A 72,089-nucleotide genomic window follows, 5' to 3' on the forward strand; every position below is an offset into this window, starting at 1 on the left:
GAATTAGTGTGGTTCGCTCTTGTGAAAAGTCTTGGATCGCTCAAAAATCATTAATTCTGGATCGCTCATAAATACATGTGTGAATCGCTTTTGTGAACTACTGTGGATCGCTCAAAAGTCAATATTAGGATCGCTTTTTGTGACAAGTGTGGCTCGCTTTTGAGACAGAGTGTGGACCACTCATAGATGTTACATGATAGTTCGCTTTTATGTCATCTTCTTCATATGACTGTCTGAGCATAACAGTTTGTCGGCTACACACATATGACTGTCTGAGCATAATTTGATTTGAATTATCGAAGATTAAATCTGGTACCGATTGGAAAATCATTTGAGATATATCTGAAATCACGTTATTGTGTCAGTTAGTTTGCATGTGAAGGCCCATGTGCATCAGTTTTTAGATTGTCGGTTCATTAAAATCACCTTTGCATGTGAAGCTTTAAAGATTTACATTTTTTTGTCGGCCACTTCCTAAGTAGTCCTATCACATTTCTGTTGAGTTCCAAAGTAAAGGTCCTATCACAGTTTTGTCGACACCTCCCCATCGCCCCACTTACCCAATCACTGAAGCCCACTACCCACCGCCCATTATTTTTCAAAGATCCAATCTCAGTTTTTTTTAAGTCATCATCCATTAAGAGCATAAGGCCCAATCCAGTTTTTAGAAGTTTGATATTTTGTTTACTAATGGTTTGTTTGTGTGTTTGAAGGTGATCCGAGGTGATTTGTCAAGTATTGGATATACGTCCGAGCGAATTCTCACTCGATTCGTTGTCGCCTAATCTTTGATAGTTATTTGATTGTGTGAAATTTTTGTATTAACTGAAAATCTGTCGCTGTGTATTTCTCATTACCGAATCCTGGATATGGATTTCTTTAATATGACTCAAGAAACACTTGATAAAAGAAATTTATTAAAGAAAGAATTTGATTCGTTTTCAGGTGATCCAGGAGAAAACACTAAGGATATCATTGGGAGATTTAGACTTCTTATTCGTTCAATGTCTGAAATTGGTATAACTAAAGAACCAGCAGAATGGGTTGAAAAATTTGTCAGTGCTTTACCGAAAGAAGAATGGGAAGATTACATCTTGAACCTGAAGAGTTCTGGAGAATTTTCTCAACTGACATTTGGTCCACTCGTTGAAAGAATTGAAGAACAGATAAGGATTAATGATGAAAAGAAGAAAAACCAAAATGGTGATCAAAGGGCAAAGGAAGAAAAGGCTTCAAAAGTTGGAGAATCTGTGAATAATGCATCAGTGTGTTTCAAATGTGACAACTTTAAGACTTATAATGACAAACTCGAAAAAGGTGCAAAAATGTTGGCATTGGAGATCAAGAAGTTGACAGATGAGAAGCAAGCTGATGATAAACAGATTCTTATGATTCAGGAAATTTGTGAGAAACTGAAAGTTGAAAATGACAAACTGTTGGGTAATTTGAACAGTTTGACATCAGAAAACAAGGTTTTGAAAGAAAATGTAAAGGTTTTTGAAAGCAAACAGAAATCATCAGAAAATGAAGATTTCTGGATAAAATTGGAGAACAAAAATCTGAAAGCAAATGAATCAAAATTTCAAGAACAGATAAACATTTTGACAAAAGAAAAGTCTGTTCTTGAAAATTTGAAAAATGAGAATGAAAAATCAATCAAGTCTCATCTTGAAAAAATCTCTCGGCTTGAAAGTGAAGCTGAGAATTCAAGAGTCAAGATCGAAGAACTTGAAAAGAAGTTGATCGGTTTTGTGACTTCACCTGACAAGTTGAATATTCCTTGTCCAAAACCAATCAACTCTGTTCCAATAAGTGACGTTGTCACAAACTTTGACTCTGTCAAAGTTGAAGATTGTGATGAGACACCTGATGATGAAAATGTTAAAAAAGAAAAACACAAATTGTTTTTAAATTTAAAAGAAAAATTTCAGAAAACTGTTCTACAATCGACTGAAAAAGGTGAATGTTCTGAACAGAAACCTTTGAAGAAGAAAGTGGAACAGAAACAAAAAGATAATAAAAGTTCATCGGGTCGATCATCCAATCAAAAGAAAAAATTACAAAAGATAAAAAATGAAAATTCTAAAATTGTTGGTAATAAGTGGTGCAGGTCAGACCACAGTGCTAAAACGTCAAATCCAGCAAAGTTGAGGAAGGAATATCATCAGGCCAAACAATGTTACGACTTGAGTGTTTGGTACAACGGTGATAACTGGTACGATAACAGAATGTGTTACAGCTGCGGCTATCATGGACACATTGCTGTTAATTGCCAGTACTGGAGATATGAGACCAGGAGGTGCAATAGTTGCAATATCAAAGGTCATATTGCCCGAGATTGCCCGAGGAGATCAATGGGAAGATCAAGGCTTATGTCTCAGAAAGTGGCAAGAATTCCAGTCAAGGTCAAGTCCGAAGAACTAAAAGTTCGAGAACCAAAAGTTCAACAACCGAAAGTTCTAGAGACGAAAGTTAAACTTTCTCAGGGGCAGAAAGACCGACTGAGGAAGAAGAGAAAGAAAGCGAGAGAATATCTCGAGAAGATTTTGTCCTCGGGTTCACCCGACAGATCGAATAAGAGTGTTGATGAATCGATTCACTCGACAACAAAGTCAAGCAAACCGAATTCGTCAGATGCAAATCTGAGGACGAAAGAGGAAAAGAAGAAGGAAAAGGTCGGCGATGAATCTGACGTGCCGAAGTCAGACAAGCCACCTTCAGGCGATGATTCTGATTCGTCAAAATCAGAAGAGCCACAAGTTGAGCTCAAAAGTGAAAATTCAGTTCCGCCAATGGATGACACAAACTTTCCACCATTGCGAACTGAAAATTTTAAACAAAAAGATGGTAAAGTGAAAATTTTGAATAAATTCTATTCTGAAAAGAAAGAATTTGATGTCGAAAAGGCTTTTAATGGAAAAGTGAAAAATATTTTTGGAAAGATGGTTGAGGGAAAGGTTAAAGGGGTTAAAGAATTTTATGAAACAAAAAGGAATGTTCAAACCCCGAGTGAAAATAACTCAAATACACCCAAGGCTGGTCAGGCTTGGGTGCCTACATTCGTTGCTTAAAATCCTGACTTGCCGGAGTTCCCAGGTTGGTAAGCGTGGAACATGAATCGGCACATTTCTTGAGAAATTTCACTCTGGTGATTTTTCGTCTTCAAAAGATAAATCAGGGACATTAAGTTGTACTTGATTCATCTTTCCTACAAATAGTAATTTGAAGAACAATGTGATGAAACCCCATGTTTATGAAATGTCACACAAAACTAATTTTCCGGAAAAACCATTTTGATTAAAACAAACTTAAGTGTTTTGAAATCATAATGGGAAAATAGTTTGTTGTGAGGGGGAGTTCTGATTGTTTACGCCAAGTGGATGGAGAATTGAAGTGATTCTCATCAAGTTGTCAACTTTGTACAGTTTGTTTCAAATTTTCTCAGAAAATCAAAATTGAAACATATTTTGATTTTAGGGGGAGAAAAATTAAAAAAAAAAATTAGAAAATTTGAAAATGTCAAAAACATTGAAAAATTAAAAACGAGTTTGGTTGTGAAAAAGAGGAAATGATAGTAAATCAGTGGACTATCACAGCATGCTAAAGAAATGAAATGTCAAATGTGATAAACGATCTCACTAAAGATGTGACGATAGGCTCAGCTAGACTAGTAGATTTGCGATAACGATACAAATATAAATGAAAAAGTCTAGTTCTAGTGGGAAACATGGTTGAAAGCATAGTACTTAGTTTTGTCCTTCTTGACTGTGTGCCTGCTCAGTAATCGCTGATTGTCGAAAGACATAAAACTGGTTAAGTTTGTGAACTTTCACTACTTTGCTGAAAAGTCGCTGTGATTGTGCATTTCATTTTGCAAAGATTTAAACTTGTTTGATTTTTTTTTATTTTGTTTAAGCATCGGACATCCTCTGCGTATACGGGAGTATCGACCTGGATGTTGTTGCCTAAACGTTCTGCTTTATTTTCTTTGGTGTTTCGTTTAAGCTTTGGACCTCCTCTGCGTATACGGAAGTATCGACCTGGTGGTTAAAGCCTAAACAACTTCAACTTGTTTTATTTTCTTATTTTGTTTAAACATTGGACTTTCTCTGCGTATACGGAAGTATCGACCTGATTGTTAATGTTTAAACATTCTGCTTTGTTTTCGCACATATCACAGTTGATGAAAGTTTAAAGGCATTACTTGAGTTAGTGTATTGCATGATGAGGGGATATGCTGAGATCGTGGGGTCCTTAAGAACTTAGTGCATAATTAATATACCTTAAACGTATCGGTAAGCATTTCGAAAGTTTTTAGATTGAGCTTAAGTGGACAACAATATCGTCAATCAACGTGAATCGTTTAGAACTTAAAATGAAATAAGCTTAACGGTGCGTGTGATGTGTCTCAAATACTGATATGATCCTCTTACACAAACTCACAAAAATATGTTTGTACATATTTCATTTCTGCATTTAATTTCTGTCTTTGCATTTATGTTTCTTTTTTGAAAAAATCCAAAAAGATTTTCGACAACTGATGTTGAAGAGCTGACATTCAAAATCTCAAAGGCTAAACATGATGAACAGACAGGTTGGTTAATTGATTTGAAATGTTTAAGATGATACATTAATTTGAATCAGAAATTGAAATGTTTCGAATTAGTTTGATAAAGTGTTAAATGTGATAATTCTCAAACGTTTAGTTGATTCATTAAGTTGAATCACAATATTGTTTGTTATAATAGAAAGGTTGAGATGTGCAGGTTTCAAATTTGTTGCTACGTAAAGCCAGACTACGATCCCAACAGCCGAGTCTAAGGGGGAGTCTGAAGACGAGCTCAAACGCTAAAGGAGCTTGTATCTGGAAAGCCAGGTGTCGATCCCAAAAAGCACGGAAGCTTGACGAAAGGGGGAGCCTGAAGATTCTGAAGAAAATACAGATCCTCTGGGATTCTGTTCGAGCAAGAGTATTTGAAGACTCTCACTAAAGATTCCGTCAACATCCAAGGGGGAGTTTGTTAGTGCAGTTGTCTGTCGACTACATCTTCGTTCGAGTTTAGAGAGAAAGTCAAGTCGCTATGAGTTTCGCTACGAGATTGACTATGGCAATATCCAAGGGGGAGATTGTTGATGCACGTAATGTCTATCGCCTTCGTCAATCCGAGTCGTAGTGAAAAGTCGAAAGGAATCTAGTGCATAACGTCATATTTAGTTAGAAATGGCAAGGTGGCAAACTTGTAATTAATGAGAACTATCATTAAAGTTGCCTTGACCATATAAATAGGGGATTATGTCATGAGTTAGTTAGATTTTAGGGTTTGAGTTTTTAGAGTTTTTGGAAGACTTCTCTCACATTTGTGTTGGTGGAGATCCAAGTTTAGAGAGAGACTTCTAGAGAGAGAAAGTAGAGAGAGAAAGTGATTGTAAACGAGATTCTTGTACCGTACACGTCAATTCTTGTAATGGATTCTCGTTAGTAGTACGTTATCGTGTGTTCGGTCACGTACGTTCACGGATTCCGCACGTGAAACGTTCGTTACGCAATCGAACGGTGCCAAAACCGGTCCTACAGAATGCCATGAGCTACATCCCAGTGGAAGCATAAGTCCTCTAGGTCAATGCGCGTGCACGAACTTGTTGGGTATAGTTGGGTTACCTTGGGTAGTCGACTCCTAAGCACCCGACGCACTCCGATTACTTTACTAAGCCTACGACTCGCCGGTTTTACGCTTTAATAAACTTGAATACGCTCTATGTGTTTAGTTTACGCCTTATCGATTTCTCGATTTGCCAATTTTCGCTCCTTGTTTTACCAAACGCGCAACTCGCACAACCATCGCAATCTAAAACGAAGACCGAATGCTCGCAACAAAACTAATGTCTAATTACTCGCTTACGCTCTCGCTCTCTCTCACCTCAACGCGTCCTCGCGTATTATAAATCAACCTGCATGTGTATAAGTACGAGTTACATATATATATATATATACATAATAATAAATGAATCATTGTGTGAGAACCTAGGGAGTTCGTGTCTCCTAAGTGGCTCCTATGTGGAATCTAATATATTAAATACGTTACAAGTTTTGATCACGCTCAATTGCATCGCAAACTCAAAAATCATTATGATCGAATCTCACTCCAAATATCTCTCTGTCTAGATGCCTTCCAACAACTCTACCTCGAGACGAATGGCTAGGAGAAGAGCCAAACGAAGCGCCGATAAGAGGATTGCCTCGCTTGTGACCAAGGAAGTGGTCAAACTCATTCCTCAAATTGTCGCTCAATTGCACTCTCTCAGCAACTCTCGAACCTCGGGAGACTCTAAGACGGAAGCGCCGCAATCTGCTTTTCTCTACAAACACTTCAAAGCCTGTGATCCGATGGAGTTCACGGGTGAAGGAGGTGTTTCCCAACTACTCTAGTGGTTAGATTCTATCGAAGTTACCCTTCGTCAAAGTGGGTGTCCCGATAGCTTCCGTACCACTTGCGCTACCGGAGTATTTCAATCGCGAGCACTCGAATGGTGGACTGTCGAACGCAACAAACGTGGGATCTCCGCAGCTTACGCTCTCTCCTGGGATGAGCTGAAGGAGCTCATGAAGGAAGAGTATTGCCCTCCCTATGAAGTCCAGAAGTTAGAAAATGAATTTTGGGAAATCAAGCAAGTCGAAGGTGACAATGCTGGCTACACCGCAAGGTTCAAACAACTCAGCATAATCTGCCTAAGCCAAGTCAACACTTCGGAAAAAGCCGTTCCAAAGTACATCCGCGGCTTGCCTGAGTGTGTGGGTGATTTTGTCGAAGCTGCAGGACCTGCTACCATCGAAGAAACCTACCGTTTGGCCGCATAGATCAATGACAAACGAGTTTTGGATGGATTCTTCTCCAAGAAGCCTGTCAAACAAGCTCATCAAGCAATCGTCATCAGTTCATCCGATGATTCTTCTGATGATTCTACAGCCAAATCTTCTGAAAATTCCTCCGAAGATGCCTCCAGCGAATCATCAGACGAATCCGCCGACAACACCGCATCATCTCAAGAAGATCAACCCGACCGCAAACGAAAGATCATGAGCCCAGACTCTTCAACAACTGGGTTGGCGCAACCAGAACCTCTCCGAGCAGCTCCAGTTCAAATGAAATGCGCCTACAACGGAGCTCATCCCCTGTGTTTCACATGCACATATCATCACCCGCCAGAAGCAAATTGTCGCTATTGCACAAATTGCAACTGGTATGGTCATCATACACAGTACTGCCGCGCAGGACCGCAACTTTGAGGAGTTTCAGCAACAACCGCAGCCTCCACAAAAGTCCTCCCCAGCAACGTTATTTTTCTTCTAATGTTGTTGTGATAATACGACTTATCGCCGTTAATCCCTTTTATGTATGGAACTTGTTTCATCGATCGTCGCATGTGGATTCTATTTCTCTTATACTTGCGCACCATCTAAATGTTAGCACTATGTACTATATAATATACTTTACCCCTATCATGCGTTCTTGAGATGAAGTACGATAAACGTGCAAGAATCAAGTTAATCACGGGTGCACACGGGATTATTTTGGTTAGTGCACGAAGATCGTAGTGAATTTCAATGATGCCTTTATGTTCAGGGCATGGTTAAGCGTGGTGGATACGCCGCTGGTACTTCCTATATATAAGCGTCTTGACCATGTCCGACGAAGTGTGACACCTATTCACGGAACAGAGGCGTATGGTTTAAACATGACGGTGTTTTCGCCATGCTAACCAAAGTTTTGTGAAGAAAGTGCCATGTGGAGTTGGAACGTAGACCTATTATATTATTATAGTTATTTTCGACACACTACACTCAATCGCAAGGCGTAACAAACTAAATCGCATTACTGCGAGAGACTTTCGTAAGTTTGCAAACGCAACGCAATCGCCTCATCGATGGACTTTGGTAAGTCTACCCCGCAGGGGTATTGCAGCGATACAAGACTGGTCGTAAGTCCACAACGCAACTCAGACGCAGTTTTGCTGAAATCTACCTCGCAATTAAAATCGCTCATTATGTGGCTCGTAATCGCAATCACATCTTGAGCGTATCTCGCAATCTCAACCACTGGTTGTTGATTTTGTGTGAATCTAAATCGCTTATTATATGGATCGCTTATCATGGATCGCTAGACGAGTATCGCTAATCACGCGCTGCTTTTCGCTTAAACGCATTTCGCGCCTATCTCATCGCTCCAATACTCTTATCGATGTTCGTGTTGTCTGTGTTATGTTAGCACACACGACCTCGCTTCACGAGACAAAGCTAATAGGGCTAAAACACGGTGATGTTTCAACCGTATTAGCAGACTTTCGTGAAAAAAGGCCATGTGGGTTAATGTTAGTTAAAATTGTGGAGTATTCAACTCAATCGAATCGCATATCTTCATCACTTGCAGCGCATCAATCGTCACTTATCGCACATTATGTGCAATTGTTTATCGCTATTCGAATCATCGCTCATCGCTTGGGAGTCTTCGCAGGTTTGTAGTATTAGGATACATGACATCGCTTCACGAGACGGAACTAATGTGGACAAACGTGGTTTTTGCCATATTAGCAAACTCTCGTGGAAACATGCCATGTGGGTTTTATGTGGGAACGAATCAAAATCGCATTATTCACCATCGAAGTCGTAATAATTCGTCATCGCTTATCGCTCGTCGTCTATCCAAACGCGCCATATCAATGTTTCGTGTGACCAGACTACTCGCACTCGCTATCGACGCTTTGTTCGCAATCCGACTCGCTTCTATCTTCAACTCGGTCTAGCATCCTAACGCTTGGACCGAGGGAAACGAAATTCTATCCGTGTCTTATCGACACACATGACACCGCCTCATGAAACAGAAGTGATATGAGCAAAACATGGTGGATACGCCGCTGGTACTTCCTATATATAAGTGTTTTAATCATATTAACAAACTTCCGTGGTAAAGTGCCAAGTGGGGCTCGATGTAAATTATTTTTCCGTACTGTTAAAGAAAACCAATTTTTATAAAATTTTATTAAAACCATTGGACAAATGAAGTTTCCTTACAACGTGGAGAAAACATCGAATCAGTGTAGCTCCTTGCCCAATGGAAGTTTCATGAGTCCAGTTTTCCTTTAAACTTTTGCAATATCAGAATGCAATATCAGGAAAGTTTTTCTTAAATTAGCTTTACCATCGATTTCTTTTAAAATATGTAAACTTAGAATCTTTTATTAAACTAACAAAAAAACCCCTTCCCATAGCGCTAGTGTGGACATCGATACAGTTGACGCCACGCCATGAGAAGATTTTCTTAAACAAGTTTCTCCGAATATTAATTGACTATTCGTAAATTTGAAAACGCTTTGGAATCGCTTTTGTGAGTGTTATCGCATTTGGTTGTTCGATTAGTATTTATCCGTCGCTCTCGCTGGTCTCCGCAAAGCTCTCGCATGGTAACTCTCTATCGACCGCACGCTTATTTTGACGCTTGTAATCGCTACTCTCATTCGCATTGACTCCCACGACCCTTCTTGTGGATTAATTTCGGGACAAAATTTCCTAAAGCAGAGGAGACTGTAACAACCCGCACATTCGTGCGTTGTTACTATTCGTTATACTCGTTACGCCTAGCACCAGAGATTCGGATCATAATGTACCTTTATCGCATACATCGCTATATCGCAGTATATTCGCTATTTCACGTATTTAATCGCTATTACAACGCTATTTTTGCAAATACTAACACTCACGATAACGTTGAGTGAGGACCTATTCTACCCTCCTCGATAGTCGTGAGGTGTCGCAACACAAACAATTGACGCTGACAAAGACTTTCGGGGGTGTACCATCCCTCCAGTCGTCGTGACGATGATGGCAATGCGAGCAAGTAGTACCCCGTCAGTCATTGTGGCACAGCACATCACATCGAAAGCGCACCCGTGACCACGCGCAACTCGATCATCGCACCGAGTATTGATGGTATGAATACGTATATACGACCCTTTGTGATTAGTTATAATAAATAAATAAATAATAAACAAATATATGAAAATGTGTGACTGATGTGCGTAAGTGTGTATATGTTTTAGATGTATATTTTAAGCCCTTTTTACACTTTTAGCCAAGTTTTAAATTTATAAAACATGATATTTACTAACACTAAACACATATATGGGCAAGTGCACCCATCGTGGACGTAGTATAGTGTTGGTAAGATACCGAGGTCGTCCAAGGACACAAGAGCTTTTAGTACCGGTTTATCCTTAACGTCTAACCAAATCAAAATGTTAGAAAAAGGTTTTTTTTTAAACTAAGAAAATAAAACTAACTAAATGCTGAAAAATAAAATAAAAATAAAAACAGATAGACAAGATGAATCACTTGGATCCGACTCGTGTATTAGTATAACCTTTGATTATTTTCGCACTTTTGCACTTGTTTAAGAGATTATCTTAGTTATTGTAGTAGGCCCCTCTTTTGAAGGCGACGTTACCCTCAACCCAGTAGTTTGAGTCAGCAAGGATACAATCCTAAAGGGTCGGATTATTGAAAGATAATGAATTAAGTTATTAATGCAAATTGTGGTAGGCCCCTCTTTTGGAGGTGACGTTACCCTCGACTAAGTAGTCTGAGTCAGGAAGGATACAGTCCTAAATAGCCGGTTATAGTATTAATAGTAGTTAACTTATGAGGGGGTCAAAGAGTTTGGATCCCTGCCATCCAATACCTTTGGGTATTGAAGGAGATCCTACTAAATTTGACCCAGGTCCCTTGCAGGACCTCTAAACGCTGAACAAGGGCAAGACCCTTACCAAACCGTTCCCTTAACCCCCGACCAGGTAGCCAACATACCTCCATATAGACCGTGGAGATATGAATGGTGAAAATCTTTTATTTTATATAGACAGTAAAATAATGCCAAGACACCACGGACAAATGATAAGGAAAAGTCACTTTCAACATAAGCAACTAGTTATTAAAGTCATTAATACAAAACCAAATAAAAAGTGCAAAAGATTAAAAATAAAAAGTATTATACTAAACACTTGTCTTCACCAAGTGATGTAAGAGACTTAGGCAAACATGGCCTTGATTGTCAAGAACTCTTACGATCAATCTTGGATCCCGAGACGACTCACACACTCTATGATGGACAATGGATGATGGTGGTGGATGATGGTGTTGTGATGGTGGTGGGTGGTGGATGAAGTGTGAGAGAGGTGGTGTGCCAAGGGATGAGTTGCAATGAAACCAAGCACTCCTATTTATAGGCTAAATAGAAGCCTGGGCACGGCCCCGTGTTTGCTGGGCATGGCCCCGTGCCTGTCGGACAATCTCTCTCCTCATTAATTGTAATTCGCAATTACAATTAATGCGCCTGCAGTACTTTCGCCACGCCCCCGTGTTCACTGGGCATTGCCCCGTGGTGGGCAATAGAAGCTTCTATAGGTTTGTCTTATCTGCTGTTTCTTGGGCACGGCCCCGTGCTGGCTGAGCACGGGGCGTGTTCAGTCTTCTACCTTCTCTGTTTTGCTTGGGAGGATGCCGTCGAGGGGTCGGGCAATCCACTTATGTTCCTTTTCTTGTATTTATGTTAGATTTAGCTGTCTTTTTGCTTCTTTTGTTAATTTGAGCTCATTTAATCCTGAAAATACAAAAGGAAGACAAAAACACTCTTTTTCCAACATTAGTACTTAAAAAGGGTTAGTTTTATGCCTCATTTGATGTAATTTATATGTTGCATTTTACACACATCAAATATCCCCACACTTGAATTTTTTCTTGTCCTCAAGCAAAACTCTTTAATACGTGGCTTACACTCCCAAAAGGAACGGGTAGAAGAGAAGGTTTTGGCTTGTCATAGAGTGTCAGGAATCCAAGATCTTTTATTGGGTTTTATTTTTATTTATTTACAATCCTATTCGTTATGATTTATTTAGAACGTTTCATAAGAGAAATTACTTATTTGGGCATAACATGCCTTTTTAAAATTCCTTATATACAAGTTCACATACCTCACGGGAGAAATCACTCACACTCGGCCGAAGGTGTATTTTTTTAGTGAATCACTCGAGAGCGGCATGGAACTTATTCCTACCATAGGCTTGCCAAGCAATCAATCCTCCTCCTTTTTAACTTTATACCTTTGTAAATATCAAGAGGACTTTTTGGGTGAAGGCTTGGGCTAAAGGTGGGTGGTTGGGTTAGTGGTTAGTAGAAAAGGGCGAAAAGCGTAAAAAGCGTCGGTTTTCGTAAAACATTTTGTTTTAGTGACTTTTTATCCTTAATGAAATATTTCTTCAAAGAAGCTTTTGTTTTAGGAGCTTTGTTTGTTTATTTCTAACTTCATTGTAAAATTCTTTCTCTTTTTTTTTAATCACACGAAAACCGAGCTAGTTACTAAAATAAAGGGTAAAAATAAAAAGGGTTTTTGGTGGGTAAAAAGGGTTTTGGGTTAAGAAATGAAAAGGTTTAGGCTCAAAGGGGTTAACTAGGGGGATTTTTGGGTAGGTGAAAAGAAAAATAAAAATAATGGTTTTGAAAGAAAAATGGTTAGTCCTAATGCCTCCATCATTTACTTACTTGGGTTTAAGTTGGTAAGGACCGGGAATGAATTGTCGTGGCAAGTTCTAGAGTCGTAAGAACCAAGTGGCTATTCACACAAGAAACGAAAAATGAGCATTTAGCGTAAAGATGTATATTTGTATGCTCAATAAAGGCTCAAAACTCACTTTTTGTGAGAATAGGTTTTTTTTGTGATCAAGTATATATAATCGAATTTTAACTAAGCTTGTTATGCTGTTCATAATTTTCTTATGTTGGTTCTTTTTATCACAACGCTATCGGTTGTAAATTTGTAAAAATATAACCTTGTTAGTCTTAGAATTCCCAACTTAAACTTTAGACAAGTAAAAAAAAATGAAAATTTTTGAAAAAAATATTTGGGGTGATTAGCGGTTCCAATAGAGTTTTGTGTAAGGCTTGTTATTAGGACTTGCAAAATTCAAGGTTTTAGTATCCCTCCCACACTTAAATTACACATTGTCCTCAATGTGTCCCAAAAATAAATTTTTAGGTTGATTGAATGTGTAACATGGTGTTAAAAGCAAAAATTTATGTTACTGGCGGTCTGGACACGGCCCCGTGGTGACCAGGCATGGCCCCGTGTTCAGGTGCCAGTAACGATAATTAAAGAAAAGAAACAGAAGCCTGGACACGGGGGCGTGTCCGGTGAACACGGCCCGTGTCCAGTTATCTGAACTGGGCATTTTTCTGCAGGGTGTTCAGCACGGGGCCGTGTTGGCTGGGCACGGCCCGTGCTGAACTTACTGTAATAGAGAAATTGTTGTCGGGTGGCCTTGTTCTTGTGCATGGGGCCACGTTTCTCGTTTCCCTTATCATCCTTTACCACCATGAGAGTGTTTTATTTATTATGATCCATTCAACCCTTAAAACCATTATTCCATTAAAACCATAGAGAGATCTTACATAGTCCTAAATTTATATTAAGCTAGATAAGAAAACACAAGAAGCATTAAACCATGGAGTTCTAGCCTACACGTTATTTTAAGTAGCAAAATTTCCAAGAAGCTAGTAGTCTTGGTTAGATGTGGCCTCATAGAACTCCTTCTTCCGGGTGTGGCTTTCCTCACATGTCGGCGAGCCACTCCTCCACCTCCCTTGGGAGGAGAAAAGAGGGCTCGTTGGCGTTGGTTTGAGGAGTTGCGACCTCCACCGGGATTTCTTGTTGATGCTCTATGGGAGGTTCCACCGGAATTTCATTCCACCCGGTATGGTTATTAACTTCAAGCGCTAGGTTCCAATCCTCTTGAGGAAGGACCGGTTCCATCGGGGGTGTTACAAGAATATTTAACCTCTGGTGCAAGAGGTTAATCTCTTGGAAGCTACTCTCAAGTCCCACCGTAAGATCGTTAATACGGTCGATTAGGACCTCCTCTACTGACGTCATTTCGTCGAGAGCCTCCCTTAATGCTATGACATAGTGCACAAGTGTAGCTTCAATGGAGGGCCTCCTTCGTCTTCGACTATTTGATGAATGCACGGAAGATGTTTCGCTGTTTTCACTCGACATTCTACGAAAAATAAACTGAAAATAGTTTATTTGCTAAAACAGTAGACCGGACACGGCCCCATGCTCATTGAACACGGCCCCGTGTTCATCTTTCTGCAGAGTTTTTGGAGCAAGGAAACTTGAAGTTTTAAGTTATTTTCTGAACTTGTGGGGTCTTTTTAAACATTAGTAACTTAAAACAATGTTATACAACATATTTTTGCTAAGATTCCTTGAACAAAACTCAACAATCCCTACCACAAAGCTTGAAAATTCAAACTTTAATGGAGGTTCTTGGAGAAAGATGAGGAAGAAGGAAATGGTTAAAAGAGGAAAGGACAAGATGGGTTGTTGGAACCTTCTTTTAGAACATACCTAGGATAGTTGAGAGAAGATTCCTTCAAATCTCTATCCCAAGTTGTTCCAAATGTGCAGAATTCTTGGCTGTATTTATAGAAAACGACAGCATCCTGGACACGGACCCGTGTTCAATGGGCACGGCCCCGTGTGCAGATAGAATTCTAACACAGTTTGTCCGTATTCTGACGTAAGGGTCAGAAGGGAATCTTTCGGTGAGCACGGGGGCGTGTTGGCTGGACACGACCCCGTGTCGAGAGGCTGGTTATGAAGCTTGTCTAGTTTTTTTTTAAGGAACTTAATCGTATCGGGTGGTTCTTGACTGTTTGGAACAACCCCAAAGTGCCTAAGATACCTTAATTGTCCTAGACTAAGGCGAGAACGCAAGAGCTTGTCGGTGAGGGTAATTCGTATTTTTATTCTAGGTGGACAAGTCCAACCCTTTCCCGGGCTCTCGTTAAAGAAGGTATATGCCGAATCGCTCAGGTCTATGTATGCACCGAACGAAGTCGATGGAGAGTCCTTCACGGCACAATCGGCACAGGGACGACTATCGTCCAAGTCTTTGCTAGGTATGAAGGTATTTTTGGGAGCAGCGAGGTTGTTGGAATGCGATCCCAACATTTCTTCATGGTCATCGTCTTGGGGTGGATTAAGGAAATCTTTCCTAAGCTCTTTTTACCAATTTAAAATTAGATCTTCTAGTTGAAATAACTCGTCAAGGAGCATTTCTCCTAAAATATCTAGCTGGGCGCATTCGAGGGAGAGATAGTGATTATTTTTACTTTTGCCCCTCTTAAGGTTATAGGGAGACGGTGGGTCTATGTAGTGGGGCTTATAATTTAGAAAATAACATTCTAATTCTTTATGTTGGCCTCCACATAATTGACACCACGTACCATAAGAGTGCTGAAAGTAAAAAGAATTACCATCACTCATGTTTGTGTCAGAAGTTACCAACCGCCGGGATCTAACGGTTCTGTTTTCTGTAAGTGAATCTTGGGCACGGGGGCGTGTTGAGTGAGCACGGCCCCGTGTTCAGCTTACTATCTGATTTAAAACAAGATTGCCAGTTCCAATGATTGAGCACGGGGGCGTGTTCAGCAGGCACGGCCCGTGCTGAGCTCTGCAAAAGCTGAAAACTATGAAAATCCTAAAAATTAAAAAGAAAAATAAAAAAAATGATTAGGCCGTTGATTCCTAACTTTCTTAAAATCCTTGTGTCCCCGGCAGCGGCGCCAAAAACTTGATGCGCGTAAGTGTGTATATGTTTTAGATGTATATTTTAAGCCCTTTTTACACTTTTAGCCAAGTTTTAAATTTATAAAACACGATATTTACTAACACTAAACACACATATGGGCAAGTGCACCCATCGTGGACGTAGTATAGTGTTGGTAAGATACCGAGGTCGTCCAAGGACACAAGAGCTTTTAGTACCGGTTTATCGTCAACGTTTAACCAAATCAAAATATTAGAAAAAGGTTTTTTTTTTTTAACTAAGAAAATAAAACTAACTAAATGCTGAAAAATAAAATAAAAATAAAAACAGATAGACAAGATGAATCACTTGGATCCGACTCGTGTATTAGTATAACCTTTGATTATTTTCGCACTTTTGCACTTGTTTAAGAGATTATCTTAGTTATTGTAGTAGGCCCCTCTTTTGAAGGCGACGTTACCCTCAACCCAGTAGTTTGAGTCAGCAAGGATACAATCCTAAAGGGTCGGATTATTGAAAGATAACGAATTAAGTTATTAATGCAAATTATGGTAGGCCCCTCTTTTGGAGGTGACGTTACCCTCGACTAAGTAGTCTGAGTCAGCAAGGATACAGTCCTAAATAGTCGGGTTATAGTATTAATAGTAGTTAACTTATGAGGGGGTCAAAGAGTTTGGATCCCCGCCATCCAATACCTTTGGGTATTGAAGGAGATCCTACTAAATTTGACCCAGGTCCCTTGCAGGACCTCTAAGCGCTGAACAAGGGCAAGACCCTTACCAAACCGTTCCCTTAACCCCCGACCAGGTAGCCAACATACCTCCATATAGACCGTGGAGATATGAATGGTGAAAATCTTTTATTTTATATAGACAGTAAAATTATGCCAAGACACCACGGACAAACGATAAGGAAAAGTCACCTTCAACATAAGCAACTAGTTATTAAAGTCATTAATACAAAACCAAATAAAAAGTGCAAAAGATTAAAAATAAAAAGTATTATACTAAACACTTCTCTTCACCAAGTGATGTAAGAGACTTAGGCAAACATGGCCTTGATTGTCAAGAACTCTTACGATCAATCTTGGATCCCGAGACGACTTACACACTCTATGATGGACAATGGATGATGGTGTTGTGATGGTGGTGGGTGGTGGATGAAGTGTGAGAGAGGTGGTGTGCCAAGGGATGAGTTGCAATGAAACCAAGCACTCCTATTTATAGGTTGAAAAGAAGCCTGGACACGGCCCCGTGTCCGCTGGGCACGGCCCCGTGCCTGTCTGACAATCTCTCTCCTCATTAATTGTAATTCGCAATTACAATTAATGCGCCTGCAGTACTTTCGCCACGCCCCCGTGTTCACTGGGCACGGCCCCGTGGTGGGCAATAGAAGCTTCTATAGGTTTGTCTTATCTGCTGCTTCTTGGGCACTACCCCGTGCTGGCTGAGCACGGGGCATGTTCAGTCTTCTGCCTTCTCTGTTTTGCTTGGGAGGATGCTGTCGAGGGGTCGGGCAATCCACTTATGTTCCTTTTCTTGTATTTATGTTAGATTTATCTGTCTTTTTTGCTTCTTTTGTTAATTTGAGCTCATTTAATCCTGAAAATACAAAAGGAAGACAAAAACACTCTTTTTCCAACATTAGTACTTAAAAAGGGTTAGTTTTATGCCTCATTTGATGTAATTTATATGTTGCATTTTACACACATCAGTGACCAAAACTATCGTAACGCGCAACCCACGGATCGAAACGCCAAAACGTAGCTCGCTGAAGGACATCCGAACGGATAGGCCGTCCGGATGGATGGGCCAGCCGAATGGCTAGGCCAGCCAAATGGCTGGGCCAGCCGATCGGATGGGCCAGCCGAATAACTGGGCCGGCCGAACGGACAGCCCACACTCCCCTTTCTTCCCTCTCTTGCCTATAAATACCTCACTCACTCACCATTTGCTCTGATGAGAAGCTCCCATTCGACCAGCATACTCTTGGACTATTTTTTCTCGATTCCTCGTGATTCTTGTAAGTTTCTAGCCTAAGTCTTGTACTTCTAAGATCTACATTCAATTCTACACCTTTCTACCTTCTAAATCTCAACTTTTAACCGTGAATCTCTGGATTTTGGGCATTCTAGGGTGATGTCACCATGGAGTTCTTATGAACTACAAGGGTGATGTCATCCCTTGAGGAATGACTCGGACCTGAGTGATTTCCAAACGTTTTTACATAAGTCTCGTCTAAATCTAAGTTTTCTAATCAAGGAGTTATGAGATTTCTATGGACTTCAGGTGTTTCAAAGATGATGTCATCATAAGTTCATATGAACTTCAAAGGTGTAACCTCGTTTTTAACATAAACTGCTCGAAACTAAGTGATTTCATCTGTTTTTATAACAAATCTCACCTAAATCTACGTTACCTAGCCAAGGTGTGTGTGAATTCGGGATAAACATGGGGAAAAACCATCAAGAACGGCCAGATCTGATGGAACAGGGTAGTTCCCGGCATTAGAACGGGTCGGATTGATGGGACTTCAGTTGTTTAACACAAAGGCACACCATCTCAGTCAAATCACCTGTAATCTTTCCAAACCCATCAAAGTGTGACTTGATCAGGACGTTGGAACGAATTGCCATCCGATCGGACTGCTGTCCGATCGAACAGCAAACAAGTTCCAACCGTCCGATCGGACAACTCATCTAACCATTAAATACTGTCCGAACGGACAGGTCTTCGAATCAAAATGCCAAGCCGATCGATCAGGTCCAAACCAGCCGATCGGATAGCATGTTAATCGACGGACAACATGTAACCGATCGGATATCATGATAACCGATCGAACAACATGTTAACCGATCGGACAACATGTTAACCGATCGGATAGCATGATAACCGACCGGACAACATGTCAGCCGACTGGACGAACCCCAAGGTATCGATGTCCGATCGGATCAACCTCCAAACCTCGGTCTTTTCGCCACCATTTAACGAGCTATTCATCACTTAACAATCTGTAACCAGGGCAAATCAGACGCACTCTTAACCGATCCAAATCAAGTTGTGTTTACTTGCCAAATACGCACTGTGAGTATACTTGAACCCTTTTTGCTTATCGCACTTTTGGGTGTAATATACGTTCTATCGAAAATCACATCAAATGCTAAAACTATTTATCACTTGCGAATGACATACGTGCATAGTTATACGTGATGCTAGTTGCATATGTGCTAGGACTTATACTCGCGATGTCCCACCACTACTAGTATAGTACTATTGCACCAGACTGGGTCTAGTATGCCATCGAGAATCGAGCATCGAGGACTTAGCTGGTAGTATCAGTTTTATGAGTATGTATGTCGTGTATCCCGTTTATGTATGTAGGAAATTCGCAACACTTTTAATCCATTATGCTATTATATATCAAACCTGTATACTCGCCAATACTTTTGTATTGACATTATTTTAACGTATGTTGCAGGTTAGATCGCAGGCTATCTCAAATCAAGCTAGGAAGTCTAGAAACTCACCTAAAATCTAGGTTGTCGGATTGGTATTGTTCAAGAGGACAAGAAATCTGTGATAACATATAAGATTGTATTATTTGTTAGTATGGGATAACGAATGTAATAAATATTATCGCAATATAGTTGTTATGGATTCACTTGAGCAATTTGATTCGCCTAGTGCCGCGCCCCGATGATTCCGCCATCGGTTGGGGTGTGACATAAATAATAAAGGATTTTTTACGACTAATTGCCCCATTTTAAGTACTTTTTTTTTGTCAATTTTAATAACTATACACATATGTATATTGTCAGTTTTAAAATTATACATATGTGTACATAATAAAACATATATGTATGCAACTTATTTTACAATTTTAAACATGTATTTACACATATATACACTAGAAAAAACCTGTTTAGACCATAATCTTCCTCTATACACATATATCTATAATCATTTATACACATTTGTACATATATGTACATCTATACTTTATAATCATGCATGAGTGATGGGAATTTTAGGATAACCAAAAAATAAAAACTTTTTTCCTCTTAATTTATAAATACACCCCTAAAATGGGGGTAAATTGGTCTTTCAAACAATAATTATATTTTAGCCCCAATCTTGTTACATTTAAATCCTTAAGTTTTAACATAATTATGGGTTATTAGTTACACTTTTCTCCCTCCACAACAAACTTATAATTCTTTTACGTATTCTTGTCATATCTTATAAACTATAATGTTTTAAAAAAAATCCAAAAGTACCGTGACGACTTACTCATTTTTGTCGACGTTTCAATAGTTGTCTTGGTCAGTATTGACGTGTAGATAGACAATGCCTTAGTGTACAAGTGATTAAAGCCCAACGTACTTACTCATTATCCCAGAATATTTAATAGCTAGAGAACGTCAAGTGATTAAACCATTATCTTTAACAAAATTATAGATAATTAATTAGTAGTTACGCTTTATCCCCTTATGAAAAATTACCCCCCTCCCCGGATTTTTAAATGATCATAACTTTTTGGTACGTTAATATTTTTTTTTAAATTACACCATATACATGAGTATTTTTTTTTCTCTTTAATTTGAGTATAGTATTTCTATTGTTTTTTTAACTAAAAAATTTGATATGATACTTGATTAACAATGTATAATGGAGAGTAATAACTGAATCGTTAATCGAAATCAACAAAAAATTGAGTTAACTTAAAATTGATTAACCGAAACTCGAATTAACCAAAAACAATTATCGGTTTTGTAACCTCATTTAACCAAAATTAATTGAATCAAACCATTCATATTTTCATATATTTCTAGCTTTTATACCTTTAGTCTATGTATTTCATATTTGTACCCCCCATTTTATGTATTTATACCTCTATTTCATGCATTTATACCTAAATTTCATATATTTCTAATAAAAAATTTTAGCCTATGTTTGGTTTTGGCTAGTAACCAAAATTTAAAAAAAAAAAAAAAACCAAAAACCGTCAATCTAACTGAATAAAACAAACCTATTAACTGAAAACGGTTTGATTAATAAAGTAGACTAATCGATGACAGATTTCGGTTGAGGATAATAATCTAACCAACTGAACAATGCACACCGTGGCAATGTCTGTGTTTCCCGCCGCATCGTGCGCGTACCTATCCGTTATTAACCAAAATTGGTTATCAGTGCACAATAACTATATCGTAAACCTAAACAAAACGAAAACCAAATGAAATCAACCAAAAACTGAAAATCGAATTAACCAAAAACCGGTTATCAGTTTTTTTTACGCTCGTTTAACCAAAATTTAGCTGAACCGAACCGAATCGAATCATTCGTATTTTGATATATTTCTAGCTTTTATACCTCTAGTTTATATATTTCATATTTTATATCTCCATTTCATATATTTATACTTTCATTTCATGTATTTACACCTCTATTTCATATATTTCTAAGCAAACGTTTTAGCCCAAGTTTGGTTTTTACTATTAACTGAAATTAAATGAAGCAAACCGAAAGCCATCAATCTAACGGAATAAACCGAAGTGATTATCCAAAAACTGATTGGTTAATAAAATAGACTAAACGATGAATTTGGTTTCGGCTTCGTTTGAGGATAATAACTGAATCGAACGATCCATGCACAACGCTCTCGCTACATCATGCGGACATCCTGCTAGTTAACAAACATATATATGTACACATGTGTATAATTATAACAAAAAAAAAACTAATAGGAAATGGGGCGATTTAACAAAAAAAAAAATTAACTTTTTGGAATTTTTTTCTTAGGAAAATGTGTGGTATGGATGACTTCTCACGTTTCTTAATTATCCTAGTTTGCTTATTTGTATAATATATTTAAAATAATTTATTATTTTAAATAATTGGTTACTGGGTCACTGGTTTAAAAATCTAGAAACAAGAAACAAGCTAGAGTGCAACAACAGTTGGTCACTGGGTCACTGGTTTAAAAATCAAGAGTATTTTTTTGGACATTCTTCAATTATCCGATATCTGGGATTGCAAACTGTAAGGACCTGTAAAAATGTCCCAAAATACTTTGTAAGTGGAAACCCGGACCCCTAAAACCCTAATCCTTGTGAAAAATCAAGAAATTCAAAATTTATTGATTTGTCGCGGGCCGCGTAAGACTCAAGGAAAGCTTACGCGGGGCCCGACAGCTTGATAGTTCGCCGGATAAGCTTTAGGCCACGTGTCAGACACGTGGCAAGCCTACACGTGACACGGTAGCCCTAGCAGTTGCTAGGGTGGCCCTCGCGGGCCGCGTAGGATTCCTTCTGAGTTTACGCGAGTCGCGACAAACTCAATTTTCAGCTTTAAAATGTACGTAGCATGGCCATTCCCTTCTGCTCGAAAACTTTCACAAAAACAGCTTATATTCTGTTCGAATTTTCACTTAAAGTATCGAAACGCCGCTATGATAACAGGGTAATAACTCGATCACTGCTACGATACAATGTTCGATCGATTGAAACCGATCCGATGGATGTTTAAGTGCTGCCTGAATTCGGGCTATACTTTGTTATTCGTCGTGTGGGTTTTAATTTCATGAGTTTATCGTAAATGTTGTATTAAGTTACTGACCTAGTTTCGTGTGCATTGTTATTTAACTAGGTTACCAAGCTTAATCAGTAGGCAAAACTCTTTCCAACTAAACTTGCAATGTGAGTCATTCTCTTTTAATCAAATTGTTTCCAAAACCCTATTTACTTTCAAAGTTATAATTACAGGGATTAAGACTTTGTAGTCTTCAGTTATAGGCGGTATGTGCGGTTTTGTATACATTACTTGATAATCATCACCATTGGACAACGGGTTAGCCAATGGGTGATATGACCATAGTCACAGAATCGGGTAGAGTGACAAATACCGTCGGGTAATTGGTTGATATAAACATTGTAATCACCTTTAATGCTGTAATTTTTAACAATGTGTCGTTTTGTGCAAATTGAATGACTCGCCAGTATTTCCCCGCTGATAAAATCTTTTTAAAGATGTTTCAGGTGTGATTTACTGTGAACCAGGAAACGTGCCGCGTAGCACTACCAGCTTGGATAAAGTGGCTCAATAAAATAAATAAACATGTTTTTGTAAATAGGGAATTTCCCCGTGAAATTCCTTGATTGTAAATTACGGGGTTTGTCCCGAAACATGAAATAAAATAAAGGAGTGTTTTCAGTTTCAACGATCCTGTTATCATTTCCGCTGCCAAATTAAGTACAAATACCACGGGTTTCTGTCCCGCGACATTCGAACCAGGAAACTGGGTCGGGGGCCGTGACACAAACCAGTGTTGTCCCCTATGTTCCCTCCCAAGTGCTTATCATTGATCACAACCCACCACTTTCGGACCCTGTGCAATATAGCCAAGTTGTTGGGGATTTATAGTCTGCCACTCTCTCTCGCCCAAATATTGCTTTCGTTGTGAACCGTGTATGTCAATTCATGAATGCCCCCACAGAGAATCATTGGTAGGCTGTTAAACGCATCCTATGCTACTTAAAAGGGACTAGCAATTTGAGTCTTGTTATCCGTTACACATTGGGCTCCTCCTTACAGGTCTTTACAAATGTCCATTGGCAAAACCAACTGTCCATGGTCTAGGCTTTCTTTGACTCTGATAGGCGGGTTGCCCTATTGATCATCGATCCGCTAGAGGGTTTGCCATTTATCTTAGATCAAATCTTATCTCTTGGTCTGCCCGTAAACAACGAACAATTGAGTACAAGGAACTTGTTGATACTGTCGCTGAATTGATTTGGTTAAAGTCGCTTCTACATGAACTCGGTCTTTTCAGTTAAAAAGCTGCCCATCCTTTGGTGTGACAGTTTGGGAGCCACCTACCTTTCTGTCAATCCTGTTTTCCATGCTTGAACAAAACACATTGAGGTTGACTTTTACTTTGTTCATGAACAAGTGGAACAAATAAAACTAAATGTTCCATGTGATAAAGTTGCAGACGTCTTCACCAAGCCACTTCCTTCTTAGCGCTATTAGAACTGATAATTAAACTTAATTATGTTTGTTATGTATATGTTAGTTTATAACTTATAATTACGATAGTTATGATAACCTATGGTGATGATGACAAGCGGGTGCATTCAAACTGCCATAGGCAGTTATTCCCGCCAAGATGGAACCGCCAAAACATCACCTATATATATGTAATGTCCGGCAATGTATTCCAACACCAAGACAATTTGCCATTTATCTGAATTGTCCATTCCTATTCCTTTCAGTTTCCGTGTTCAACAATATTTCTGTATATTCGTTTTCTGATCATCATGACTATCGAATCATCGATACCAAATTACTCCGCTGCAAGTGTGAACGATGACCAACAAGCGCTTCTTGTGTTTAAGGTCCAAGTTGCAAATCGTTTCCCGGTCTCAACTTGCGTGGAAAATGTTAGACTAAGAGTCTTATAGTTATTATTAACGTTAGTCCAAGAGACTTATATTTATTATTCTAGAGGATTCTAAAATGTAACTTCTAGCCTCCTATAATGGGCTGCTTTGTATCCTCTTTTTATCAATAACAGAATACACGACAATTACAGAACCATACGGTTCATTGATCTCTGACTATGTGTGTGACCCATAAAATGACAACAGGTATAGAGATAAAATGAGGTTTTTAGTTACTGAGTTGATATATTGAATACACAGCATATGCCCAATTTATAGAAAACGAAAACAAGAATAAAAGGCAAGACAATAAATGGCTGAGCTGTAGTCTTGGCTGTAAAACAGCTGCGATTGGGCTGGAAATCCTCATAACAAATCTTCAATCATTCTCTTCTTTCCGACACTCCCCCTCAAGTTGAGTAGTGGGGTCTCCAATACTTAACTTGCTCAAGAAGCTACTAAAAGCGTTTCCGTTGACGGCCTTTGTAAGAATATCTGCGAGTTGATCTTTTGTCGATACATGTGGGAGCTCTATGATTCTTTTTTCCAGTTTCTCTTTGATGAAATGTCGGTCTACCTCCACGTGTTTTGTTCGATCATGTTGTACTGGGTTTTCTGAGATTTGTATTGCAGCCGTATTGTCACACATAACTTTATTGGGTTCCTTTTGAGAAAAACCAATGTCTTCTAGTAGCTTCCTGATCCAAAGAACTTCGCTTAACCCTCGAGCTATACCTCTAAATTCCGCTTCTGCACTCGACAGAGCAACCACCTTTTGTTTCTTACTTCTCCAAGTAACAAGATTTCCACCGACCAAGGAGAAGTACCCTGACGTTGACCTTCGATTTCCCTTATCTCCTGCCCAGTCTGCATCAGTGTAGAGCTCAACATTCAGATGTCCATTTGTTTTGAACAACACTCCATGGCCTGCGGTTCCCTTGAGATATCTTAAAATTCTCTGAGCAGCTTCCATGTGGGCAACTTGTGGTTGGTGCATGAACTAACTTACTATTCCAAATGCATACGCTATATCAGGACGGGTGTGAGAGAGATAAATCAGCTTGCCCACGAGCCGTTGATACCTTTCTTTGTCCGCAAGCTCCCCATTAAGTTCCATGTGAAGGTTGTGGTTTACCGCCATTGGAGTATCTGCGGGTTTACAATCAATCATCCCGGTTTCCGCCAGAAGATCAAGGACATACTTTCTTTGGCAAATGAAGATCCCTCGTTTAGACCTGAGAACTTCAATCCTGAGAAAATACTTGAGATTCCCTAGATCTTTCATTTCAAATTTTGAAAACAGATTCTCTTTTAGTTGTGCTATTTCTTCTACATCATTCCCGGTAATAATCATGTCGTCTACATATATGATCAAGCAGGTTACAAGACCGTTTCTTCTCTTGAGGAACAGAGTATGATCAGCATTACTTTGGTGATACCCGTATTCTTTCATGGCCAAAGTGAACTTTCCAAACCATGCCCGAGGAGATTGTTTTAGCCCGTATAATGACTTTTTCAACCGACATACTTCCCTTTCTTTAAAACCCCCTGAGAAACCTGGAGGTGCTTCCATGTAGACCTCTTCTGTTAGGTCTCCATGGAGAAATGCATTTGTAACATCAAACTGGTGGAGAGGCCACTCCTTATTGGCTGCCACGGAGAAGAGGACTCTGATGGTGTCCATTTTTGCAACCGGAGAGAATGTCTCAGAGTAATCGATCCCATACGTCTGAGTGTAACCCTTGGCTACGAGCCGAGCTTTGTATCTTCCAATGGAACCATCTGGTTTATATTTGATTGAATACACCCACCGACATCCAACAGTTTTCTTTCCTTTAGGAAGAACGCACTTCTCCCACGTGTTGTTTTTCATAAGAGCACGCATCTCCGTTTCCATTGCTTCCTTCCAGTTCTTCTTATCCTGGGCTACCTTTACGGAACTCGGTATTTGTTCGGAGTATAGTGAGGTAACAAATGCTTTCGCACTGTTAGATAAGTTCCCGTTAACCATATTTGTCACACCCCCAAAATCCCACCTGCGGAGTACTACCGCTTGGAGGCGTGACTGACCAGGATCCAGCCACCAATCATGTTGAACAAGCATATAAATAGTTATAAAAGTCTAACCAATATGATTGGTGTTCAAACAAAACAAATTTTAAGTTGTAAGCGGAAGCATAAGTCTTAAAGTTAAAACATAAGTTCAATTGTTTTCAAGTTTAACATGGCACGCAGCAATCCATGTCCCACAACGACTCTCCTCCATGCAAGCTCCAGCTGAGTACCTATGGTCCTGCAAAGCATGTAGTAACGAGTCAACAACTAGTTGAGTGAGTTCACGGTTGGGTGTTCGTTTTAAGTTGTTTCGAAAACAGTTTCCTTTATCTGGCATCCTGCCGTGGGGGTTACCCCATAGTTGAAAACGTGACTTGTTTATTCCCAGTTACTCTGGCATTCCAGCCGTGGGGGCTACCCCGTGTTAGTTATCTGGCATTTCGGCCGTGGGGGCTACCCCATGTATACACTAGACTCGTTACCATATCGACTGCTAACCGTAGTCATGTTTATGTGCCCTGAAACTGTCAATGTCTATCATCATTGACGTGCCCCAGATCCATTAGTTCACGCCCGTCCTCTACGGCACGGTGTGAGGTTTGTCAGACATAAATAGCGCTATCTAACTAATGACCCGCTCGCCATTGGCCCGGCGATTAAGTCGATATAAAAGGAGGGACTTCGTGATAGAGTTTTGGTCTAGTATGAGTTGTCTGTCCGTCTGGACGAGGAATCACATTCCTGAACCATTGCTGTCCTACCCAAGGAGGACGAGGAATCCACGTTCCTTAACCCCATTCCCAACCCAGGGAATCCCATGCTTTGTAGAGGGTGTGAACTCACCTTGGTTTGCTCGTCAGATACACAAAAAAGTCAATCAAGCAATATTGTGGTCACTCACGTCCTATCATAGTTGTATCATACAAATCAGGTTCATAATCCAGTGGTACACGTATGTTTCTAGCACATTGCATTCAAGTATCATTCATGACAGTCCATCAACATTCACGTTCAATCAGTAATGTATCGGGTCTATGCATTAGGCCCAAAAGTCCGGCCCAATCACCTAAGCCCGTAATCATGCAAGTCCAACAGCGTGGTCTCGAGTGTAGCTTACAAGTTTCGAGTCGCAACTGATGAGGTCTCGGGTTATGCATGTGTTGGTCTCGAGTCGCAACCGGACTCGCAAGTAGGGTCTCGAGTCATGCTGTTTTGTATCCTGATCAAGTGTGGTCTCGAGTCGAGACTAGGAGTTCTCGACTCGCAACGGGGGTCGCAATCATGCGGTCTCGGCTTGTCATGCTATGGTCTCGAGTCGAAACCAGGGGTCTCGACTCCCCAGCAGTTGCTGATTCTGCACAGTTGTACTATCCAATAGAATTTCAATTCCATGCACCCTAATGTGTACTATCCACTTAAACATGTTTTGTTGTCTAACATTCAACTAAAATGGATCAAACATAGCAGAATTCAAATATTCAAGGCACCTTCATAGCACATTCAACTAGTTCTTCACATATTCAAGTCATGTTCATCAATATTCATAACATAAACAACCCTTATTCAACCACAATCATGAACAATAATTCAACACACTTGAACATACCCATCTAATGGTTTCAAGTCATCACATAACATCTCAAAATCAACTCTACACTAATCCGATTAACATGGTACTACACATATGCAAGCCGGTTTTCATAAACATCAATAATCAAGGGTTTGTATCATATTTAGCCACAAGATATCATGAGCTCATTAGCAACATATCCGAAATTAAAGCATGTTAACCGATTTCTCAACATTATACACATTAAGAACATCATACACATTAAGATCAACAATAACATAATAAACATCATAACATACTAACATCAACAATAAACATCATAAACACTAACCGGTTGATGGGTTTCAAAGGTGTGTATGAAGCTTCCAACCGGGTGTGTGTGTGAGCCGATCCAAGAGTCCAAATCCGAGAATGAGGGAGTGTGTTTGTGAGAGAAAGTAGGAGAGTGTGTGTGTAGAGGAGTATGTGTGTTGTTTGTCCAAGAAAATAGCAAGGTTGTCTAATCCCCAAGATTATATACTAGTTCTAAGGTGGTGTACCCTAATGGGCTTTCGAGTGGGGTGAAACCGTGAAGAGGAGCATGGCCCAGCCGGCCAATGGCCCAACCGGCCCAATGGTTACTGTTCACTCGAGACCTCATGGTCTCGAGTCGGGTTCTTGTTGTCTCGGTTCATACACATACACGCATACATACAATTACAACACATAAACGTAACACGTAATCACATAGGGTGTTCACATATATCACTAGAATAACGAGTTAATTAGTCACAAGGTGTTTCAAGCAAGTTACATCAAGATACAACAAAAGGTTCTAAGTTTCGAGTTGTCACATCATCCCCAAGTTGAAAGAAATTTCGTCCCGAAATTTGGTAGCACTTTTTGAGGAAGCTAGTTAAGTTGTATGGTTTTCCCGGTTTTCCTGGGGTGTCACATCCTCCCCCCGTTGATCTGGAATTTCGTCCCGAAATTCCGTAGCTTCAGCCTCAGTAGTGGTCGTACTGTTTGCGAACAGTTGGGGATACTTTTGTTTCATCTGATCTTCGCGCTCCCAGGTGAACTCTGGGCCGCGACGTGAGTTCCAACGAACTCGAACGAGAAGTATTCTAGTGCTCTTGAGGACCTTAACATCCTGGTCCGTGATTTCAACTGGTTCTTCGACGAATCGTAACTGCTCGTCGACAGTGAGTTCCTTCAGAGGAACTACGTGGGTCTCATCTGACAGACACTTCTTCAGATTCGACACGTGAAAAACGTTGTGAACTGCACCGAGTTTTGCTGGTAAGTTTAGTCTGTAGGCCACCTTGCCTATTTTCTCAATGATTTCGAAAGGTCCAACGTATCATGGGTTAAGTTTGCCTCGTTTACCAAAACGAACCACACCCTTCCAGGGTGAAACTTTGAGTAATACCCGCTCCCCAACCTGGAGCTCAAGTGGTTTCCTGCCCTTATCAGCGTAGGCTTTCTGACGGTCTCGAGCGGCCGCCATGCGTTGTCGTATTTGAGCAATCCGCTCAGTAGTGTCCACCACATGTTCTGGACCAGTGATTTGACTATCCCCCACCTCTGCCCAACAAAGAGGTGACCGACATTTACGTCCGTACAATGCCTCAAACGGAGCAGCTTTAATGCTGGTGTGGTAGCTGTTATTGTATGAGAATTCCACAAGTGGCAGATGCTTTTCCCAGCTATTACCAAAGTCGATTACACATGCACGAAGCATGTCTTCTAGGGTCTGAATAGTGCGCTCGGACTGCCCGTCCGTCTGTGGGTGATACGCTGTGCTCATATCTAATCGTGAGCCAAAAGACTTGTGCATTGCTTGCCACAGTTCCGAAGTAAAACGTGCATCTCGATCAGAGATGATAGAGGTGGGCACCCCGTGCCTCGAAACAACTTCCTTGAGATATATCTCCGCTAGAGTGGAGAACTTATCCGTTTCCTTAATCGCCAAAAAGTGTGCGGATTTCGTGAGTCGATCCACGATCACCCAAATAGTATCGTTTCCACGCTGGGATCTAGGCAAGCCAGTAACAAAATCCATGGAAATTTGCTCCCATTTCCATTGTGGTATCTCTGGTTGTTGAAGTAGGCCTGAGGGTTTCTGATATTCTGTCTTGACTCGCGCACAAGTCAAACACTTGCTGACGTAAGTTGCTATGTGGGCCTTCATGCTAGGCCACCAATACGTAGTTTTAATATCGTGGTACATCTTATCCGAACCAGGGTGTACCGAGTAGCGAGATTTGTGTGCTTCATCCATCACAAGCTCTCGTAGGTTGCCATAGAGTGGGACCCAAATGCGTCCTGTTACGTAGTAAGCACCGTCTTCCTTCTGTTCTAAGCGTTGTCTTGACCCGCGTAGGGCTTCAGCCCTAACGTTTTCTGGTTTTAGTGCTTCTATCTGAGCAGCTCGTATTTGAGAAGGGAGACTAGAATGTATAGTGAGTTGTAAAGCTCTCACGCGCTTAGGCGCAGTGTCCTTTCGACTGAGGGCGTCAGCCACAACATTGGCCTTGCCCGGGTGATACCTGATGGAGCACTCGTAGTCATTCAGTAGTTCGACCCATCGTCGTTGCCGCATATTCAGTTCCTTCTGTTTGAATATGTGCTCTAGGCTCCTGTGGTCAGTGTAGATGGCGCACTTGGTTCCGTACAGGTAATGTCGCCATAACTTAAGTGCGAAAATAACAGCTCCCAGCTCTAAATCGTGTGTAGTGTAGTTCTTCTCGTGAACTTTGAGTTGGCGTGAGGCGTAGGCTATGACCTTATCTCGTTGCATCAACACACAACCAAGCCCTTGAATTGATGCATCACAGTAAACCACAAAATCGTCTGTGCCCTCTGGCAGTGAAAGGATAGGTGCACTACAAAGTCTATCCTTTAGATGTTGAAAGGCTAACTCCTGTGCATTTCCCCAACGATAAACAACGCCTTTCTGCGTTAGCGAGGTGAGAGGCTGTGCGATCTTAGAAAAATCTTTAATGAACCTCCTGTAGTAACCTGCCAATCCCAAGAATTGGCGAATTTCCTTTGGTGTACGAGGTGCAGGCCAGTTCTTAATAGAGTCTACCTTGGATGGATCAACGTGAATCCCATCCTTGTTTACCACGTGGCCTAGGAAATGGACCTCACGAAGCCAGAAGTCGCATTTCGAGAACTTTGCGTAAAGCTGTTCTGTTCGAAGGAGTTCCAGAATAAGTCGTAGATGCTGTTCGTGTTCCTCCTGACTATTAGAATAGATCAGGATGTCGTCGATGAAGACTATAACGAACTTGTCCAGATAAGGCTTGCACACTCGGTTCATCAAGTCCATGAAAATTGCGGGTGCGTTTGTCAGCCCAAACGGCATGACCAAAAACTCATAGTGCCCATAACGAGTTCTAAAGGCTGTCTTAGAGACATCCTCTTCTCAAACTCTCAGCTGGTGATATCCCGATCTCAGATCGATCTTTGAATAGTAGCTCGACCCCTGCAACTGGTCGAACAAGTCGTCAATGCGTGGTAGAGGATAACGGTTCTTCACAGTCACCTTGTTGAGTTCGCGATAGTCGATACACATTCTGAAGGTACCGTCCTTCTTCTTCACAAATAGTACTGGAGCTCCCCAGGGTGATGAGCTAGGACGAATAAAACCCTTATCCAAGAGTTCTTGTAGTTGCATAGAGAGTTCTTCCAACTCTGATGGAGCTAAACGATAAGGTGCACGAGCTATAGGCGCAGCTCTAGGAGCTAGCTCAATCTGAAACTCGACTTGGCGATGGGGTGGAAGACCAGGTAATTCCTCAGGGAATACCACAGGATAGTCACGTACAACTGGAAAATCTTCTAGCTTCTTCTCTTTCTCCGTGGTGTCAGTAACTAGAGCCAAAACGGAAGTGTGGCCCTTGCGCAAGCACTTCTGGGCCTTAAGGAGAGAGATGATGTTCTCAACAGCACTCCTCTTGTCGCCACGAATCATGAGTGGTTCACTACCGGAACCCAGAATACGAACGATCTTCTCGTTGCAAAGAATCTCTGTTCGGTGTTGGGATAACCAATCCATCCCAACGACAACGTCGAAACTACCCAAGACGATAGGAATAAGGTCAATAGAGAAGGTCTGGTTAGCGAGGACAAGTTTGCAACCTTCGACTACATGCGAGGCCTCCAAACTCTTACCATTAGCTAGCTCTACAGTGTGCTTGTTGCTCAGGGGTGTTGGGACACGCTTAAGCATTTGACTAACTTCTAGTGACACATAGCTAGTATCGACACCCGAATCAAATAAAACTGTAACATAAAAGTCGTCGAGAAGGAACTTACCCGTCACCACGTTGGGGTCATTCCTTGCTTCACCTTGGCCAATCACGAACACTCACCCCCTGGCACCATTGTTGTTATTGTGGTTCCCATTGTTACCATTCCCCTGATTGTTGTTGTTGTTGTTCTGGTTCAGTTGGGGACAATCTTTCTTGAAATGGCCTTCAGCTCCACACTGAAAGCACCCTTTGTTGTTACCCTGTTGTTGCCGCTGATTCTGTTGAGGTTGCTGACGATTCTGATTGGCGGGGTATAAGCTCCTGCAATCCTTTGCAGCGTGACCAGGCTTGTTGCACCGATGACAGTTGCCCCTGGTGCATGGCCCACTGTGGTGTAGGTTGCAACGATTGCATTTGGGGTGATTCCCCTTGTACCCACCATGACTTTGACCACCAGACGATTGCTGACTGGGGCTCTTGTGGTCGTCCGTCTTTCTCTGCTGAGACTGAGATTGTACAGAAGTTGAACCCTTGCTTGAAGTTCCATCCCATTTCCGTTTGCTGTCACTAGAGGAACCAGAAGTAACTGTAGCACCTATACGCTTTGGTAACTTGTTCTGCTCCACCGCCTGATCAGTAAGACGGTGAGCCAACTGAACAACCTGCTGGATAGTGGCCAAGTTTGCTGAAGTCACATGACTTTGGATCTCTGGCACCAAGCCCTTGAGATAGAGTTCAATTCGCTTATACGGAGGGTCCACCATAGTAGGACACAACAAGGCAAGCTCATGCGATCTCTTAGTATACGCCTCAATCTCTGACCCCGTCATCTTGAGGTTGTAGAACTCGTCTTCCAACTTATGGATGTCATCGCGACTGCAGTATTCCTCCTTGATCATTTCCTTGAAAGTTTCCCATGGGGTGGCGTTGGCAACAACCAACACCAGCATTTGGACTTGAGCGTTCCACCACGTGAGGGCTAAACCCTCGAGAGTACCGGTAGCATACTTCACCCTGCGCGCTTCAGGGCATTCACACATTTCGAACACAGATTCTAGTTTCTCAAACCAGTGGAGGAGACCTACTGCTCCTTCAGTTCCGCTAAAAGTAGTGGGTCGGCAGTCCATAAAGGTCTTAAAAGTGCACATGGGAGGTTGAGCATGCTGACCTAAGGTAGGTGAAATAAAGACAGAGTTTAACACAAAGGTTGGTTCACGAGAGTAGGATTCTAAAATCCTAGGATAAGTTCGGACTGCAGGATATACCTCCTGCGTATGCAGCTGCAAGTGCTGTGGCAACTCGTTCGTTGATCAGAGCCGTCAACTGGGCTTGTGTCATGTTAACGCGTCCAGACATGATTCTTCATATCAAGAGTAACACGAGTGAGAGAGGTTCGCGAAAGTATGATGGTAGGATAGAATAAGCACGCACGTGTTCAAGCAACAGTAGTTATACTAACCAAGCATATCATGAGCAGTATACTATGTAATTAACAAGTAGGCAATATACACAGATCATATCACCTAGTATGTCGAGCCTTGCATGTGGAGTGAAGCGTCGTTGTGGACCGTTGAGCACTACACCGGTTATAGTCTGGTTTTAACAAAAACGTTTCTCCTTTATTAAAACCTAGTTCACTATAACCAATGGCTCTCATACCAATATGTCACACCCCCAAAATCCCACCTGCGGAGTACTACCGCTTGGAGGCGTGACTGACCAGGATCCAGCCACCAATCATGTTGAACAAGCATATAAATAGTTATAAAAGTCTAACCAATACGATTGGTGTTCAAACAAAACAAATTTTAAGTTGTAAGCGGAAGCATAAGTCTTAAAGTTAAAACATAAGTTCAATTGTTTTCAAGTTTAACATGGCACGCAGCAATCCATGTCCCACAACGACTCTCCTCCATGCAAGCTCCAGCTTAGTACCTATGGTCCTGCAAAGCATGTAGTAACGAGTCAACAACTAGTTGAGTGAGTTCACGGTTGGGTGTTCGTTTTAAGTTGTTTCGAAAACAGTTTCCTTTATCTGGCATCCTGCCGTGGGGGTTACCCCATAGTTGAAAACGTGACTTGTTTATTCCCAGTTACTCTGGCATTCCAGCCGTGGGGGCTACCCCGTGTTAGTTATCTGGCATTTCGGCCGTGGGGGCTACCCCATGTATACACTAGACTCGTTACCATATCGACTGCTGACCGTAGTCATGTTTATGTGCCCTGAAACTGTCAATGTCTATCATCATTGACGTGCCCCAGATCCATTAGTTCACGCCCGTCCTCTGCGGCACGGTGTGAGGTTTGTCAGACCTAAATAGCGCTATCTAACTAATGATCCGCTCGCCATTGGCCCGGCGATTAAGTCGATATAAAAGGAGGGACTTCGTGATAGAGTTTTGGTCTAGTATGAGTTGTCTGTGCGTCTGGACGAGGAATCACATTCCTGAACCATTGCTGTCCTACCCAAGGAGGACGAGGAATCCACGTTCCTTAACCCCATTCCCAACCCAGGGAATCCCATGCTTTGTAGAGGGTGTGAACTCACCTTGGTTTGCTCGTCAGATACACAGAAAAGTCAATCAAGCAATATTGTGGTCACTCACATCCTATCATAGTTGTATCATACAAATCAGGTTCATAATCCAGTGGTACACGTATGTTTCTAGCACATTGCATTCAAGTATCATTCATGACAGTCCATCAACATTCACGTTCAATCAGTAATGTATCGGGTCTATGCATTAGGCCCAAAAGTCCGGCCCAATCACCTAAGCCCGTAATCATGCAAGTCCAACAGCGTGGTCTCGAGTGTAGCTTACAAGTTTCGAGTCGCAACTGATGAGGTCTCGGGTTATGCATGTGTTGGTCTCGAGTCGCAACCGGACTCGCAAGTAGGGTCTCGAGTCATGCTGTTTTGTATGCTGATCAAGTGTGGTCTCGAGTCGAGACTAGGAGTTCTCGACTCGCAACGGGGGTCGCAATCATGCGGTCTCGGCTTGTCATGCTATGGTCTCGAGTCGAAACCAGGGGTCTCGACTCCCCAGCAGTTGCTGATTCTGCACAGTTGTACTATCCAATAGAATTTCAATTCCATGCACCCTAATGTGTACTATCCACTTAAACATGTTTTGTTGTCTAACATTCAACTAAAATGGATCAAACATAGCAGAATTCAAATATTCAAGGCACCTTCATAGCACATTCAACTAGTTCTTCACATATTCAAGTCATGTTCATCAATATTCATAACATAAACAACCCTTATTCAACCACAATCATGAACAATAATTCAACACACTTGAACATACCCATCTAATGGTTTCAAGTCATCACATAACATCTCAAAATCAACTCTACACTAATCCGATTAACATGGTACTACACATATGCAAGCCGGTTTTCATAAACATCAATAATCAAGGGTTTGTATCATATTTAGCCACAAGATATCATGAGCTCATTAGCAACATATCCGAAATTAAAGCATGTTAACCGATTTCTCAACATTATACACATTAAGAACATCATACACATTAAGATCAACAATAACATAATAAACATCATAACATACTAACATCAACAATAAACATCATAAACACTAACCGGTTGATGGGTTTCAAAGGTGTGTATGAAGCTTCCAACCGGGTGTGTGTGTGAGCCGATCCAAGAGTCCAAATCCGAGAATGAGGGAGTGTGTTTGTGAGAGAAAGTAGGAGAGTGTGTGTGTAGAGGAGTATGTGTGTTGTTTGTCCAAGAAAATAGCAAGGTTGTCTAATCCCCAAGATTATATACTAGTTCTAAGGTGGTGTACCCTAATGGGCTTTCGGGTGGAGTGAAACCGTGAAGAGGAGCATGGCCCAGCCGGCCAATGGCCCAACCGGCCCAATGGTTACTGTTCACTCGAGACCTCATGGTCTCGAGTCGGGTTCTTGTTGTCTCGGTTCATACACATACACGCATACATACAATTACAACACATAAACGTAACACGTAATCACATAGGGTGTTCACATATATCACTAGAATAACGAGTTAATTAGTCACAAGGTGTTTCAAGCAAGTTACATCAAGATACAACGAAAGGTTCTAAGTTTCGAGTTGTCACAATATTGGCTGTAGGATACCTTGAATTTCTGGTTTCCCTTTCTAGGGAGTACCGTTTTAGAGGAACCCCTCTATTGGTTCTAGGAGGTAAAACGTATGTTCCCGGTGTTGTTCCAGAACTCCCATCATGTTGTTCATTAGATTCGACTTCTCCTTGGACTGCGTTGTTTTGCTCAGCAATCTCCACCTGTTCCATTGTCTCGGGACTTTCCTGATTGTTAGTGGTATCTAGATCATATTCAGACATATTTTCAAGGTTCGGAGAGTCACTTACCTCGAACACCAGTCTGGATGATTCTTGGGTGAGACTTTCGACAGGCTTAGTATGTGTGGATGTATGAGATGACTCATTTTCGCTTGCAGATGGAATCCACTTCAACCAGCTTAGTGAGTCTTCATGTTCTATCTCCCCCTGACCACTGAGATGGGACTGATAGTAATATTCTGTTTCAAGAAAATCACAGTGGACAGTCGTAATCACACGACGTCGTGATGGGTTATAACATTGGTATCCTTTCTGATTCACCCCATAACCAACAAAGACAAATTTTTCGGCACATGGGTCAAGTTTGGATCGTTCGGTTTTGGGTATATGGGGAAAAACGGTACACCCAAAGACACGAGGTGGTAATCTAAGAGGTGGGGGTAGTTTGGTGAATGTGGATAAGGTATCTAGGGGAGTTTTTAGGTCAAGGGCTTTGGTTGGTAAACGATTAAGAAGATACACAGCTTTGTTTATAGCTTCGGGCCAAAAAGATTTAGGGACTTTGGATTCAAGCATAAGGGCTCGGGCCATTTCTACCAAAATGCCATTTTTTTTGCTCAACTACACCATTCTGTTCTGGGTGTTTTGGGCAGGTGGTTTGGTGAATCATTCCCTTCGCTTGAATAAATTGTTTCATGGAGGTATTAACGTATTCCCCTCCATTATCAGATCGTAAGATGTGAATGTTGGTTTTGAATTGAGTTTGGACCATGGTTTAAAACAGTCTAAATTTGTCAAAGACTTCAGATTTGTGTTTTAAAAACTATACCCATGTCATCCGGGTACAATCATCAACAAATAACAGGAAGAAACGAAGATTTTGACCTCCATTCGTTTCAGCTGGACCCCAAACATCGGAATGTATTAGTGAAAAGGGTTCACTGACCCTAGTGTTACTTGGTTTGAAGGGTTTTTTATGGCTTTTGGCTAAGGCACATGTTTCACAGTCTAAAGTACTGTTTTTCGGAAAGAGTTTAGGGAGTAAAAGATGTAGATACGCGGCGGAAGGATGCCCTAATCTCCTGTGCCAAAGCCATGCTTCTCTACTCTTTGTTTCGTGAGCAAGCATCGCAGTCCCTGACTGAGTCACCTCATCCACATAGTATAAGCCCTGTCGTTCAGTGCCACACCCAATTATCTTTCCAGTTCTGATGTCATGTAAGATACAAAAATGAGGATGCATTAGAACTGTGCAATTGAGTTCCTTTGTAACATGACTTATTGATAACAATTTGTGTGTTAACGAAGGAACATATAAACAATTTGACAATCTCAGATTGGGAGATATTTCGACAGTTCCTCCTCCCTTTACTAAAGCACTTTTGCCATTTGCAGTCTTGATATGAGTTCTGTTTGGTTTCTTTGTAGACACGAAGTCTGATGACTCGTACGTCATCGTATCAGTGGCACCACAATCAAAAATCCAAGAACTGACTTGATCACCGCTTTTCTGTGTTGTTAAATAGGCTTCTCCACTTGTTGACGGATATTCCTTCAACAACTCATACTTCCTGTTGCTAATCATTTGCAAAATCCTTTTTTTTTTAAAAAAAATATTGTCTTAAACAAAAAAAAAGATTCCAAAGAAAAAAGACAATCCCAATCCCCCTTTTCTTGACTTCACGTGTTCTCACCCACCACACCTTTTAATTTCCTTCTTCTTCACATAAAAAGAAACACAGAACCAAGAAAAAAAAGCCCCCAGACTTTCTCCTCTACATAAAATCAGAGAGAGACTAGAGAAGAGAGAGAGAAGCCGTCGGGATCTAACATGTGCGATTCTGGCTACAATAACAATGACAACCACAACTGTTCAGATTCCGATCGTCGGAACGGATCGTGCAACACCGGCGGTTGATGGTGGTTTGTGGTGTTTGGTGACCGGTGGTGATGGCAGGAAGACGCTGAAGACTGAGTTTTCTGAAGCTTTTGAACAGGTAGGTTTTTGATTTTTTGGGGTTTGATTTTGATTTGAGTTTTGGGAGGGAGGATATCTGAATTGGTTCTGTTTTGTGGTTTGAAGGAGAAGGGTTTTCATTGAATGGCTTTGTTTTGTGGTTTGGGCGGATTGATCTCAAGATCGTATGCACTGCTCTGATACCATGAAAACAGGTATAGAGATAAAATGAGGTTTTTAGTTACCGAGTTGATATATTGAATACACAGCATATGCCCAATTTATAGAAAACGAAAACAAGAATAAAAGGCAAAACAATAAATGGCTGAGCTGTAGTCTTGGCTGTAAAACAGCTGTGATTGGGCTGGAAATCCTCATAACAAATCTTCAATCATTCTCTTCTTTCCGACATAAAAAGCCTTCTTAAATCTTTACCCTAAAAAGTGGAAGCCCAATGCTAAAAAGTGGAAAACTAGGTTAGTTGATTAATGAATATAACACTTAGGTTATCACTGTAGATCGTATGTGTGATATTTGACTTTATAAGCCACTGAACATCAGTGGTGGCTGAAGCAATGACTCTAAATTATGCTTCAGTTGATGATCGAGCAGATGTTGGAGATAAACGATCTATTCTTGAATGAGAAAAGGTGCGGGAGAAACAAGAAACAGATTTAACAATTTGCTGTATTAGATATCAGCACACTTGTTTAGATTACATTACATACATATATAGACCCTTTGATGAGGGGTTTGGTGATACCAACTGATTTGACTCATTTAGCAAGAGTTTGCATATTCATACACCCAAGTGTCTATTCACACACCCTCATATACGTCTCGTATAGGTCTATAAGTCGCGTATAACCTTTTTCAATTTCCAAGAGAATCTCTGATTATGTCATATTTTGTCGTATATGACCCGTATATGCCTCGTATAGGCCTATACGGGTAGGGCTGTAAACGAGCCGAGTCGAGCCGAGCTCGACCCAGCTCGAGCTCGGCTCGAACTGAATTTGAGCTAGCTTGGCTTGAGCTTGAATTTCAAATCGAGCTGAGATTTGAGGCTCGAGCTCGACTAGATTAAAATTCGAGCTAGCTCGGCTCGGCTCGATCTAGCTCGAACTAACAAAGAACCGTAAAATTTACTACTTAAAAAGCACCAAAATGAATTTCATAGACTAAGGGACATAATTGCAATTTAATTTAACCAAATGGCTAAATATGCAAGTATAAATAGTTAACTCACTTTGTACATTTTCTTTACCTTCTTTTACTGGGGAGATATTGCCTTAGTTTTTGTCTTCTAATCAATGTGAACAAAAGAATGAAGGATGTAAACCTTATCGAGCCGGCTCACAAGCCGAGCCAGGCCAAGCTCGAGCTCGGCTTGTTTACAAACCGAGTCGAACCGAGCTGGCTCGTTTACAACCGAGCCAATTTCGAGCCAAGCTTTTTTCGAACTTTTTTCGAGCGAGCTGCAAACCACGAGTTTTTTGAACATCCCTATATACGGGGCGTATAGACAAAAAAAGACCATTTTACCCCTGAGTTACTGCTAGACTAAGGGCAAAACAGTGCTATAATGCTCTTTTGGACCACACTAAACGCCCAGTCTAGGCCTATACGGGGAGTATAGAAAAAAAGACCATTTTACCCCTGAGTTAGGGCTAGACTGGTGGGCAAAACAGGGCTATAATGGTCTTTTGGCCACACTAGACGCCTAGTCTAGCCCTGTATGCGGCATATATATATATATATATATATATAGAGTGGGGATCCTACGGAAAGTGTGTTTTTCCTAAAAAATGTAAAAAGTCATAAAACACAATAATTTCAAGCATAAAACACACCTAAAACTCACAAATAATAGAATGAATATTACTAAAACACCATATTCAAACTCTAATAGTCCATAAAAACTTCAAACACACCATCGTAAAACTATGCATATAAAACACACAATGCTAAACAACATAAAACACAATAATATTTGTCATTCCACAATCAGAGCCTTAACATCTAAAACACAACACAAAACCCACATACATGATGTTTTAGTAATCTTCATCATATTATTTGTGGGTTTTTGGTGTGTTTTATGGCTGACATTATGGTGTTTTATGACTTTTTACACTTTTTAGGAAATTTGGACTTTCTGGCCAACTCCGATCCTATATATATATATATATATATATATATATATATATAGGAAAAGGATCATGTGAGAAGTGATAGGCTAGGTGAGAAACTTGAGAAGCATTCTGGACCACACATTTTTCTAAGCCTTTCATAATATACACATATGTATAGTTTAAAATTGACTATATACATATGTGTATAACTCAATATACATATATGTATATAGTCAATTTTAAACTATACATATGTGTATATTACGAAAGGCTTAGAAAAATGTGTGGTCCAGAATGCTTCTCAAGTTTCTCATATAGGGTGGACTTCTCTTAGGATCCCTACCCTATATATATATATATATATATATATATATATATATATATATATATATATTTGTTTTCTCTTTTTAATATCGATAACACTAATATTAATTATAAAAAACTCATATTAATATCAATAACACTAATATTAATTATACGATGCCTACACCAGACTTATACTACACTATACACGATACAATACGTTTAATATTGTATAAAATGTTTGTAAAAAAACTAATAATGTATAAAATGTTTGTAAAAAAACTAATATTTTATAAAAGTTTGCTATAACGATTAATATTGTATAAAATGTTTGTAAAAAAAAAACCTTATATACGCTCTATATTGGTCTATACGTGGCATATATGGGGCATGAGCCATATATGAGACCTATACGAGGGGTCCTATATGCCATGTATAGGCCTGTACGCGGCGTATAGGAGCAACCAAACCAGAACTGACATGAGTCACGCACTGAGTTTGATGTAACCCTATACGCCCCGTATAGGCCTATTCGAGGCATATATGAGGTAGAGGGTATGCAAATAGGCAGATAAGGTGTGTGGATAGTTTAAGCCTTAAACTACCGTGACATAATAATAGTAATAATAATAATAAGGGTAAATTACTTTTTGAGTCCCTGTGTTTTATAGGTTTTAACCAGTTGAGTTCAAAAGCAAAAAGTTTAACGACCTGAGTCCCTATAAGCATTTTCTTTAACCATTTGAGTCCAAATTTCTAACTCCATCCATCAAGTCTATTAACTAAGTCTGTTAACTATGAGGGTGATTTGGTCATTTACACACAAAGTACAAGTCTTATATGCACATAAGTACAAGAAACAAGTATTCAATGCATATACCTTTAATATATATAAAAATGATTCATTCTCTCTGTTTCTCTGTAACTATCCTCTTGTCAAACCTCTAACCCTAACCTGCAACTCCGATCTACGGCACCGACGAAGATGCGTGAGATTCTCCATATTCAAGGCGGCCAATGCAGACACCAGATCGGAGCAAAGTTCTGGGAGGTAGTTTGTGCAGAACATGGTATTGATGTGACTGGAAAGTACACCGGAGAGGAGATTCTGAGCTTTAGCTCGAGAGGATTAATGTGTATTACAATGAGGCTAGCGACGGAAGGTTTGTTCCACGCGTCGTGCTTATGGATCTGGAGCCAGGAACGTTGAACAGTCTCAGATCTGGAGCGTACGACCAGATCTTCCGACCGAATACGTTATGTTTGGGCAGTCCGGTGCCGGTAATAATTGGGCGAAAGGTCATGAAGCAAAGTTGACTCTACATGGTCTCGTACAGGTAAGGGCTTGTTCTTCCGGTCGTTATCAATATCATATTTTTGAAATTATTTTCACTTACATATCTATTCATGGCAGCACTACATCATTGAGCGAGATCAAGTCGTGATATTTGTCAAAAGTGTAAGCAGAGAAGTTGAGCTCAACAAATTGCTTGTGGAGTGTAATTTCCCATCAATCTGCATCCATTCTGGCATGTCTCAAGGGTTCAAGGAAGGGCACAAAAGAATCTTGGTGGCAACAGATCTAGTCGGTAGGGGTATTGATATCGAACTGTTGGTATCATCGTCATCGGAAACCCAGGACCAATCGGAACGGATGGACTTGTGACCACAAACACAATCACTAACGAACAATCCACAACATTCACACGAGTTCATGATGATTATGAATTGAAACGAAACGATTTTCAGAATATAAACTAACCGAATGAAACTTGAACAAACACTAAACTTTGAATATGATAACTGCTTGTAAAACACGTTCTGATTACAAACTTGACTAACTGAACAACCGTATAACTTGGAAGTTTGGCAACCGGTTATATAGGGATGAAAAGGTACGTCAATTCCAGTCACACCGTTTCACAAACAGTTGTGACGTTCCATGATAACCGCCCAGCGGTTATTGCTGATAAGGGACATGACGCTTCATGATATCCGGCCCAAACTTCTTGTGTTATCGGACTAAAACATAACTGACTCGTTCGACCCATACATTACATGGCCTACGGCCCAAATGACAATAAACATAATAATCTAATGTTTGACCCATAACTAAAATAATATAAAACAAATAAACATAAACAGGCCCGAGGCCCAAATACGTGACTCGGATGATTCTTGATTACCGAAACAATCTTCATTCTCCCCCTTAAGCAAGAAATATCCGAGCTCTTCGATCCGTTTACTCCTTGCGGTTGTTGGTGACTTCGATCTTCACCACCACGTCATCATCACTTGAATCTTCAATCCATCCGCAATTGCTCGAGCTCTCGGCCATTCCAACTTTCTCTCTTGCACGCTCCTTCTTGATGTAATCAAAGTACCATTCGGCCAACTCTAGATAGTAAACGTATGCAACCTTCATTTCATAGGCGTCGTCCTTGTCGTAACCATACTTCACCGATATCTCGCCCGATTTGTCTTTTGCCATTATCTCATCAAACCCACCGTTGTGCTTCACGATGCGGTGTAGTAGTATGAGGCTAACATCACGACCATCAATTAACTCCGGTGGCATTGCCTTCTCACAAACAATTCCAAGAAAGTTCGTGATGAACCAAACTAAGATTTCTTCAAACGGTGTGTCGAAGAATCTTGGGTGCTTCTTGATTTCTTCGTGTAGTGTGATTAGATCCCCTGGTTCAATGCAGCTTTCCATGATTAACCCCCTTTCAACAACATCCTCCTCGAGTTGAGAGAGAGAGTTATTGCCCGTTCCCGAAGCATTTGCCTTGATTGTCGTGGATTATCCTTCTCGCCTTCGAGATAAATCATTAAAGCTTTCTTTGCCTTTTTCGAGTACACGACTTTCCTTGCACTTGGGCGTTCGTCATACACTTTCTTTTTATTTTTTGACTTTTCAAATTCCCGCTCATAGTAATCGCCTAAACATTCTTGAAACTTTTCTTTTTCTTCCTTGTACCCATTGTCGACCCCAAGATTATCATAAAAGGCGTCAAGATAATCTTGTTCCAAGTCGGTTTCCGACTTGTCTTCGTATATGTCGAAACCCTTTGATCGACAACCGAACATCTTCTTCAATACGCACTTTTCACCCATAGTAACCGTCTCGATTCCTTGAAACAGGAGTTGTTCCAAACTTAGAACATTCCTGTCAAGTTTTGGTGCGTAACTAACACACGGAATTGTCTTATCCTTGCCGTCCACCGGCACCCTTACTTCACCAATTCCATGAACAAACGAAACATCCTTCTTGCTTTCATTCGTTACAACCCCGAAGTGTCTTTTAAAACACTTGAACAAACTACGATTTCCCGTCATGTGCGTCTTAAACGTGGGATCCACAACCCAGATTGAATCCCATTTACCCCCGCAAGTATCCTTTACAATATAATCATTCTCGACTGGTAAAGGTGATAGTATAATATACTTACTAGGGCAAATTGACGCGATGTGGCCAAACTTCTTGCACTTGAAACACCGAACCCCCGGTTTTCTTGGCCTACCCACTGATGCGTTGGGTTTCTTCCCGTTCTTCTTCGTGAAACCCCCTCTGAATACCTTCTTTGGAAACTTTTTCATTGGTGATACCCCGGTTCGTATGGTTGGCTTCCCCTGCGCGTACTCATCCACTTCCGCCGCCCGGCCGCACTCTCCACTACGAACAAACACATCATCACCGAAATCGGTCATAACCGATTTCCCCTTGTTTCCACCGATTCGGTTCTCTCCTTGATCACAATTCCTTCCGGTTCCTGTTAAACCTTTGGCTCTGATACCAATGTTGGTATCATCGTCATCGGAAACCCAGGACCAATCGGAACGGATGGACTTGTGACCACAAACACAATCACTAACGAACAATCCACAACATTCACACGAGTTCATGATGATTATGAATTGAAACGAAACGATTTTCAGAATATAAACTAACCGAATGAAACTTGAACAAACACTAAACTTTGAATATGATAACTGCTTGTAAAACACGTTCTGATTACAAACTTGACTAACTGAACAACCGTATAACTTGGAAGTTTGGCAACCGGTTATATAGGGATGAAAAGGTACGTCAATTCCAGTCACACCGTTTCACAAACAGTTGTGACGTTCCATGATAACCGCCCAGCGGTTATTGCTGATAAGGGACATGACGCTTCATGATATCCGGCCCAAACTTCTTGTGTTATCGGACTAAAACATAACTGACTCGTTCGACCCATACATTACATGGCCTACGGCCCAAATGACAATAAACATAATAATCTAATGTTTGACCCATAACTAAAATAATATAAAACAAATAAACATAAACAGGCCCGAGGCCCAAATACGTGACTCGGATGATTCTTGATTACCGAAACAATCTTCACGAACAAGTGAACATCCTCATAAACTATGACATGCCGGATTCTGCTGATATATATCTTCATCGTGCCGGATAAATTAGTTTTTTTTTTATTTATTTTTTAGTTATAGGGGTAATTTGGTCATTTAACAAAATTTAACAAAAAAATTCTAACAGTGTTAGAAATTTGGACTCAAATGGTTAAAGAAAATGTTTATGGGGACTCAGGTCGTTAAACTTTTTGCTTTTGGACTCAACTAGTTAAACCCATAAAACACAGGGACTCAAAAAGTAATTTACCCTAATAATAATAAGAATAATAACGACGACGACGACGTAACCATATATTAGAAGTCTATACTGATTATATAAGTTAACAGTATAAATCCATACACAACCATGGAGTCCAGATTCAGACAACGGGAACAAACAAAAATTGATTATTATGAGGTAGATCAACACCAACAAGGAGACTAGAAAATGGAAATGCAATCCACCATATATGTCAAAACAACCCCATCAATAGTATAAATGGTTAAAATAAACAAGGCCCTTTCTCTCTATAAAAGCAAGCTGGCAATCAAGTATAGATACACCAACAGTTGATAGTAACTCCCAAGAAAACTTCACCAAGTAATCATGGCAAAACCTCATGTTGTGGTGATACCTTACCCTGCACAAGGCCATGTAATTCCTATCTTGGAGCTTGCTCAACGATTAGTCCAGCAAGGAATCAGAGTTACATTTGTCAATACAGAGTTTAACCACAAGCTCGTGACCAGCAATTGGTTAGACAAAGACAGTTTTGGGGGTGTGATGCAGATGGTCCCTATCTCTGATGGTTTAGAACCATGGGAGGACAGGAGTGACCTTTGTAAGTTGACCTTGTCAATAATGCAAACCATGCCCCACAAGCTTGAAGAACTAATAGAGACCATTAACAAAGAAGAGAGCAGTAAAGTTAGTTGTGTTATTGCTGATGATTGTATGGCATGGGCCATACAAGTGGCGAAGAAGATGGGAATTGGTAGTGCAGCCTTCTGGCCTGCCTCAGTTGCTACATTGGCCTCCATTTTCTCCTTTCAAAAACTAATTGATGATGGCATTATAAACGAAAAAGGTGAGACATGCATGGTTATATATAGGTGACAGTTTTTGATCCACTTTATACAACATGAACTATACATAGTACAAATTATATTACATATTAAAACATATGGTGTACATAGTAATTGTAATCATGCACAAATCACCTCTCATTTACTTATAGATTATTTAACTTTAGGTTGTGTTGTGTTTATCTTAAACGGGTTGAATACAAAAATTATCTGCAAGGGAAACAAGACAAATGGGTTAAAAGAAATGGCGGATCCCGAATTTTTATTTGAAATTCACACAACCTCTTAATTAACATATTTATTATTTATATAGAAAAGAATGGAATGAGTTATAACAGCTTAATCAAATCTACACGATCTTTTTCGTTTCAGCCCATGTTTAAAAAGACCCATTTCAACCTGAACTCGTTACCTAACTTGCCACACATGTGTTAGAAATATTATTATTATTTTGTTAAACTTTAGTTATGTAATTAATTATTAGAACCGATAAGTTATGTACTCGTTATTAGAACCGTTAAGATAGGATGATATGCGGATTGACGATAAGCGGGTGATCAAATCATCATGGCAGTTACCCGCCAAAAGTAACCGCCAAAATCTGTATGTTTAAATAATGTTTTGCCGGGAACTATTCCGGGCTATGAAGACAATTTGTATCTAACAAACTTGTCCGCTCAATCCTTCGTTTCTCTCTTCTCTGCAAGTTCAATACTTGTTTGTTGTTTAGATATTTCATGATGTCTGTTTTCCGTTCATGTTCTTCCGCTGTTAATAACGTTGGTGATCCGGTTAATCATCATCATCATAATGTTCAGTCGGATTTCCAACATAGTGGTATCAGAGCCACTCATGGAAAACAAACCGAAATCAATGAAACCACTACCACTCTTCCTTGTCAACATTGCACCGATGAAATTGCTGAAAGGAACAAGCGTAACCCTCGTGTACGACTTTGTTACTATTGTCACTCACCAGGCCATCAGATTTACAACTGTTTGGCAAAAGATAATGATGAAACATCCCAACTGTTAAAACAGGCGATCAATGTTGGGATCAGACGGAAAGAAGAAGATGTTCACTGCAATGAAGAGATGATTGTCTCCGGCACCGATGGCGGACAATGGGCAGGAATATGGTATGTTAATCCGACGTTCAATCATCATTTTTCCGGTAATATAAATACTTTCAAAAGGGTAAAACACATGATGGGTGTAGAGACAAGATCGGGTATGAACAATTTTTTGTTTATAAGAGGAGTTGGGTCGGTTGATTTGAAAACAGGGAATGAAACGTTAAACATTCAAAGTGTATATTATTCACCGGAAATTGATCGTAATGTCTTAAGCCTTGATCAACTTACATTACAAGGTTTTACGGTCAAAAGATCCGGTGATAAATGTAAGATATACCCCATGTTTTCAACCCCGGTGATAAACTCAATAAATGATAAAACTGGCTTGACAAAGGAAGAAGAGTTGGGTGAAAATGAGAAACGAAGATTGCAGGAAATGGGAACCGTAGATGAACAATTCAAAGAAGAATATCTGAATTCTTACTTTGAAACACTAAACGTTTCGGATGAGAATGAATACGATTGGAATCTACTAATCTTGAGGGCATTAGAATTTAACGAATTTGCAGATTGCAAAGCGTTAATAGACATGCTCGATGACAGAGAATATGTCTTCAAATACAAAGTAGATCTCCAAAAGAAATTCGAGGAAATGGTTCGGTGGTTCTTGAAGGTATACATGGGGATTACATCCAGGCCAATCCCTCCTTATTCTCCGAACCGGAAGAAGATTGATTTGTTAAGTTTGTTTATCTTGGTCATAAGAGACGGAGGATACAGAGAGATTACTACTGAAAACACGTGGCCGATTATCGCTAAAGACTTAGGATTTGAATATCAAGATGGAGACTATATAAGGATCATATACGCTATGTATCTCGACGTTTTGGAATATTACTATAAGTTCAAGTCAGTCCAAGAGGAAGTTCATGTAAAGGAAATGATGAATAATGAAACAGAAATCAATGGAGGTCATCACAGGAGAACGAAGAGTGCAGAAGCTGCAGAAATCCACAGTCATGGAGATGGAACACAGTATGCATTGTTTACTCGAAAGGGCAGCGAAGATGATTGGAATGTACACAAGAAAAGGAAGCGTTTCAACTTTGATCATGCGAAGAAAGCTGTGGAGGATGCAAACCGCAGTGTTATGCAGAATAATTACAACATAACCAAAGTTTAAGGGGGTTATGTTAGAAATATTATTATTATTTTGTTAAACTTTAGTTATGTAATTTAATTATTAGAACCGATAAGTTATGTACTCGTTATTAGAACCGTTAAGATAGGATGATATGCGGATTGACGATAAGCGGGTGATCAAATCATCATGGCAGTTACCCGCCAAAAGTAACCGCCAAAATCTGTATGTTTAAATAATGTTTTGCCGGGAACTATTCCGGGCTATCAAGACAATTTGTATCTAACAAACTTGTCCGCTCAATCCTTCGTTTCTCTCTTCTCTGCAAGTTCAATACTTGTTTGTTGTTTAGATATTTCATGATGTCTGTTTTCCGTTCATGTTCTTCCGCTGTTAATAACGTTGGTGATCCGGTTAATCATCATCATCATAATGTTCAGTCGGATTTCCAACAACATGCGTGTTGCCATCTTCAATATATTTCATTAAAAAAGAGAATGAAAGATGTCAATTTAATCTTTTTTAACGTTTATGTAGGCATACCTCTAAAAGATCATACAATTCAGCTATCAGAAGCCATGCCTCCTATAAAATCTGAGAACCTCGCATGGGCGTGCTTTATGGACGTGGCTACCATAGAAGCCAGCTTCCAGCTTGTAAAAGAAGCTGAAGAGGCTTATAGATTGACAGAATGGTTTATATGCAACTCAACTACTGACCTGGAGGCTGCAGCATTTAGCATGTACTCGCAGTTGAGGCCAATAGGCCCTCTTCTGGCAAGCAACCGACTTGCTGACCAGGCAGGCCACTTCTGGCAAGAGGACCCAACCTGTTTAACATGGCTTGATCAACAACAACCATGTTCAGTCATTTATATTGCATTTGGGAGCTTCACTATTTTCGACCAAACTCAGTTTGAGGAATTGGCACTTGGTCTTGAACTTAGCAACAGACCATTCTTGTGGGTGGTGAGACCAGGTATGACCAAGGAGACTACAACTAGTTATCCAGATGGATATACGGAAAGAGTAGGCTCTCGAGGAAGAATTGTGAGTTGGGCACCACAACAGAAAGTCCTAGCTCACCCTTCAGTAGCATGCTTCATGAGTCACTGTGGTTGGAACTCTACTTTAGAAGGTGTCACAAACGGACTTCCTTTTCTGTGTTGGCCATACTTTGCTGATCAGTTTCACAATGAGACTTACATTTGTGACATGTGGAAGACTGGGTTAAGGATGGCAAAGGATGACACTGGTATCATTACTCGAGGAGAAATAAAAAGTAAGTTGGAGGAGTTGCTTAGCGGTGAAACATACAAACTTAAGGCTTTGGATATTAAAGAAAAGGTTACAAGTAGCGTCATAGAAGGGGGTTGCTCACACAAAAACCTTAGCAATTTTATTGAATGGGTTAAAGAGAGATGAAGATAATTATCATATGCAATATGCCATATTACTATTAAATAAAATCACATCATCAAACCTAAAAAACTCTTTATTCTCTTGTTAAGTGATAATCAGTTCAGTTTAATGCCCTGAAATTTCTACCACAATATGTTTCAATTTATGTATTTATAAGGTGCAGTGCTGCTTTAAGAACGTGGTCTACTGTGGGATGATGTATCATTTTCCTATTTCTGGATGTCTTTATTTGGTTTAATGAATTCCTGATGGCGTTAAAAATGTGTATATATGGTGTCTTTCCATCAACTTTTGACCATTAATCTTTGATTTCTTTGTGTGACTTCAACTTTTTACCAGCATATGATTTTTTTCAAATCAATTTAAGTTGTGCAACCTAATCTATCAACAAAATATTTGCCTGGTTTATGTTAACAAAAGCTTCCATACATTGTTTACTACATAGTTTTTCAAGTATTTTTGGTGACAAATGTGTACTTTGAGCAACTAAAGCAGTTGTTGGATTGTTGCATCAGTTGTTTGCAAGGCCATCATTAATACAGACTCTTTTGTTTCCTCAGCATCATTTTCAAAGGATGAGGGTATTGACACACCCCTACTTTTTGAGTGCACACCCCCCTCCCCTCCCGAGGTGGCATATAGGGCAATAAGGGGAGTATATAGTGTGAAACCAATTAATGTGCCAGAAAAAAGGTTTTGATAACAGTGGCGGACTCAGAAATTTTTTCATGGGGGTGCGAAACATTTTTAAAAATTTTAGGCCACTTGGTATATAAGTAAAAAAATCGGTTCGTATCAGGTCGGATCGGGTCATGTAAAACAAACGAACATCAAACTAAATTTATATAATCATAAAAAACATGTCAAACCTTGTTACAAACATAATTAAAACGTCGACGTCCAACGGGTTTTCATTTTTTGAAATATATCCAAAACATCATCTAAAACTAATTTCTTAAGCAATTCTTTCTCTATATAACATAAGTTCATCACTCCATAACATAATGTTTCAATTTTAATTTTAATTTTCAAATATTCAAGCCCTAGAAATCATAACGTAAGTTGTAATCACCCTAAAAATATATAAACAACATAATCACCCTAAAAATTATCTAAACAACCATAAACAACGTCAAAACACACAAAATTTCAAAACTATTTAACAACTTTATTACCCTTTTTTCTCCTATAATATCAACAAAAATCATCAAATAACAAAGAAACTTACCCGTGTTCGGATTCCGGTTAGATTTGGTGTCAAACAACAGTGGTATGGTGGCTGATTACGGTGGTCGTCGGCTGCTGGACTGTTGTCGCTAGGTGATGTTGTTCGTTGGCAGTGCAGGGACGCAAGAGAGAGAGAGAGAGAGCGGGAGAGAATTTCTAAAGATTTTGGGCTTTAATTATTTTATTATAGTTTGAAATATTGTAGGGCTTGGTTAATGGGCTAAGACTTAGTGGGCTAAGCTAGTTAGGAATTATAAGTGGGTAAAGGTATGGGTATTTGGGTTTAGTTAGGTATTAAAAGTTATATAATTTAGGTAGTATTTTTTTAAAAAAATAAGAGTTTACTAAAAAAAATAAAATATAAATTGATAACACTTTTTACCTAAGGGGTGCGGACGAAAAATTTCAAGTGTGCGGTCGAAAAATTCCATGGGGTGCGGACGAAAAATTTCAAGGGGTGCGGACGGGATTTTCGACGGAACTTAGCACTAAAATTTTTTTTCCCCGGGGGTGCGCCCGCCCACCTTGAAATGTGATTGGGTCCGCCCTTGTTTGATAAGCCTCTCATTGCTCTATGAGAGACATATAAGGTTGTGGTAGTTGGAGCATTTATCCCTATATGCCTCTCATTGAGCAATGAGAGGCTTATCGACACGACTTTTGATGAATTTAAGGTATAATTACTGACATGAAATGAGTTCAGTCTGAAAAAGCGTGAAAGTGACCTATACGACCCTTATCGACCAAGAATGTTTATTTACCCAAGCATACATGATTTATTTGATTCAAAATTTTTCAAACTCATAATAATAATAATAATAATAATAATAATAATAATAATAATAATAATAATAATAATAATAATTAAAATAATAATATTAATAATAATAATAATAAGAATACTTAATAAAAATAACATATGCACATTTAAAACGATGATATAACTAGACCCGGCAAACGGGTCGGGCCGGGGTCGGGTAGGGTCATGGGTCAAAGACCCTACCCGACCCCCGGCCCGACCCGTCTGCCGGGACTAGTTATAACATTGTTTTTTTAAATATGCATATGTTTTTTATTAAGTATTATTATTATTATTATTTATTTTTTATTATTATTATTTAAAACTTCATATTTTATTAAATGAATTGTGTGTATTATAAAATATCAAATTTTTTATTTATCAAACTTACTTCCCATTTGTTCGATGGTCCGGAGGTTTACCCGAACCATTCAATTTTATCGATCGCTTATGTCGAAGGTGTTTATTTCATTGTGGCTAAGTTAACGGGATGATTGCCCGATGCCGGTACGAAATGGACTTTGAAATACCTCACCAAAGTATACAAGCTATGGAATGGGTGACAATGTACATGTCTCGTATTACACAGGGTAGGGCATTACATGGTAGTAATAGAACTTCACGAAAAACAATTTGTTAACTTGGCAAAGGTGTAACATCCGTGAAATATAGTGTATGCAACAATTTTTTTTATAAAAATAATATTAATTAAGGTGTTTTATAACATAAAAACACTTAATTACCACAATTTTTTTCTTTAAAATTAATATCATATAAGTCGTATAGGGCAATGAGACACATATACAACTCCTAAAATGTGCTCATTGACCAATAAGCCTCCTCAGGTGGACACATTATGAGTGTCTCATTGACTAATAAGCCTCCTCTGATGGTTTCAACTTTTCTAAAGGTGGAATAGTTTAACCACGGGAGGCTTATTGGTCAATGAGACACTCATAATGTGTCCACCAGGGGAGGCTTATTGATCAATAACAATAATAAATAATAATAATAATAATAATAACAATAACAATAATAATAATAATAAATAATAACAATAATAATAAGTAATAACAATAATAATAATAATAATTAATAATAATAAAAATAACAATAATAATAATAAATAATAACGGCAATAATAATAATAATAAATAATAATGATAATAATAAATAATCATAATAACAATAATAAATAATAATAATAATAACAATAATAATAATAACAATAATAATAATAATAAATAATAACAATAATAAATAATAATAACAATAATAATAATAAATAATAATAACAATAATAATAATAATAATAATAATAAATAATAATAACAAAAATAAATAATAACAATAACAACAATAAATAATAAATAATAATAATAACAATAAATAATAATGATAACAACAACAATAATAATAATAATAAATAATAAAATAATAATAAATAGTAACAATAACAACAATAAAGAATTTCATGAAAAAGAATTTGTTAACTTGGCAAAGGTGTTAGTAGATGTATCGTATTACACAGAGTAGGGCGTTAGTAGATAGTAATATAACTTCATGAAAAAGAATTTGTTAACTTGGAAAAGGTGTAACATCCGTGAAATATAGTGTATGCAACAATTTAAAAAAATATTAATTAGGGTGTTTTATAACATAAAAACCCTTAATTACCACATAAAATTGTTAAAAAAATTAATTTCATATGAGTCGTATAGGGCAATGAGACCCATATATAAATCCTATAACCTGCTCATTTATCAATAAGCCTCCCCTGGTTGACACCTTAGAGCATTCACATCCATTCCACTAAATTGTGTGAGTGGGGTTTTTATTATATGAAGAGTATAAAAAGTGGTTGTGAGTAGAGGAGGGAGAAAATGTTACTGTTCATCTGTATATTTGAAAAGACACTGTTCACCCCCTGTAATTTTTTAATATATTTTGAAAGTGGTTGTGAGTGAAGGAGAGAGAAAAAATAATGATAAAGGTATAAAAATATATTATTTAATTGAAAAGGAGAGAGAAAATGTAGTGTATTTTAGTATAATTTAGAGTGAAAAAAATGGTGGAATCGATGTCAATGCTCTTATGAGTGTCTCATTGACCAATAAGCCTTCTCTGGTGGTTTCCACTTTAAAGTACAGATACTTTAAAGATACTTTAAAGTGGAAACCACCAGGGGAGGCTTATTGGTCAATGAGACACTCATAAGGTGTCAACCAGGTGAGGCTTATTGATCAATGAGCACCTTATAGGATTTGTATATGGGTCTCATTGCCCTATACAAGTCATATGAAATTATTTTTTTTAACAATTTTGTGTGGTAATTAAAGGTTTTTATGTTATAAAACACCCTAATTAATATTTTTTTTAAATTGTTGCATACACTATATTTCACGGATGTTACAGCTTTGCCAAGTTAACAAATTCTTTTTCGTGAAGTTCTATTACTATATGCTAACGCCCTACCCTGTGTAATACGATACATCTACTAACACCTTTGCCAAGTTAACAAATTCTTTTTCGTGAAGTTCTTTATTGTTGTTATTATTATTATTTATTATTATTTTATTGTTCATTATTATTATTATTATTATTATTATTATTATTATTATTATTATTATTGTTATCATTATTATTTATTGTTATTATTATTATTTATTGTTGTTATTGTTATTATTTATTGTTGTTATTATTTATTATTATTATTATTGTTATTATTTATTATTATTATTATTATTATTGTTATTATTTATTATTATTATTTTTATTGTTATTATTATTATTATTATTTATTGTTATTATTATTATTATTTATTTTTATTATTATTATTTATTATTAATATTGTTTTTTATTATTATTGTTATTATTTATTATTGTTATTATTATTGTTTATTATTATTATTATTATTTATTATTGTTATTATTATTATTATTATTATTTATTATTGTTATTATTATTGTTTATTATTATTATTATTGTTATTATTATTATTGTTATTATTTATTATTATTATTGTTATTATTATTATTATTGTTATTATTTATTATTATTATTAGTATTAGTATTAGTTGACATGACATTTACAACAACTTTTTAGCCGATATGCCTTGTATAGCCCGATGAGACCCATATACATCTACTTTTTCTGAAAAGTTGACATGACATTTATGACACACCACTTCCATACGCGTCTCATCGACCTATACGGGTCTCATTGAACTTCAGTTTCTTTTCTTTTAGCCGTTTGTGGTGGTGTTAGGGTTGTGGTGGTGGTGGTGGTGGGTTGGCTATGGTGGTGGTGGTGGTGGGTCGGCTATGGTGGTGGTGGTGGGTCGGCTGGGGTGGTTGTGGTGGTGGTGGTGGGTCGGATAGGGTGGTTGTGGTGGTGGTGGGTCGGTTGGGGTGGTGGTGGTGGGTCGGCTATTGTGGTGGTGGTGGGTCGGCTGGGGTTGTTGTGGTGGTGGTGGTGGTGGGTCGGTTGTGGTGGTGGTGGTGGGTCGGATGGGGTGGTGGTGGTGGTGGGTCGGCTATGGTGGTGGTGGTGGGCCGGCTATGGTGGTGGTGGTGGGCCGGCTGGGGTGGTTGTGGTGGTGGTGGGTCGGCTAGGGTGGTGGTGGTGGTGGTGGGTCGGCTATGTTGGTGGCAGTGGTGTGTCGGATGTGGTGGTGGTGGTGGTGGTGGGTCGGTTGTGGTGGTGGCGGTGGTGTGTCGGCTGTGGTGGTGGTGATGGTGGTGGGTCGGCTGTGGTGGTGGTGGTGGGTCGGCTGTGGTGGTGTTTTGTTTTTTATTTACAATATTTTTTCGAATGCCGAGTCTAATGCTAAATTGTATTTTTTATTAACAGGATAGCGAAAGTCGGTGTTTTGACGGTGGTGGTAGCGTAATAGTTACGGAGAAACTACGTTCGTATTTCAGATTCATGAACTAGAACGCCGATCTACGTTCGTATTTGACAATTAAAGAAATAATAATAATTCATAAATAAAAAACTTTGTTATGATATATACAATTCGTTTTATAAAAAAAATTGACATTTAACAATACTTATAAAAAATTGGCATTTTATAATATACACAATTCATTTCATAAAAATATGAAGTTTTTAATAATAATACTTAATAAAAAAAAACATATGCACATTCTTTTTATTAAAAAAATTCACAATTCATTTCATAAAAATATAAAGTTTTTATAATACTAACACAATATTTTATAACAACATTTTATAAAAAAATAATTTTCTTAATATTTCATAACTTCCCCATACAAATACCCTATCAAAATAAAGTTCCACCCCAATCATTGGTAATCATTGGCTCACACCCAATGATTGGCATTAATTAGATGGTAGGGGGTGTGTAAATACTTTTCGAACGTATTGGGCAATGAGGGGCATACGGGTGAGGGCAGTTTAAGGCGTATTGAGCAATGAGGGTCATTTAGGGTTAGAGAATGTGTAGATACTTTTGGGTGGGTGTGTGGATACCTCCACCGTTTTCAAAAGCCATCAATGCCAAGTGCTTATCAGATAGGCTGCTCCACTAAACATACCCTTGGTAAAGAATGTCTGTTGCTGAGCAATTAAGTGACTGGATGAAACTACTTGGAGAATGTATTGGACTTTTGGTGCTGGGGTTTGAACATACTGAATGGGGCATTTAAATAGGCTTTGGACAAAGTGAGTGGTTGAATGAGTACTTGGGCTCTGGTTATAGTGATGTTGAGGTGTAGATGATTAAGGACTTTGATTTGGATATGTTTTCATTGATTCAGATTGTAACATTTGATTTTATACCGAGTAAATTGCCAAAATCATCCCTAAGGTTTGGACACGTTTGTCAGTTTCATCCAAAATGATTTCTTCGTACCATATTGCCTTTCACTTTTGGCAATTTTTATCATTCTTATCCAATTCGCTAATTGGGTTTATCTATTCTGTTAAAACAATATTTTTTTATTTTCTTTTTCTCTTTTATATTAAAACAAGAGTAAATTACAAAAGTCATCCTTTATGTTTATACTATATTGCAAAGTGTGTCATTTGTCTTTAAAAATTGCAAAAAACGTACTCGACTTTTGCAAATCACTGCACATTATGTCCTTTAAGCCTAACTCAATTAGTTTTATGGTTAAATCAGGGTAGATTGGTAATTTTACTTATTTATTTAAAAACTATTTAATAAATGAAACAAAATTAGAATTCTAAAATATTTAAACTATATATAAAATGATAAATCAGTGTCTCTCTTTAAACTCTCTCTCTTTCTCTCTCTCTCTCTCCCTTAACTCCCTCTCGCTCTCTGGTTCTTTGTTTACATCACAGTACCATAAACCACCACTACCCACCCACCCTGCCACCCACCTACCACCACCGACCATTAGGGCCGGCTCCAGTATAATTTTAGTAAAGCCCTAGCTTAGGGCCTCCAAACTTTTGGGGCCCCCAATTTTTTAAACCTGTTTTATATTACTTGTGTAGCTGAGCCGTTCAAGTTATCAACCCACTGCGAACATGCATGCTGTCCCCAAACACTTGTTTAAAAAGAAAAGAAAATAGGTCTGCGAAGCAATGATGGTTGTGAGAAACGAAGCGACGATTCTCGATGGTGTACCGAGGAGCTATGGTAAAGCCATTATGGATGCTTAAAGATGATAAAGAGCTTTCAAGAGATGGATACTTCATCTTTAGGTAAAGTTTTCAGTTTAGGGTTTGTGTAATTTTGATGTTTTCTTGGATTCTTGATTGTTTGTTTGATGATTTTGTGAATATACTGTTGTGAGTTCTGATTATTATAAGTTGAATGTCGTTTATTATAGTTGTTTATGGGGGTTTGAATTTTATGTTTGATCTTGGATAAAAGTTGAACGTGATCAATTGACATTGTGTTTAGATGTTTTGGATTTCGATCTTGTTATATTCGATTAGGTTTGTTCATTCTTGTGATTGCTAGTTAAGTTTGTTGTCAATTTGATGGTATTTGTTAAGTATGAAGTCAAAGGTGAATACCTTGAATGTATATGATTATTATAGACTGTTGTTGTGAGGGTAAAGGGACGTTTAAGTGTTTGGCATCAAATTTGAATCAATATATTCCACCAGGTTTACCCTTTTGGTTAGTTTAATTCGATATTTTGTAGTGCATTCAACCTCAGATCACATAAAACTGTTAAGTTCAAATGGAAACTTCCGTATTTGAAATTACGGTTGTAGTAGTTTGTAGAACATTTTTCTGTGTCTATTATGAATCTTGAAAGTAACATACTTAATCACATTATTGAATTCACAGATAAATTTGGTTCTTGTACAAAGCTTTAGTAGCAGTCAACCTTAAATCTTACATAATGATAAACCTTATAGTTTATTTTGCCGGTCCCAAGCCCGGGTAAAGGACGAGGGTTTTTCTCAAATTGTTTTCTTTTTTTGGGGGGAAAAAGGCCACAAGATTTTACTTCGCCTTAGGCCACCAAAATAGTTGAGCCGGCCCTGCCGGCCATCACCGCCTTCCCCCATCGGCCATCACCACCCCCCCCCCAAAACCACCAGCACCTTCCCCCACCACCACTACCATCCACCTGCTGCCACCACCTACCCACCACCACCACAGCATGTGGGTTAGTTTCGTCACCATCACATACCTTTTCCTAAGGGTTAGGGTTTTCCCATCATCCTGCCTCTTAATCTCAGTCGTCCGATCATCATCATTCCTCACCACCTATGCCACTGCACTATTTAACTCTGCATACCTGATACCACTCTCGTCACTGTCGCTTCATTAATGTGGTTCCACTTTCGCCGCCACTATCTTTTCTATATAATTCTCTGCTTGTATGCATTCATCTCCTTCGTCAAACCCTGGTTTTGAATCGATTTGATTTGACGATTTATTTCGTGATTCGAGGTGAAATAAAATTAGAAGCTAGAGAAATGGTATGTGATTTTGATAGTTCATGTATGGTGTTTTTGATCCTCGAATTTAGGTTTTTTGATCGATTTTTGGTCTCGATTAATGTATCATTTGTGCATGATGTTTTTGAAGCTTGAATTTAGGTTTTATGATCGATTTGTGTAGTATGATACTATGATCGATTCAGACCGTTTTGAATCGGAGATCTATACGTTGTAGATCATGATTTTCGGTACTCATTATGAACGTTGCAAATCTTGAATCAGAGATCTGCGGTGTTGGTGTGGTGGTGCCATGTGAGCCGGTGACAACCCGCTACCAGCTTCCAGGTTATGGTGTGGGTTGGAATGAGGGTGGTGGTGGCATGGTCGTCGGTTAACCTGCCATCGGCTTCAAGTTTGTGGTGTGGGGTGGTGTTGGTGTGAGGGTGATGGTGGCAGGTGATGGTGTTAGAGAGAGAGAGAGAGAGAGAGAAAGAGAGAGAGAGAGTAAAGAGAGAGAGAGCGTGTGTGTGTGTTAGAGAGAAAGAGACAGAGTGTGTCAGAGAGAGTAGATATATAAAATTCATTTTTGTTTTTGTTATTAAAATCATTAAAATTGGTTTTCTAAATAAATAAATAATTAAAAAGACCAATCTACCCTTCACTTAATAGTTAAAATTAACTGGGTTATGATTAAAGGACATAACGTGCAAGGGTTTGCAAACAATGAGTACGTTTTTTGTATTTTTTGAAAAAAAAGTAATAGTATGCAATCTGGTGTCAACATAAAGGACGATTTTTGTAATTTACTCTTAAAACAATAAAAATACGATTTCTTTTAATCATATATATATATATATAAATATATATATATATATATTAGAAACTCTTTAGTTTAAAAAAATAAACAAAATATATCAATATAAATTTTAATTACTAAAACTAAAGTCATATTCCAATTCCTATATATAAGATAATAAATAACTAGGTTTAAAAAAGTTCGCCTAGTTGAGACGAAATTCTTTTGTTATTTAGTCTGTGTTTACATGTGTTTTGAAATCAATACGAGCGTGTTGCGAACAGAACTAACTACTGACAAGAATAAAAAGAAAATGTAGAAAAAAACACTAAAAGATAACAGAAAGAAAATCAACCAAAAAAGTTGTATGGTAACGATGTTGTTCATATGAAATCCGTGGTCAGAGATGAGCAAATTGTTCTGGGTACCGGTACCAAATTTGTCAAACCGAAAGATCTTAAGTACCAATTCGGTATCGACTTTTGGCGTTCCTGGTACCGGTTCACTACCATTTTTTACCTTCATATACCGGCACCGTAACCGGTATTTTCGGTATCAGTACCGATTCTGTATCGGTTGGCACCGAGCTCATCCCTACCCCTGAAACTAAAAAAGAAGAAAATTAAAAGTTGAAGAAAACCAACAAAAAAATTGTACGATAACGTTGTTCGTACAGTAACCGTGATCAGGGATGAGCAAATGGTACCGGGTAGCCGCACTGAATTTCCCAAACCAAAAGATTTCCAATATCAACTAGGCACTAACTTTTGGCGTTTTCTGTATTAGTGCCGGTTTTTACCTTCATGTACTGATACTGATCAGGACCGTACCGGTATATTCGATACCAGTACTAGTACGATACTGGTTGACACCAAGCTTATCCCAACCCCTAATATTAAAAAAAAGGATTAAAGTTAAAAAGTAAAGAAAATAAGTATTGTTATAATATTAAAATAATAAAAGTATTAAAAAAACTATATATTATTATAACATTAAAATTACTATTCATTTGAATTAATATATAGTAATATATAGTAATAATATATAGTAATATAGTAATAATAATAATATATAGTAATAATAATATATAATAATAATAATAATAATAATAATAATAATATATAGTAATAATAATAATATAATAATTTTTATCATGTATTCAGATTATTATTAACATAGAAAAGTATAACATTTAAGTTGATAATTAAGAAAAAAAAAATGCATAAAAAGGAAAAAAAAATATAAAGGCAACTGATGGTTGCATGCATATTCACTGAGAGACCATTCATTTGTCATAGTGAGAGACAAAAGAACCCGAATAGTAGTGGATTTGATAACTAGACTAAAGTTTAATGATAGTCTAACACCAGGTTGTCGCGTGAACCCTTTGGCAACAAGGTGTGTCTTATGCCTAGTAACCATGCTGTGGCGATCTGTCTTCAACCTGTAAACCCACTTGCAGACAACATTAGTATTAGGGACATAGGGAACCAAGGACCATGTTCCGTTCTTGTGAAGTGCTTCAAACTCCTCGGTCATGGCAAGACACTACTTCGGGGATTTGTTGGCAATGGTAAAAGAGGTAGATTCAATAGGGGTAAGGATGTAGTAGTTGTGTAGGCAGAGGGGTTACAGGGAAGGGAATGGTGTGTTTAGGATTTTGGCGTCAGTGAGTTGGACGAGGTCGTGGAGATGGTGGAGGCGGAGTGGGAGTATCTTGTTGGGGGATAGAGGAACTAGGGGTGGGGAAGGTGGGTCAAGTGAAGATGGTGATGATGTGGATTGTAAGCGAGTAGAAGACTCTTGTGATGATGGTTTAAAAATCAAAGGAATAGCGGTGGTAAATGAAGGATCAGTGTGGTCGGTGGTGTTTAGTGGCTCAGGTGTGTGATGTGGAATGAGTTCAAGAAAAATGGAAAGACATAAGGAGAGATAGGTGTGGCAGATAATGGGGATGGTGGGAAAATAAGAATTGAAAACGGAAGAATGTTTCATTCAAACACACATTTTTGACTAAATATATCTTTTCTGTTGTGACAATCATACCAACGTAGATAGGGAAAGCCTTGACATCCAAAAACATTGAGAAAGGAGTAAGCTGGTATGCGATTAAAAATTTGATAGAAGGGAGATTTATTAGAAAGGTTTTGGATGGAAGGAGATTAATAAGATAGACAACGGTTTTGCACAAAATAACATACTTAGATACTAATAGTTTAAAATCATGAGGTAATATATTGTCAATTTTAAAATTATACATAGTGTGTATATTATAAAACATGAGTTAATTACATAGTTAGTCCCTGTGTTTTGCACAAAGTAACATAGTTAGGTACTAATAGTTTAAAATCACATTTTAGGGTATTAACTTTTCATTTTGTAACGTTTGGAGGTATTAACGTTATTTGTAGGTTTAAAATTACATTCTATTAGTACCTAAGTATGTTATTTTGTGCAAACCACATGGACTAACTATGTTAATACCCTAGAAGTTAATACATTCAAACATTACAAAATGAAAAGTTAATACCCTAGAAGGTGATTTTAAACTATTAGTACCTAGGTATGTTATTTTGTGCAAACCACAGGGACTAACTATGTAATTAACTCTATAAAACATATATGTATGCTACTTATTTTACAATTTTACATGTATTTACATATATATATATATATATATATATGTATATATAGTTTGAGGTTCATTGGGGAACACTAAAAAAGTGGGGAACAGCGGGGAACCGACTCAAACGAACTCCGATTGGACTCATTCCAGTGGCGTTGGAACCGTCTTGTCGAACCCTAATTAGGATCTCTTAACCCTAAACCCTAAATCATAACCCCTAAACCCTAAATATATTAGGGTTTGGCTTTTAGGGTTTAGCTTTAGGGTTTAGCCTTAGGGTTTAGCCTTAGGGTTTAGCTTTAGGGTTTAGAGTTTAGCTTTAGGGTTTAGGGTTTAGCTTTAGGGTTTAGCTATAGGGTTTAGCTTTTGGTTTAGCCTTTAAGGTTTAGCTTAAGGTTTACAGTTTAGATTTTACGGTTTAGCTTAGGTTTTAGCCTTATTTTTTAGCTTTAGGGTTTAGAGTTTAGGAGTTAAGATTTAGGGTTTAGGGTTAAGAGATCTTAGTTAGGGTTCGACGAGCCTGTTCCAACGCCGCTGGAATGAGTCCAATCGGAGTTCGTTTCAGCTGGTTCCCCGCTGTTCCCCACTTTTTTAGTGTTCCCCAATGAACCTTCCCCTATATATATATATATATATATATATATATATATATATATATATAGGGGATGGATCATGAGAAATCTAGTTTAAATGAGAAAACCAAAAAACTAACTAAAAAAGCCAAAAAAAAAATGCCAAATTTTTTTTTTTAATTTTTATAAAAAAATCGCAGGTTTTTATGCATGGAAAAAAATTTTCAAAAAAAAAAAAAAAGTTTTTGGTTGTATTGCACATGTGCACTATTACGGATATAGTGCACATGTGTAGTACATGTGTAATACACATATAATCACATATATTGCACATGTGCAATACAACAAAAAAAATTTTTTGAAATTTTTTTTATGTATAAAAACTAGCCATTTTTTGTTACAAAATTGTAAAAAAAAAAAAAAAAAAATTAGTATGTTTTTTAGCTTTTTTTTAGTTAGTTTTCTAGTTTTTTCATTTATATGTAGTTTTCTCATGATCCTCTCCCTATATATATACACTAGAAAAAACCTGTTCAGGCCATAATATTCCTTTATACACATATCTACAATCATTTATACACATTTATGTTCCCTGTGTTTTAATGGTTTTAACCAAAAAACCTGTTCAGGCCATAATATGTACATCTATACTATATAAAGTAAATTACTTTTTGAGTCACTGTGTTTTAGTGTTTTAACCACTTGAGTCAAAAATCAAAAAGTTTAACATCATGAGTCCCTCACCGCTCATTTTATAACGTTTTGAGTCCAATTTTGTCCATTTTATAACGCTTTGAGTCCATTTTTGTTTAAAAAAAATTGGACTCAACAGGTTTAAAAAATGGACCTAAAAGGACTCAAAAGGTTATACTAAAAGAGTCCAGGGACTCAGGGCGTTAACGATTTTGATTTTGAACTCAAATGGTTAAAACCACTCAAACACAAAAACTTAAAAAGTAATTTACTCTACTATATCATAATGCATGAGTGAGAGGAATTTTATGATACCCAAAAAATAAGAACTTTTTTCCTCTTAATTTATAAATACACCGTGAAAATGGTGGTAGATTGGCATTTTAAACAATAATTATATTTTAACCCCTATCTTATTAAATTTAAATCTCTAATTTTTAACATAATTATGGGTAATTAGTTACACTTTTCTCCCTCCACAACAAACTTATAATACTTTTACGTATTCTTGTCATAACTTATAAATTATAATGTTTTTTAAAAAAAATATAAAAGTACCATGACAACCTACTCATTTTTGTCGACGTTTCAATAGTTGTCTTGGTCAGTATTGACGTGTGGACAGACAATGCCTTAGTGTACAAGTGATTAAGGCCCAACGTACTTATTCATTATCCCAGAATGTTTAATAGCTATAGAATGTCAAGTGATTAAACCATTATTGTAACGCCCTGCTCTTTCGTACTTTCCTTAACTAGAAAGCTCATTGGTATTTCTGTTTTTGGAAATCTTGTATTCTTGTATTTCGTCTTTTCGTTGTATCTTTGTAAAATCTGAGACTTGGATCATAAATAAAATTCGTTATATCTTACAATTCATGCTTTACATATTCGTATATCTCTATACGTTTGAATTCATAAGACAATGATACTTTATTCTTGATCCTTGAAATTTTGTGATAAACTTGCAAGAACGTGATATACATGAACTATACGCTTTCTACGCATGATTTGGACTTATACGATACTTATACTCGATACATATACTTAATCATACTTGTTTGTCACACCCCGACCGCGTAAAACAACAAATCGCGGCGGAATCGTCGGGGAGTGTTGTAACAGAATCATTTTTCATAACACACAGAAATTTGAAGTTTTTTTTTATTTAAAGATTAACCATTTACATTGTCTTGAAATTTAAACAAACAAGTTAAACATAGACTATCATTGTTATTAAGTCACTAAGGCCTCATCCAGTCCTAAGTGAGCATGCATCCTAGCAATCAACATCATTCAACAACACCTGAAACATATGTAAAAACAAAGTCAGCAAAGAAATGCTGGCGAGCACATAGGTTTTATGAGGGTGTCGGATTCATGGCTAGTTTACATGTTGCAATACCTCATTAGACTACAAGAGTCAAAAGTAAAAACCTAGTTTTGAAAAGTGTATAATATTGCAACATAATTAACCAACTCAAATCAAGTTGGTTATAACTTATAAAATCTCGTAGCCATGATTCTTAACCCAAAAACATTTATTTAAGAAGACCAAATTGTAAATCATCTCGTTAATAAAACTCGTATGGTTTATATTCTTTCGAAAACATCGTTATGTGACATCGTTTTAAAATCTTTTAACCGAGTGAACTAATTAATGCCACGGAATATAATATGATAAAAACACTTATATATAAGAAGTACCAGCGGCGTATCTATCATGCTTTTATCACACTACACCCGTCCCATTATCTAATCACAACCCAAAAACCAATCGTTTATCCAATTCGTTTAACTCGTTAAAATCGTTTCAATCGTTTAAATCATTCTCGTTTTAATTGTGAAACTACTTTTGGTCGTCTCGCTAATAACATCCAAACCTTCGCGACTCGCCTATCGCCAATCTCGCACTAATAAACCACCAAAGGGTAAATTAACAATCACAGATTCGGTCGTTACCCACATAACCCACACATAACCATGGGTGCAGTCTGACAACGGGATTTGTCAGATCCTATGGTACCATAACCTAATACTGGTCGGTTCGGCCAAAATTAATGAATGTTATGTTATGTAATTACAACCAACAAGTTTATTCACATTATAGAAATTGTTATTAGTTTTATATAAACCATATTAACCATTTTCAAAACCAACGTTAAAACCTCGAAATCATTTAACACATATGAATCACCCCGAAACAATCGAAAATAGTAAAATAGGGGAACTATGTACTCATATGGGAATGCTTAGAAGTCTTGAATAACAACTGAGCAAAGATAAAGGGATCACATAAATAAATCGGTACCTAATATAAGTAACTACGTTAATAAACCGGACCTAAATCGGAAGATCGGATAAAATGAGGTCTTGTAAACCAAATGAGTATTGGAACTCATATGATATGGTTTAACAAAGCCTACATTCTAAATCGCAACCTATCCTAAGTGCTTACGACCCATTAAGATAGCTTATGCTACTTTAACGCGTCGTTCGCGTAAAACGCTTTCGAGACGTCTAACTAGTCCTATGGCAAGTATTATATGCCTATACATGTTTAAATATATTGCATAATCAGTTAAGTGAAAAAAGTTTAAGTTACATATGCTTAAAATCCAATTATGCATGAAAAGGGCATTTTGGTCATTTTCCTAAGGCATATGAACCACCTATCATACAACTAATTAAACTAAGTGACCATAAGGTATAACCTCAGAAGGTTATTCCCTATATAACTATTGTCACTAAACATGTTTGGTCGGATCCTTAAGATCGACCAAACGGGTCTAGTTCGAAAGTCTAAGCGGTGGTTTAGACACGCTTGACTTACGACACTATACAAGCACTAAACTAAAAGTGACGAGCTAAACATGTTGGAACATGTTTAACTAAGTTAGAAAACAGGTTTTGATATCAAAACAAAGTGTTTTGATACCCAAGAGTAGTTTGGTTACAAAATACGCATAAATATGCATTTTGACCGAAACTACGACTCGTCACTACGCCTAATCAACGTGGTAATCAGTAGGTATAGTCACTCGGGACTATAACCATCGTGATTACGCTTACGTTGCAAAGTTCAAACAAACTTTGTGTTGACCAAAGACTGGTCAAAGCAGAAAGTCAAACACTGTTTGACTTTCATGCTCGACAAGCAATAAAAGAACGAAAGAAGCTTACAAAGGGTCCAAGCTAAAGAGAACTTGATCTATAACACTCAGGTATGAAGCAAAGGCTTCAACTTAGAGCATTAATCAGATCAAGGGTGAGCAGAAATTAAAGAGGGCTTGGGTATTTATAGTTTTCGGTGAACCGTTAGGATCGTTTCTTGCAAAACGTGCTTCGATCTTGACCCTCCAAGTGGGCACAAGGTTTTCAAATACAAGGGGACATGAAATACCATCAAAAACTAGCAGATGGTATCCCAAATCAGGGGTTAAAAACCACCAAAACAGGCTCAAAGACCAGATTCAATGTTTCTGTGCTGAAGATCTGACGCGGGCCGCGTAAGAATAAGCTTAGGCTTACGCCCCAGGCCTAGCAAGTTTCACAGATTTACAATTTTAGTCCCTGAATGCCCAAAACTTGGTTTTCGATGCATTTTTGACATGTTTAAGCCTCGTTAACCCCATTTCAAGGCTCTAAAATGAAGTTAAAGTATAGGGAACTTAAAATATGCTCAAAAATATCTCGGATGACGGTTCGCTTGGTCGTACGGTTGCGTTGTTCGGTTAATTACGACGGAAGTCGTAACGAACGCAAAAACGATCCAAATTAAGCGACGAATGGAGATTTATCATGCCAATCACTAAAATAAAATATTTTAATGATTACATAAATTTTTGGATGTCCGGATATATTCAGAACGTAAGATATGCGCGAAAATGCAAACTTATGCACTTTTTGACGCTTTTAGTCCCTATTGATCAAATAAGTTTATTTTAGCATACCAAACCCTCAAAGCCTATTTCTAAGCTATGTATAGGATATTTAGGGTATGTTTAACTTATGATGAAGTTCCGGAATGTTTGTTACAGTACGAGTCGGCATACTTCGCAGTTTGTCTAAATTAGTCCCTGTAAGCAAATAAACTTGATTTCGACACACCAAACCCTCCAAAACTTATTTCTAAGTTATGTAAAGGTTATTTAAGGTATGTTAAGCCCATGTCACTGTTTCGAAGTGTTTATCGCGTTAAACTGATTACGTTTACGCATCAGTTCGCGTATAACTTTCTAGAAGGCGATTTAGAGCTCGAAATCGAACAAGAATTGATATGTGCAAATGATACACATATTTATACAAATCCCAAGTATGAAATACAATATTTCATTGATTTGGTATTTGTTTGATGGCCGTGTAGGCATAGATGTCACATTGTCCATACTTGTTGTTATGATAAGGATGCTTGAAAACCCCTTATAATATGCTATTCTTACATTAAACACCCTAAAATACAATAAAACATATCAAATATAAACTACAGGGAGCTAAAGTGCCAAAATTCAAACTAAATCCCGGAACCCCCACCCTCGCGTCGCGCCACAAGGACCCCCCCTTGTTGTCGCGTCGCGCTACACCCCTAATCTGCTAGAAAGTTGTTTCCAGCTCAAGCATTGGTCAATTTTGTGTTTGTTGTTGTGTTTTCTTCATTTATTACTCACCTAAACTAACCCTAATCACCTCCTATAAAACCCAACTCACTTCCACACTTCTCCCACTTTACAAACACTTCATTATCACTCTCTAGACACTCCAAATCTGTTACAAATCAGTAGCAAAAGACAGGTTCATATCAAGTTACAAAAGTGAGTTAAAACTCACTTATCTTCCATCTTTTTCACTTCTTCTTGCTTTTTAGCACTTGGAACACCCCTAGGGATGTTTTCATAGGTTTTCCATGGAAAACCAAGGATGGAACATCACCACAATGAGGTTAAAAGTGCAACAACTTTCTGTTTTGAACAAAAATTGTTAAACATTCTTAAACTCATGTTTTAACCATACATTCCTATGTCCTTATGCCACTAATCAAAACTATGATTAAGTGTGCTTAAAAATAAGGTTGTAATATACAAATTCAGAGGTTTTACTCCTTTAAACTTTCTGTTTTTAAAAGGGTTTTAACCCACAAGTGTTGAACAAGACTTGAACTTGTGTATGTGTGATTACATGGAAAGCTTGGGCTACCCTACTTACAATCCACACCTCACTTGATGTTTTCTTCTTAGTTAGTATGTATGTTTCATTTCCGTATTAATTTATTCATGACCATCCTTGTTGTCTCATGACAACTTGTGCATTGATGAATATACAAAAGAGGTTTTAAAATGGAAGATTATCCTTCTACCTCTATGCATGACTTCTATGATAATACTTGTAATATTTGTTGGATTATAATCATACTATATACTATACGTAACATATAAAAAATATACTAACCAAACCTTTGACGGTAATCAAGTGATTATTCGTCATGGAACTAGATGATATCATCCAAGAACTTAGTTTTCTCGTTACGATTCTAATGGGTGTTACACCCATGAAATCATTCTAAACCCTATGGGTTTTTATAATGTCAAAAACGAGTATTATGTCTAGATGGTTATTGTTATCATTATTTTCTCGTATACATACTTTGGTGTATTTTACCTACCTAAATTCTGACTCTAAATATTCCTTGAACTCCAAACCGAATACATTCAACCTCCTAATCTCATACATTCGTCAACACTTGGATAATCAGAAGACTTAGCAAATTTATGAGTACTCTTGACCCGTTTTACCTTTAAAACACTTTGGGTTGTAACATGCTAATATACAAACTTCACAATCACACACCTAAACATGCTTTATATTCTGAATCTTATATACATGCTACTTGTTTACGTAGGTTCATGCTAGATTATACATGCTGTCACGACCCCCGACCCCACCCTGGATAGAATCGGAAGCCGCGAACCAGTTCAGTGGTACCGGTGGTTATTCAGAAAAGTAGTGCAGCGGAAATTTCATCAGGACCGTGAGTTAGGAAAAATATCAGAGTTTAGAAAACACCGGATTTTATTTGTTAAATATATGGGATAAAACCCATGTTTTACAAAGGTATCTTTAATAAGGGATAAACCCGAATATATGAAACCATGTTTGCTTAATTTAATTCAATTGATAAAATAAGCCACTTCTTTAAGCCTTTTGGTGCCGTATCATCACTCTTATTCCAATCTACTGTAATTACCTGAAACGCGTTTTAAAAAAAAGATTTGATCAGCAGGAAATACCAGGTGAGTTCATTCATTTTTGTACAAAATGACACATCGTTATAAATTACAGTATTAAGGGTGATTATATTGTTTCTATCAACCAATTACCCCAAATCGGTATTTGTCACTCGACTGTATCTGTGACTATGGTCAGATTACCCATTAGCTAACCCGTTGTCCAATGGTGACGGGTATCAAGTAATGTATACAAAACCCCATATACCGGCAGTAATTGAAGATTACAAAGACTTCATCCCTGTAATTATAACTTTGAAAATAAATAGGGTTTTGGAAACAATTTGGTAAAAAGAGAATGACTCACCTTGTTAGCATATAGTCTTGATTAAACAAGCATCTTGATTCTAAGCATCGACTTTATAGTTCTGAATCTTCTGATGATTGAGCATCTATTTTGAGTGTAAGTGTAGAATTTCGGGTAGTTAAACATTCAGTTTAACAGAGTGGATAGGTATTAGTGTAAAACCACATCAAACCAACCGACGGTCACGAGATTAGAACCTTAACGAAATTCACAAAGTATAGTCTTGTTCAGACAGCACTTTGGCATTCGTTTAACGAAATTCACAAAGTATAGCACTTTGGCATTCGTTAGTTGGTTCCCGAATCGATCGGACAAAATATCGCCTCGGTGATTATTGGTTAGAACACCGACGTATAGAGAGAAGAATAGAAGGAATGAGCAAAGGAAAATGAAATCCTAGGCTCTTGTTTATAGGTAGGAATTATGAAATTTCCAGGAAGTTTTCTATATACTTTCCTAGGAAGTTACCTATACATTTTCTAGAAAGCTTCCTGCCCCTATATATATCCTTTTGCACCTTCCTTGCACCTTCCCATTATATATCTATCTCATATATATTTATTTTCATGTATATCTATTTAGGTGTTTAATTTACTTACTTAATTTATCTCACTTAGCTTAATTAATCTCGCTTAGCTTAATTAATCTTGCTTAACTGATTAATTAATCATACTTAGCTTAGTTAATCATACTTAACTGATTAATTAATCTTACTTAACTTTAATTAATCTTACTTAACTTAATTAGCAAATTAATTAATCTACTCAGCTAGCTTAACTGCTAAGTTTCCTTAACAACTAAGTGTACGTAATTAGTAAGTTTAATAAGTTTATTTAACTACTATGTTTATTTAACTACTAAGTTTATTTAACTGTTAAGTTTACTCAACTATTAAGTATTCTAGCAACTCCCTGGTTACGAGTTCTAATTTCTAGATACAATTGAACTCGTATTAGTGTATTACTCAATTCAACTTTAACGATAATCACGAGATCGAAACCCTCACAACGAATGACAAAGTATAGCCAAATATTGGCAGCACTTAAATATCCATTGGATCGGTTTTAATCGATCGGATAAAGTATCGTACCAGTGATTAGAGTTATTACCCTAATACGGGCAGAGTTTTGGGATTTAGAAGTTCTGACATTAGAATGATAGAACAAAAAAACAAGAGAAAGAAAAGAATTGAACGATTTGAAATGAAACTATCGTCCTCTATTTATAGGTTGAAACTCGGGTGCGTCACGGCCCGCGTAAACTCGAAAGAACACCAACGCGGCCCGCGTAGGCATCTGGTCGACGCGTGTCATGCTACGTGGCCTTCATGCTTATCCGGTGATTTTCGATCTGTCGCGGCCCGCGTAGACTACCCTTATGTCTTACGCGGCCCGTGTGAAATCCAAATTTCTTAATTTCTTGGTTTTTCATGAACATTAGGGTTTCAGGGGTCCAGGTTTTCACTTACGGAGCGTTTTTAGGACATTTTTGGGCGAGTCGTTACATCCTCCCCACCTTGTTTTAAATCTCGTCCTCGAGATTTGGGTTACGATATTTCTTTTAGAGTTATGTCATGTCTTAGTCGATAAGAACAGTTTTAAGATGAGTACGTGTTTTACAATAAATAGGGCTCAATGGTTCAACTGAATTAGTTCAAGAAGTCGATGTAAAATGAATGAGATGAAATGATATAGTTTCCAAGGTGATTAGGTTTAAGTCAAAAAGATATATGATCAATAGATGTGAATGTTTACAAGTTGTGAATGATTTTTAGAAACAATAGAATTCACTGTTAACAGAAAACTTACTTTGATTGTCAGCTGAGGAAGTCTCATAATCAACAAGCTCGAATGAAATAGAAGTATGAAAATGATTTGTCATCTATTGAATTATGATATGAGAAAAATCAATGGGTTGACATTTATCGAACTACAAGGATATGCCGATATACAACAGAGTTTAGTGTATCATTGTCTTAACACATAGTTGTATTCAGACCACTTTCAAGGATGAGTCAAACGAAAGGTATATATAGATTAGCTCAAGCTACAAGTCTATACCGATGCCACAAGGTATCGTAGTGATCGAAATAATAATA

General features: G+C 38.3%; 1 protein-coding gene and 1 long non-coding RNA gene across 2 annotated transcripts; both read left to right on the plus strand.

The window, feature by feature from the left end:
* Positions 1-38,031: 38,031 nt before the first annotated feature.
* Positions 38,032-42,202, plus strand: LOC118489253. The gene is made up of 4 exons (XR_004886917.1): positions 38,032-38,269; positions 38,356-38,444; positions 41,653-42,004; positions 42,082-42,202. It is a non-coding gene; the product is annotated as an uncharacterized LOC118489253 (long non-coding RNA).
* Positions 42,203-45,443: 3,241 nt separating this feature from the next.
* Positions 45,444-50,033, plus strand: LOC110925702 (UDP-glycosyltransferase 83A1). Its single transcript, XM_022169574.2, has 2 exons — positions 45,444-46,156; positions 48,908-50,033. Exons 1-2 carry the CDS (start codon positions 45,676-45,678, stop codon positions 49,792-49,794), a joined length of 1,368 nt encoding a protein of 455 aa, XP_022025266.1. The 5' UTR covers positions 45,444-45,675; the 3' UTR covers positions 49,795-50,033.
* Positions 50,034-72,089: the final 22,056 nt, after the last annotated feature.

This window comes from Helianthus annuus, chromosome 17, assembly GCF_002127325.2.
Source record: "Helianthus annuus cultivar XRQ/B chromosome 17, HanXRQr2.0-SUNRISE, whole genome shotgun sequence".
NCBI lineage: Eukaryota > Viridiplantae > Streptophyta > Magnoliopsida > Asterales > Asteraceae > Helianthus > Helianthus annuus.

What these genes read in the sequence shown, in the direction of transcription:
- LOC110925702 (XM_022169574.2), top strand. Translation starts at nt 45,676, where the DNA reads ATGGCAAAACCTCATGTTGTGGTGATACCTTACCCTGCACAAGGCCAT. An exon ending in TGGCATTATAAACGAAAAAG is followed by an intron (nt 46,157 to 48,907) that starts GTGAGACATGCA and finishes ACGTTTATGTAG; the next exon opens with GCATACCTCTAAAAGATCAT.